We start from the raw sequence: 72,089 nt of genomic DNA on the forward strand, positions 1-72,089 counted from the left end.
CTGGTGAAATTTCGCTCGCCTGGACGACTTTGCGGAGGAGATATTGGTCTAACCGTCGGCTGGCGGTTTGCTGTCCGGAGCTGCGCGGACTGGCGGCGCTGCTTGCGCGCCGGCGGGAGCCCTCCGATCTACATCTGCCACTGCCTTCCTGCCTCTGTATCGACCCCGGAGCTGCTTGTAGTCTGGGTACAAGATCGACGGCTACTGGACGGCTCTCTGGTGCTGGGAACTGAAGAGGTGTAGCCCCTGTCCGGCGAACGGTGGTGAGCGGGGAGCAGACCGACGCGAGGCCGGGGCTGCGGAAGTGGTGCTAGGCCTCGCGGGGTTTCCCCGGCAAGCTGCCCTCGGCTGGGAGGTGGACGGGAGACGAGAGTACGGTGAGCAGCGGTGACTGTTGGCTGGTTGAACACTCGGCATTTTCGCATCTGGCGGACTCACCCCACGGCAGCTCCATCGCGCCTGGTGCCCTGCTTATCAACCGGCGGCTGCCGGTGCGCAGTTTGAGGGGACCCGTGGCCACGTGGGTGGTGGATCCTACAACCGGAGGGCTGCTATAGCTGCATAACCGCAACATGGGCAGACAGGATCGCACCCAACCCAAGATCAACTTCGATACGAAGAAAACGGCGACCTCTCTCTCGCAACCGCCATCGGACGCCGGGACTTCGGGGGCCGTTGGCGGGGTCCCGACCCTGGAAAATACTTTGGTTGCCATGCAGAAAACATTGCAATCCATAGAATGCACCATGGAGGCGGTCAATCACAGACTCGACCATCTGGCCTCGCAGTTCGATCGCCAGAATGAGCGGATGGGAGAGGTGGAGCAGAGGGTATCGGCGACGGAGGATGGACTGGCCACTATGTCCACCAAGGTATTTAATATGGAGAGGGTGCTAGCGGTCATCCAGGCTAAGAACGAGGACTTGGAGGGGAGGTCCAGGCGCAACAACATCCGCGTTACGGGCCTTCCGGAGACCACGAACGTGGGCCGCATGGAAGACTTCATGGAGAGGATGTTGGTGGACATTTTTGGCGCTGAGAAGTTCTCAAAAGTTTTCATAGTGGAGCGCGCACACAGATCGCTGGCTAAGCGACCGGCAGCGGGCGCTCCCCCGCGCCCGATTATAGCTCGGCTCCTTAACTACAGAGACCGGGACCTAGTGCTGCGTCTCGCCAGGGAGAAGGGCACCATTGACTACCAAGGCAACCGCCTGGAATTCTTCCCCGACTTTACTATGGCGGTCCAAACCGCGCGCAAAGAATTCGCTCAGGTGGAACAACTGCTGCGGGACGAGAACATTCCATACGCCATGTTGTACCCGGCACGCCTGCGGATAGGGCCACCCGTGGATAACAAAATTTTTGCTACTCCCAAGGCGGCCATGGACTACGCGAAGAAACAAAAGAAACGCAAGAGAGACGCTAATGTGCAACGAGACCCAGAGGAGGACGTCATGGAAGATGTCGAATAGCTGTGTGTAGTCCGAGGAGATTGGCTGTGTTGATTGGAGTCGTTATGGCAAATAGGTTCATGAGATAGTAGCGGCTGTTGCTTTTCTCCCTGCGTTTGATGGGAAGAGGGGCCAACTGTGACATAAACTGCTGCTGAGATGGCGGACTTGGCCCTTCTAGGTAACTGTTTGCACTCTTTTTCCTTAGTTATATTTGTACTGCACAGTGCGGAGGCTCTGCGTGGGACCTTGCAAACCTCTAGCCATGAGGAACAATTGCTTGACTGGAACCACGGGGTGGTCATCTCTGACATGAATGATTATTGCTTTGCTGTTGGGGGAGGGGGGTGGGGCGGGGATGGCGCCTATCACTTGTACGGTCCGCTCTCTCGTCAGATTTCTGGCGGGAGAAGTGCGCCACTACGTCCCCGAGTATGGGAGATCCCCACACAGTTTTGAACTCACAGTTGGGCTTGTTGGGGGACGGGGGAGGGGGTCGGCTTTGGCAGGTTGGGGATGCTGAAGTGGGTGGTGGGGGAATGGAAGGGGAGTTTTTGTCCTGGGTTCGATCATGGTATTGCATTCAATGTGCTGGGAGGTATGTGTGGCATAGGCCTTGGTGGGGGGTGGGTAAGGCCTGGTGTCTTCCTAAGGGGTACGCTGTTTTGATTGTGCTGGTGGGTTTTGCACGTGGAACTTGCTCTGCAGTTGGAGGGTGGACTGCTATCTGTCAGCTTAGGTTCCTGGGAAGGTTAAATGACAGGGGGGGGTAAACTCGTTTGTGTTACGTGGAATGTCAGGGGCTTGAATCGCCCGCAAAAATCACGACAGGTGTTGGCCTTTCTTAACAGACATGGCGCGCACGTTGCCTTTCTACAAGAAACGCACTTGTGGGGTACAGCAGCGGACACTGTGGGTAAGAAGTGGGCGGGAGTTCGACTTGCATCCAGTTATTCCTCATATGCACGCGGGGTAATGATTCTGGTTAAAAAATCTGTGCCTTTTCTTGTTCAACATGCAGAAGTGGATGTGGGAGGAAGATATATTGTTGTGCATGGTACCTTATGTGGCTCACCGATTACGCTCATAAATGTGTATGGACCTAATATTGATGACCCAGATTTCTATATCGCGCTCTGGAATAAGGTGCATAGTTTACCACAGTCGGCTGTGATTTGCGGGGGTGATTTCAATGTGGTCCTGGATGGGGAGTTGGATAGGAAGCAGGACAGACCATGTGTGCGAAAGAGGGCGGCTGCTGAGATTGTGGGGGGTATGCGTGAATTGGGACTGGTTGACGTGTGGCGTGTGAAACACCCCGGGAAGAAAGAGGGTACTTGTTACACCTCTGCTCACGACACTTGGTCGCGTTTGGACTACTGGCTGGTGACACGGGATGTGTGTGGATGGGTGTTGGATGTTGCGCATCTACCGCGTACACTGTCTGACCATGCTCCGGTCCGCCTGCTGTTGCAAATGCCGCTGTGCACGCCTGCTCCATTCACTTGGCGATTGTCGCCGGGCACTCTGACTGATCCAGTGCTCTGTGAACGGCTCAGGACAATTGTTGAGGAGTTTTTTGATAAAAATGTCGGCTCGGTTGATGATGCATGCACAGTATGGGAGGCCTTCAAGGTGACTGTTCGAGGGGCGTGTATAGGACTGCGTTCTGGGGTGCTAAAGTCTTTGCGTGACTCCATGTCCCGATTGGAGAGGGAGTTGAATGGGTTGGAAAGGCGCTTGGAAGAATGCTCCGAGGACGCACTCCTGGCCGATATACGATCAAAAGTGACTGAATATAATGACTTAGCTGACCAAGAGGTTAAATTCTTATCTAAGCATACCAGAGCGCGCTATTATGGCGAGGGGGGTCGACCGGGCAAGGGACTTGCGGACCGCATACGCCAGCCATGGGCCAAGCACTGTTCTGTCCAGGAGATTGTGGAGGACGGTGAGGTCGTCACGGACACTCCTGGCATCTTGCAATGCTTTACCAGGTATTATGAAAGCATGTACGGATATGCCGAGACGGCGTCGGAGGCTGAAATTGCTGACTACTTTGCTGACATAGCTTTAGTGTGGCTCTCGCGGGGGCAGCAGGAATTCTTGATGCACCACGTCACTGAGGCGGAATTGCGGGAGGCGATAGCGGCTCTACCTAACGGGAAGGCTGCTGGCACTGACGGTCTGCTGGCTGAATTCTATAAAGCATATGTTGACATTCTACTCCCGCAGTTGGCGATGGTACTGGAGGAATCTGTGGAACGGGGCCGGTTCCCGTCCACAATGAGGGAGGCTTTGTTGGTGGCGTTACCGAAACCTGGGAAGCCTCCGGATCGCTGTGAGTCATATCGTCCCCTTTCGCTCATGAATACTGACGTTAAAATTATAGCTAAGGTGCTGGCCACTCGGCTACGGCTGCTGCTTCCGGTGATGGTCTTACCGGACCAGTCGGGGTTTATACCGCTTCGCTCGACCACACACAATCTCAGGGCCTTATTCGCTGTGTTGCATCTCCTCAAACCGGACCTGGCTGCCGTGGCGGTGTTATTAGATGCTGCAAAAGCGTTTGACTCGGTGGCATGGAGATACATGACAGCTATCCTGCATCGAATGGGTGTTCCCTTTTTTTTCACTTCACTGGTGACTCTACTGTACACTGACCCTATGGCGCGGGTTCGAGTTAACGGCCATGTTTCTGCCGCGTTCCCGGTGAGGAGGGGCACCCGACAGGGCTGCCCTCTCTCCCCTCTACTATTTGCACTTGTTATGGAGCCACTGGCTTGCGTCTTGAGGCAGAGGTATGCTGCTGCTGCCCTGAAATTCCCCCTCCGCTCGTTGGCTGTCTCTATGTATGCAGACGATATGGTGCTGTATGTGCGTGAACCTGCCCTACATCTAGAACCTCTCCTGCGGGAATTTATTCGGTTCGGGCGGCACTCCGGATTAACCATCAACTGGGATAAATCTATCCTACTGCCCCTCACGGATATCACTATGCCGTTCCCTCTGGAGTTTCCTCTGGAGTGGGCTGAGGACTCGGTACGGTATCTTGGGATCCAGGTCCACCGAAACAGTCAGGAAGTTATCAGAGCCAACTACGGGGTGGCTGTATCTAAGCTGGAGGACCAAGTGGCCCGGTGGGTCAAGCTCCCTCTTACGCTAGCGGATCGCGTGTCTTTAATCAAAATGGTTGTGCTACCGAAATTTTTATATCTTTTTGTAAACGTTCCCCTTCGGCTGACCTCTCACTTTTTTACACGACTGCGCTCGTTGCTGATCTCCCTGGTCTGGGCGGGAAAGAAGCCTAGGGTGGCGTGGGAGGTGTTGACTAAGCCTTATGCTCTTGGCGGTTATGCTGTCCCGGATATGAAATTGTACTACCTCTGTGCACAAGCACATTTCGCTGCCTATTGGATATCTGCCCCTCCGTACACCCCTCATGTAGCACTTGAAGCCAGTGCTGTTCTACCTTATCCTTTACGAGCAATGATGGGCAATACCCACTCGATCTTTGAGAAAGGGGAGGTGGACACCGTTCGCTCTACGGCGGAGGCATGGCGTGAACTGGGCAGGAGAGCCGATAGACTGCCGCTCTATGCCCCTGACATGCCGCTGCTGTATCATTCCGATATCTCGGTGACGAGCGAAATTGGAGGCCTACAAGTACTCCAGGGAGCCGGACTCCACACTATGGGGACTCTATTCCCGGGGGCCCAGTTCATGCCGCTACGTGCACTGACGGACCAATCCACCAACGAGACCATGGCTACCTTCCTTTATGTTCGGCTCCGTGCGGCCATGCGCTCCTTATACCCCACATTCCCGGATGAACCCCCAACATTGAATGCATTACAGCTGCTCTACACCACGACGGACAGGGTAAAGTTACTCTCCAGACTGTACAAAGCTGCCCAGGAAGACGAAGGGGGGGGGGCTTTGATGGCTAAGGCCAGATGGGACCAGGACTTACCTGAACCCCTGACGGACGAGGAGTGGTCCGAATCTTGCTCCATGACCGGCAGTTATGTAGCTAACGGCAATTTTCGCCTGCTTCATTATAAATTTCTCCATCAGTGGTATTACACTCCCAAACAGTTGGTTCGGTACGGCCTCCGAGATGCTGCGACATGTGTTCGGTGCGGTGCGGATGATGCAGACTTTGTGCACTTAGCGTGGGGATGTCCCAAGGTGTATGAATTTTGGCTGGCTGTGACAGATGCCCTCACTAAAATGACGGCCACGGAGGAGCTGATGGATGTGCGTCTGTGTTTACTGGGGATTGCTTCGAGAGTGCCGAGTAAGGAGCGGAAACTGATTGTGCTGGCTTTACAACTCGCTAAGCGGAGAGTGGCTATGGGGTGGGGAGGTAGGAGGGCGCCTGATGTACAATTGTGGTTGAAAGATATGGCTTATTGCAGGGACCAGTTGACGTGCTATGCAGAAACGCTACCGGAGAGGTCCCGACCTCGGGATATCTGGGCCTCGTACTCTGCCTATATGCTTGGATTGGAAGACACTGACAGCTCTGAGGATGGGGATGGGGGATGCTTGCTTGTGGACGGAATGCCTGAAGGTTAGCCTGTATGCTTGATTGTTTGATGAGTGTTGCAACGGGATGTCTGGATCTGATTTCAAAGTGCTTCTGGGGGGCGGTTTGGGTTTACAGTCTCCCCTGTCCTGCACACCGCCTGGTGGCGTGAGATTCCTCGTGCCTATGAGATGACACCGCCTATCTGCTTCTGAGCAGTCACATGCGTGCCTTTTTGCACTGTTTTCTACTTCTGCACCACTGATAAGCACTTTACATGATCTGAGACCGGGACAGTTTGTTTGGGGGTGGGGGGATTGTTACTGTTTTTGAAAATAATGCAAAACAAGACCTACAGGACTTAAGTGGGGAACGCTTGTAGAGGCTCATCTCTATCTGGACTGTGGACATTTACTGCTCTCTACAGACTTGACTTGTCCCCACCTGTTATCCTTGCTATGTGCTTACAGATCTGCACTGTTGTTGCGATAGCAGCCGGCCCTTTATGGGTTGTAGGCAAATTGCTGTGTATGTGAGCGCATTTACCAATAAAGGTCTTACAAAAAAAAAAAAAAAAAAAAAAAAAAAACTAAGTAAAACTTTGCAGATACTCACAAAGCACAATCCGACGCTATAGACTGGCACAGCGGCTTGTCTATCTACCCTACTAGAAGAAACACATAGCTGGAAAATCCTTCGCTGCACAGGCGCCAATGCTCTGGAAAACTCTCCCAGCAAAGACAAGAAACATCCTTAGAACCTCATGAAATTCAGGGAGGCAGAAACAACTTATATTTTCCAACCAGCAAATACGATCCCCACTATTCACAATGATGGCATGCTGTCCCTCATATTCTTTTCAGTCCAGCCTTCCCACTAACATGCCTGTGTCCCTAACTTTAAATGTAACATTTCGGGGCAGATAATACATTTTCATGCAACTCAGTACAACAGCCAAAGTTGCTGCAGGGCATTCTATGGAAGGGAGAGGGAACAGTGTCAAGTTTAGGAAGATATGGTGCAGTTTTCTTTCCTCTCTACCTCCACTATTGCATCTTAAGCTGCCGGATGCCAATGTGCACAGTCAAACGCGCCTTAAGGAGTCGTAATGTTTTTGCAGCAAATCCCTGTCTACAAATGCTAGGAGATAGCTATTTACACCAAAAACCACGGGTGGTTCCATGGGAATGCCTATGTACTACCAATTGTACACCCCCTTTAAGCAAAGTAGCTCACTGTGTTGCTTTGCATTACTTTAGACAACTTTCCAATGCAAATCGTGATATACCATGGAAAGTAAATCCCACCATAACACTTTGGGCGAGTTTGCATCCCGTTTGTGAAGCAACACTGACGCAAACTGTGAGTAAATCGGGGCCTACTTGTCCATCCATTGACATTATTTTTGAATTGTGTATTTTCTCAAATCCATTGACATTTCAACAAACCTATAGTATGAATTAAACAAAGGCTAACAAATCGAAACATGCCACAGAAGGGTCTGCACGCCTCACAGTACCACTGTTTGTCTAAAACTTCATTCACCTTGGACCCACCAATAAAGAATGTGTCTTCCTATGCAGCAAGAAAAGGATGGACAGCGCACCACATAGTTATGTTTCAAATACTTCTGCTTTTAATGGCCATACCAACGTGCTGATGTTGGTGCTCCTTCCAGCTCATATTAGCGCCAGGACACCACCTTTTGGTATAATCGAGCGCTCTATAAAGGTTCTAATCAATCATATGACATCCCAGTACACTCAGGGGCATATTTACAAAGAAATGGCGCGGTGCTCCGCTGCAAGCAATCGGGCAGCACCACTCTGCATCATTTAAAAAACGCATATATGAGTCGTATTCACAAGAATACAATGCACCCCTGAGTTTTCACTTGCACCGGTGCAAAAAAAGCTGCCTAGCACCAACACAGACACTTGCACCATGGTGCAACTGTGCCTGCCTTGCAGGGATGTTTGTTTAATGCAGAAAGGGACGCCTTCCTGCACATAAATAATTGTTAAAGGGGATTTGCTCCTTCTGTGTGTGTTGCATTCTGCAGCACATGCAGAAAGAGCAACAAACGAGGAGGAATACAAGTATTTCTCATTATTGCGCCACTCCAACACCTGCTTTTCAATGGCGCTAGTTTTTACCACGGCATCAAAAAGCAATGAGTGTTGCGGTGGAACGCCCACAGCAACACCCACTGCACGCCCCATTCCCACAGATACTTGCATCAAAGGGTATGATATTTACAAAGCGGCGTTAACCCAGCAAAGTGGCTTAACGCCGGTTTGTAAATATGGGTCAAGGAATTGCGCCACTAGAACGTCGGAAAAAGTGGCGCTACGGTGGTGCAATGCCCTTGTAAATATGCCACTCAATGTCTATTCTTCTGAACCTCAAACCGTACAACATACTGAGGTGTTTAGTCATAGCCGTGCATTTCGATCATTCGTAAAAATATTTCCTTAGTCCCTCTTTTTTTCTTGCTCAAGCTGCCTGGCTCACACTTTTATCTTAGAACATGAGCCCCACCGTGTTTTGACCTACAACAGAAGGAACATTTTCTTCTTAGTTCTCATTAGTCATCATCAGATGTTCCCATTCGCTTCTGTTGCTTTTGACAGCCAGTTTCTATCCCCGGAACACTGACATGTTCAAAGAGGTCATTTCAGAGTGCTTCAAGTTGAATTAATAAGGAAGAGTGCATTTCATTCCTTCTGTAGAACGTAGTTATCGGCCGCCAAAGTCTTTGGCATGAAAACTGTTTGTTTTCCCCACTGTATAATGTTGCAGCAAACGGCACACAAAGCTGCCAAGATTTATAGTGTTTGCCAATATGTCAGAAGCTGAAGTTCTTATCTTTCTTAATTTAACATGTATCCTCTCACTGCGTTGGAGATGTGAAAAGCAACATGGATTGATTAAGGGTTTCAAGGCTGTATTTGATGATGTGTGTTGTGTAGATGTAGGTTGTGCTCAACTTCTTTGAACTCTATGAAGTATCTGGGAAATACCATTAATTTAGGATATCAAATTGAATATGTTGGCAGCAAAGAATGTAAATAGCGTACACTCGTTTCTTCCACAATGCTTTACAGAATTCAACAATAAGGTAGAAATTATAAAAAAATACACATGACTATCTATCAACTGTAAATATCCCATAAATAAAAGTGCTACCTTCATCTATGATGAGAGTTTACAACAGAACTTAAAACTGGCGCCTACGTGGTTGGTTCAAGGGGCCATGTATGAATTTTTGCGACAGCGCCAGGCACAGCTCAGTGCCTCTTTTTCTGTGATTACACTCTTCAAGGCACGTACATTTAACTCGGAATTACTCTGAGCAAGTACATGAACTACAGACAGCATAACTCTAACACAGTGAGCAGTTTTTTGGTGTTTGGACATAACATAGCAGAACAATATTGTCATACACAAATATTGTTGATGGAATATCATAAGGTCTAAAGTATAGTCAAGGTGATTATTGAAGGTCAGTATATTGATTTTGCAATTGTTTTTAATATCATTCTAAAACATTTTGTTTACTAAAATATTATTGTATATAATGTCGCTTTAGAAGAAATTTTTGCTAAATAGTTTGGTAGTGAAGGAAATGGCCTTTAGGGGCCACTCGAGTTACTTACAACCACCTGCCATGCCTTCCCAAGAATGAAGACTCGGTCAGACAGTAGAGATACAAACATACTTTTATTAGCAATACTCTGCAGAGGAGTCCAATCTGAGTGGGAGCTGATGTTGGGATTTTTAGTAAGACAGGAAGAAATGGCGCTTAAGCTAATATGTGTTAGGATGTTAAGATTCTGAGTAGATATGGTGCAACCAGGTAGGGGGATTTACCCGATAACCCCGAAATGTATGTGGGTCAGAAGATCCACAATATAAATAATGCACTGTCCTGGGCACACGAAGTGAGGGTATTACAAAGTTGTAGTAAATCATGTCTCAGTTTAAATAAAGCGGCGGTTGACACCAGTGTAGATTTAGAATAAACAATCTTTTATGCAATCATGAAGCAACGAATGTGTTGAACCAAACAACCAGTCGACACGTGTTTCGTCACAGGGAAGTATCCTGCGGCTCTTCAGGGCTGGGGAGATACAAAACATAGGGTGAGGGATAAAAGGGAGACAGTTTGTGACATACTTGCATACAAACCATGGCTACAAGAGCGCGTAGGGGATAGAGAGGGGGGGGGATATTTAAATGAGGGTTGTGAACCTAAAGTAAACGACATAGGGAAGCACCAAAGACTGTACCTGCGGGAAACCGGGAAGACAAAGAAATCAGTGGACAATAACTGTGGTGAGTGTGCCGCTGTCATGTGATGCATGAGTAATCACGGGAAAAACACAGAATAGTAGTGACATTTGTGTGTATGCCACTGACATGTCAAAAACCACATGAGAAATGCGTGGGAAGGAACAAAACATACACTGAAGTGACAGATGGCAATTGTGTGAGTGACATTGGTGGTGTTGGTCAGTCACAAGGACTGGTGGGGGTTGAGTGAACTAAAACAACAATGGATTATAACAAAACACTGAGTCACAATAATGTTAAAACTGGGGGGAAAAAATTATTATGTGGATTCTGCGAGAAAGGATCCTGAGTCTCATGTTTGACTAGCATATAGTAAAGGGTAGCACTGTGCCAATCTGACCTGCACCCTAAGATGTCTGCAGAGGGACTGATCCCCAACAGTTTATAACACGTAATATTTCTTTCCAAGTGCCTCGAACCACACCCACAGTGGAAAATTACCAGCCGGGGCCAAACATGAACAAAGAGGGCAGATAGGGATGAGCTACCTCCTGCCACATGGGTACATGCTATCAGTAATTCAAGGTTACTGTGCTGAGCCTCAGCATCTCCTAACATGGGAGCAGAGCTACACACTCAGATAGGTATGCGAGGGCTGAATGGCATATTCATTAGTAAGTCGAGAAATAGCCGTGAACAGAGGAGAAAATAATAATGAAATACAGTGTTCTGCTGAGGCAAGCAAAACAAGTAATGAGGCCTAGTTCAGGCACAGTCTAAGCAGCTTAATAGGGATTACAAAATACAAAATGGAGTCACACTCGCTAACTGAAGCCTGCACATTACGGGGATAACTCAGTGGGTTGCATAACGTGAATACAAATGGCGTCTATTTAGCCACACACTGCTAACCTGATATAGCATGAAACGAGTGCATTGCATGAATGGGATGTTCAAACCTAACAGACCCTCCTTTTAGCATGGGTGGCTAAATGCTTTATTGAGGCTATTCGGTAGGGTCTTTACAATTTTAAGTGGGAGGAAAGAAAATGCATTGTCACTCAGGTTACAAGGGAGAATAAAACAACACATGAGTATCAAAATCCACTTAGTCTTAAAAAATGCCCTCATTGATGAGCATCATATCCTGGATATCCTGCAGCATCATAGTAGAGACCTTGTTATCATGTCCTCACAGTCTAGGAATAGGGGTGAGCTTGCTCATTCATACAATAGGTGCAACATGCTGGAAGGGAATTAATACATATGCAACATGTGGAGATGACTCCTGCGAGAGCTACTAGGACAAGTAGTATCTTCCAACCCCATGTGAGGGACCATGAACTATTATCCTGATGGATATCTGAAGCACGTCTGGGTAATTTCTGTATTGCGGAGTACACATTAGGGGCGTTATCAGGAAAATACACCCAGCAGCTGAAGTGGCAGGCTCCACCCCTATCAGCAAGAATGACGACTAAAACCATCCGATTTTGAAGAGCAACGCGCCTCATAGCCTGCAGCTCGACTGCAATGTTAGTCAGTATACCTGCAGTAGTATTAATAACTCCCTCTACTACTCTGGCAAGGCGACAAATATTACGACTATTGAACATGGGGTCCCAGAATGGTTGAATGCCCTTCATTATGTTGGTAAATGGCTGTAGGGAGATATCTGTCTGACCAATATCGTCTGGATTGACAACTCTCTTAACTTGATGCAAATGGAGATCCCTACGCTGTAAGCTATGATCCTTGTGACAATTAGACGGTGCAATATAGGAGGAAAGAGAGATAACACCGGCCAGACCATCCCCTGGGAAGCCATGTATAAGCCTGTTCCCCACAGATGAAATATACATTCGGAGGTGTAAGCAAAGGTGGGCAACTAGTAGTGTTCAATTGGTAGGTGCAGTATACAACAGGTGTATATCCTTGGTGTACAACTCCATATTCCAACACTGCTTCGTAACCAGACTATACTATTTTAATGGTGTCATGCTGCTAGTGCATGCATGCCATAGTAAGCAACTGTAACCATGCCTCACAACTACCCAAGTACGACAGGGGTAATGACACCAGAAAATCATTCTTGTGCATAACAGAGGGGAGTAACCCACACACCCAACCATTCGTGCATTAGTGTGTACCTGATGAAGCACCCGAAGAAAAGCGTTCTCTGTATAAGTCTGTCTATGTCTTTCTTTATGCAGGGACAGTGTAACAAATAGGTGCTCAGGTGGAGCCGAGGTCGTCCCTATCAAAGTGTGCACAGGATGCTGTTCTTCTAAATACCAGACCACCCCAAATAGTGTGAGCGTTACTATGAGGCTGGCTACTACCACTACTACCCTCCTCCCAGTAGATCAACTATACTACACAGGACCATTCTGCTGTAGTGGAGGGGACATCAGGGGCTGTTCCTCCTTCATGACTGCACAGGTACATGGATACATAGAGAGAAACCTTAGGAATTGGGGCCACAATAATACAACCAACCAGATGGGAATAAGTTACCCAGCATCCATCTAGAGGCTCGTTTGTAGGCTCCTATTGTTCATCAACGACGGTGCTACGCATCACTCCCACGGGGGAGCTGCGTGATCGCAGCCCTTGCTGGAAAAAAAATCCACTTCTTTCAGGATAGGGCCGCCTTCCTCCTGAACAAGTGCCCTCAACAATCTTGTCCAGTGTCCAGGGCAGTGCACTACTGTAGCTCACTCTAATCTAATACAGGCACCTTAGGCACAGCACCTACGCCCTAAGCTCATGTCCTTCCCTAACTCCTGGACTGTTCTGCTGGTGCACAGTCCTTTTTTCAGCGCTGCATTGTGTCGTCAACAAAAAGGGGTAGAAACTCAGGGTCAGTTGGGCATTGTGACTCAGATTCTGGTGTATTGGAAACAGGGTTATTCGGGCCAGCCCTTTTCTCTGGTGGGACCGCCTCCAACAAGGCTGCACCACTTTCTTTGTCCGTCCGCGCCCACCTCTGTCGGGCGTCAGAGAAGGGAATGAAGCAGGGCACCCACTCTCCTTTCTGGTCAGCAACGCCTTCGAGGACCCACCCTTCATAAGGAAGTGGGAGGGGGATCTGTTTGATGTGCATTCCATGCACCCAGTGCTTTTGGACTTCAAGCTTGAATGTTGTGTGGGTGGCGAGAAGGACAAAAAGGGGCCCCTTTCACCTCGGCTCCAGGCAGTTCTTCCGTTGAAAATGTTTCACCAAAACGAAGTTGATGGGCTTTAACTGATGCGCGGGCCACTCTTGTACTGGTTGCAGCATGGCGTGAATAAGTTTGTGGATAGAACGGAGATCTTTAGTTAACTTGTACAGATAGTCTACAAACAGGGAGTACTCTGTATCGGAGAAGTGCTTGGTTCTTGTGACCCCCCCAGACGTTGGCGAGGCATCCAAAGGCCACTTCATAAGGGTACAACCCTGTTCTAGAATGCGCTGTTACTCTGGTAGATAATAAAGCCATAGGTAGAGCATCGGGCCATCGCAAACCCGTACTTTCTTGAATCTTTGCTAATTTCAGTTTGAGAGTACCATTGTACTTCTCAACCAAGCCTGCTGACTGGGGGTAGTTCGCTGCATGAAACTTCTGCTTAATATGCAAGCCTTTGCACACCAATTCAATGACTTTTGAATTGAATTGACTTCTGTTCGCACTCCGAATCACACGTGCAATCCATAGCGTGGAAAGAAATCCTTCAAGAGTGCCTTCACCGTTGCTATAGCTGCATTCTCCTTAGTGGGGAAAGCCTCAATCCATTTACTAAATGGGCAAATCATGACCAGCACGTACTTCAAATTGTTCACTCGTTCCATTTCAATGAAGTCCATCTGGAGAACCTCGAAAGGGAAGGAAGGTGGTGCAAAGTTACCTTGCAGCACCACAACGTCCATTTCTTCCAAGCATTTTTCATGGTGGTAAACCCGAAGTTAAATGCTTGGTGGAAAGGCATGTAAAGAGGCCCCCAACAGAGCCCTTGGCTGAATCTCCCCATGGGGGTGTGTGGAGGGTCAAATGACGTGCCCCCCCAAAGTGAATAGTTGTGCATGCACTGTGTGGCATTTATGACGTTGTGCATGCCATACCATGCACAGAAGCCCTGGAGGTGTTGTCATAGTGGGAGTTTGCTTATATGGCTCTCCTATGGACCAAACATACAGCTACCTTGACACCACTGTTGCTGCAACACTCGTAATCCGGCAGATGAGAGACTGCGGGCTTGCCGGACTTCTCCGGGGACCACTGCTGCGGCATTCCGATGGGAAGTCCCAAAAACTCGTAATCAGGCCCTTAATACCTTTAGAGTCCAACACCTGCGCATAAAGTGCTTACGTTGGAAGGTGAATAGTTATTCTAATCGCTTTGGTGTGGAGTACCTTCCCCAAAATGGTTTGAATTTGAGATGGATTAGTAAATGTTACCCTTTTAGAGTGAAACACACTTTTCAAAAGGAATTTTAGTTGTACATTTGTATAGTGTGTAGTTTTTTTACAATAATAATATATGTCAGGGTTTTATATTTTTTTATTTATATAGTTTGTACATTTTATTGACTGTAAATTATTAGTTGTATTTTTTATACATACATTTTTTGCATAGGAGAAAAATACATGTTACAGTGATACAGCATTTGTAAGTACTTTTTTTGCTGTAGTATCATGTGTATGTTCTAGCAGAGATATATTTCGAAACATTTACAGAAAAATGGCACATAATTATTTTTGATACTTCTCTTTTTATTCATAGGACTTTGTATTTTTATAATGCATTTTAGTATTTATTAAACAATATCATTAACATATTGTTATATTTTCATAATATTATTTAATTTATACTTACATAAATATGTTCAATACATGTTATTTTTAAGTTTTACTCAAATTTCTACTGATTGCTATAGGAAGATAAGCTTTTTTATTTTCATTTATTGACCAGTTTTTTTTATGACTAAATGTATTTTGTATTCTATTAGTGTCATATGTTAGTATTATGATATTCACCATGTGTGTTGTATATTAATGTGAAGGGTGGAGAACACATTATAAAAGTTCTGTCCATCATCCACGTTTTGCTCTGACTTAGTTTTACGAGATTATTTTCAAGTGATGGTGGTTGTCATGTAGGAGGAAGGGTTCTTTATTATGTGCAGTGGTTAGGGGTTCTGGAATCTTTATACATTGGTATGTTCTATTGGAATGTTGGTATGTTGACTTGTTCCTTTTTTAGGAAGTGATATTAGTCGGTTTAATGCAGGGATTATTGGTAGCTGACATATCATTGTTTGAATTGTTTTTCAGTTATTACCTTTTTTTTAGATGTACATTGGTGTTTCTATTTTACTATTAACTATGTGTATTTGCTGGGTTTTGATATTAATATATTTTAAATATGAAATGTGTGTTATTTATTTTTTGTGCTGTAATATTCCTTTGAGCTTAATGTTTGTTTCTATAAAATGTGTTTATTTTTAACAGTCATTTTAATGTGAAAATATACGGTTACATATGTGAATAATTCTTTCAGTTCTTTTAATGCTTTTTTATTTTTTGTGTCCTTTGTTTAATTATTGTAATTTTTTATATATATTTAATTTAAAAACTACATTATTTCACTAAATGTAAGAAATTACATTTAACAAGCAGGCAAAGCCTTTTGCCACCACCAACAATTTGCTGCCAGACCACAAAAAGTTGTAAGTAGACAGAGACAGAAACAGAACTAGTGATGCTATGCTCATGACAACACACAGGGTCCCAACTAACATGCATAAGGACTAATTTGAAATGGACTACTTTACTTAAGCTTTGAAGAAGGTCTAGGTGGTTATGCCACATAGGTGAAACATGTGAATGGTACACCTTGTTACGCTGAACTTCACATAATATTCGTTGAACATTGAACAAACTTGACACAATCTTCAAGCCTACATTGGTTCCTCACAAGAATGGCCTTCAACCTTATTGGGAGTGTGTTCGTCTTCCAACATAAACCCAGTTTCTCTTGAAAAGGATATTGTCATTGGGGTCTTCCGTCTAGAAGACCTCATTTTGTCTATATTTTTCAGTTTGTATTTCAGGAATAGTTCGAAAGTAGTACCAAACCTGTCATACTATTTGTCCTGGAAGATCTGTGACAGGATATTAAAGGTGATGGAGTCAGAGTGGTTCTTCTTTTGCACTTGACAGCAGCGTACTGCATCAGTGACCTGCCCTCCTAATAAAACATCTGAAATAGGCTGGCTTCAAGGCTATTGTTCTTGAGTGACTGAAATCATATCATACTGAATGGAGCAAGGATGCCTCCCTGCCTCATTTTAACTCAGGTACTCTGAAACTGAACTTCACTATCCCCCCAAGGTTCAGTACTGACCCCTTACTGTTTAGCATGTGTTGCATTGAATCAGAGTAACATTTTACTTGTATGTGGAGGACACCCAGTTGGTCTAGAAAGACAAGTAGCCTTCAAAGTTCCAAACAGACAGCTAATCTGTCAACCATCAAGTGGTAGGTGCAGGCAACATTTTAAAATTAAATTCAGCAACATTCAACAGGTGGAGATACCCCCTTTCAGGATTCCACCCTTTGATCTGCATTAATGGGTCATTGCACCCTGACATCGAAATCTGAGGATGGACAGCAGAATATTCCTGGATAAGTCATTTTCAAATGTCAAATCTTTGTAATTTTACCACATAGGGATTCTCCAAAGGATTTTCCATATCTTCAACCACATTCTCATATTGTGCTAGTAAAGCCTGTGATCCAGTCTTAGCTGACTTACTAGCAAAAACAATTATCTTTCTGTCTGCATTGGATTAATTCATTGTTTGGTTACAACTGGTTGAGAACGCAGCCACCAGACTAATAGGTCTCCAATCTTCAAAAGATACAGAGACTCCATTTGCTGCCTGTGAAAGAATGTATCCGCTGTAAGGTGATCTTTGCCAACTGTCCTCCTTTCTTGCCACCAAAATTAGGAAGTAAATTCTCATCTCTACTTTTAAGTTGTCTCATCAAGAGCTGTGAGTGGTTTGTAAGTCAACATTTGTCAGAATAAGTTGTAGAGCTTTTTTCATTGACTCTGTCAGTCATGCATGTCATACAATTCCCTGCCCATGAAACTATGGACCTTATTTAGATCTCGTCGGATGGAATACTGCATCACAAACGGATATCCTATCTGCCATATTATGATCTCCATAGGATATAGTTCGATTTTAATACAGTGGACGTAATATCTGTCACATTTTTTGACGGAGTATTTCCCTTCACCAAGAACTAAATCAGACCTTGAGTCGTGACCAGTGTCTCTTACCTCTCCCTACCCTGTTGCAGACCTGGCCATTTAACATTTAGGTGGGGTCAATGTTTTAGTGCATGGCGATACAATGCAGAGGCTTCAGTAAAATTTCCGAAGCACTTAAATGTGCTAATTGCGCCGCCTTGTGTGCCCCTGCAAAGAAATGTAATCTAATGCAGCCGTTTGCCCTGTGTTTTATTACATTTTGAGCTAGCAGGCATTCCGTGGATGAGGCATTCTATGCATCCACCCAATGATTCGATTCAATTCCACATTTGCAAAGGTTTTTAAACCTGGAATTGCATCAAATCAGTATGTCTCCCACAGGATTATGTACAAAAGATATTTTTTTCTCCTCGTTATTTGAAATTTCCGTCCATGATACATTCACATAAAGAAATAGGAAAATGTATCTTTGGATTTTTTTTGTGCAGGAAGATATCCGTTGCTGCATTAAAAAAAATCCTTGCAATAATGCAGGCACCTTTGCACTATGGTCCATGGGAGCCAGGGTTGGCTCTAGGCAGTACACAGCGTAGTGCGTCAATGCAAGGAGAGAGCAGAAATGCTCCATGTGCTTTTTTAAATATGGAGAATTTCTTGTCCCTCTCTTTCATGCAACACAGTGCAGCAAGTACCCTTGCTGTACTGCATTGCATGAAATAATAGTAAATATGCCCCCTAGTGTCATACATAAGAATTTTCTTGTTTTCTATTAACAGTTATGGGAAAAAGGCATCTTTTATATGCCGATGCGGAGACTCAAAGTTCTTTCTCTTCATATCTCCTCGCAGCACTGTAAAATATTTTTTTCTGCCATTTGTAACAGAACTTTCAACTCATTTATTATGCCATTTTTCTTAGTCACTTGGGTCCTACATATGCTAAAGCAAATTCCGACATGCAGCTCCAACCAGTAGCGGCTCCTGGAGGGGGTGCTGCGGGCGGTGCGAGGGAGGGCAGGGTGGGGGGTAGGAAACTACAGCGTATGGCCGAACAGAGTTAAGTAACTAACTAAATAAATTAAACAAATGACATTGCACGCGCTGCATCACAAATGGCGATGTTACGCGTGCAACGTAATTAGTTTTATATAGTTACTTAACTCTGTTCAGCTGTATGCCGTAGTTTACTATCCTCCACCCTGTCCCTCCCCCCCCCCCGCCCCCCCCACCACCCCACAGCACTCCCTTCAGGAGCCTCTACTGGCTCCAACTCAGACCACCTACAATAGAAGTGTCTAGTGACAAATGTATGTTATTTTATGTCAGTCAAAACTGTATATAGTAGAAAACACAATGGCCAGGTCATATCTGCCACAGTTTTGGGCTTAAATGCTAGACGAACTATAGCAGCAGTTGTTGCCAGTATAGGCAATTGCCATGGGTAGGGGTACCAACATATTGTTGTCAAAATATCAAGTGAGATAAATATTGTGCCCTAAAGTTCTTTTACAAAAATATTGACCCATTGTAGTTAATAATAGAGAATTTACTCCTAATAGAATAGTACCATTCTTTTGTAAACGATATTCAGAAACACAATATATACCTGACTATATATCTGTACATGATATTGTGAAATACAAATGATGAAATAGTTGCTTTTCTCTAAAACTTTAAGGGAATGTGCTAGATTTGGTTGGATATTTAGTAACAATTGTTGACATAACGAAATTAATTGCAGAGCACAACAGTACACAACACCATAAAACAAAGCACAATAACAACATAAAAATGCATAACCGGGTGCAACACAATGAAGCAACTACATCACAAAAATACAGCACAAAAAACAACACATCATTACCATATCAAATATGTACAAAAATTCTTCTCCCACATTACGATTTCTACAAATCTGCTGTCATGATACAATGGTAAAAGGATTTGCACTAAGCACAGAATTAAGACAATGGATATGACCTAGAACCAGTTAACATGTTTTATGACCCAGCCTATTGTCTGTGTATTCATAACACGATTCATAAATCATTTCTGTCACACTCTTTGTTAATTTGCTTAACTCGCAAAATTCACATCATTTTTTTATTAAATGCTAAAAATCACAATAGTAGGGCTGAAAGACGACACAAGTAATATTATATATATTCTATGTATAAGTTTTGCCTTAATAGGCTGCTCCACTTCTGTTCCTTTTTTTAATTCTCAGTGTGTGACACTATGGACTCCTTCTACAAACGATGTCAGATTGTGGCCGCTCATATGGAATTACATTAATCAATACAAGTTTTATTTATTTTTACTTTGTGGTGACACAACTTAAAAATATTATTCTTAACTAGGAACAATGGCCCTAATTACGATGCCCGTCGGACGTGCATCCGACTGACAACGTTTCGGAATTGAAACCAACCGACTAGTATTCAGCAGTTCCATCCAACAAATTAGGATGTGACCACCCATGAGGCCGTTGGAAACATCAATTTTTCCCTTGTGGCTTGTGTTATTGCCGGAAAAGGGCCGCAGCACAACCTGCTTTGGAAAAATGGATGTTTGCAAATATCCGTGCACCATGTGGTGCCTACCACGCGGGGTATGGATGTTTGGGGGGGCACCACAGGTGCCCCCCAAGCCTCATAACAGAGGCGTAGAGGATGCGGAGGGACAAAGGCCATGGTAGGGGCCCCAAAGTCTGTTTCCAACAGCATTTTAATGGCAGTCAGACCACCACTGAAAGGGTGTATGAAAGGGACATTGTATTCCCTAGGGCTGTGCCTGAGCAGGCATCACCCTATTGTAGGGTATGATATTCCTACTGACAGTTGGAAGGGTTACTTGAGCCCGTCGGAAACGTTGGTCGGTCCCTCCACCTGCTGCTTCTGACCGCCGTGCATGGTAATGCGGCAGTCGAACTGCGGCCCCAGATGTTGGTCGGACCACAACCGACGTCCTGTTGGTTTAGATCCAACCAAATCATAATGAGGTCCTAAGTAATGTCCTAAGTTTCGGTACAGTGGCAGTCCCGTTTTTGAAGTCCTATGGACAATCAGGCACATGCATCAAGAGAAAAACTAGTCGCAAACAGGCAGATTCTCAGAATATGCCCCTTTACAACCGGTATTTTTGCATTTGGGATGCATCATCCCAAATGCAAGAATCTTAATTTTAAAGTAATCTCTAAATTGTGATTACTTAAATTGTGTTTGCATTTAAGGAATCGCAATTGAGATTCCTTAAATGCAATGCATTACAGTAAAAAAATTAGCAATTTAGCTAATAGGGGGCGCAAATTACCATGAAGTTAAACTTCATGGTAATTTGCAAAAACTTTGAAAAATGCACTTTTGTGCATTTTTCAAAGTTTCATGTTGCGCACACACATGCCCTTAGGGCATGTCTGTGCACAACATATGTGCACAGATCAATTTTAGGGGTGCAACAGGGTGTCCTTTTGACACCCTTGCACTCTAAAATTGCATGCGGGCTTTGTGAGGACCTATTGGTAATCACAAATTGCGCCTGCAATTTTCTCTGAATGAATGGGAAGCCATTCCTTATTTGCGAGTCGCAAATAAGGAATGTGTAGGAATCGCTATTTTTACAGCGATTCCTACATGCATAGGCTTTTGCAAGTCCTTCATTGTGATTCCTTAATTTTCGCAATTAAGGACTCGCAAAATCCTACCTTAATGCATGTGCCTGTATGTGCCTTACATTGGTATAGCAGTGCTGCAGTAATGTGCTCTGTGCCGCACACCTGTTTCTAAAATGGGTGCTGTCCTGAGATAGTTTGCTAAAATTTAGACTTTGATGTCTAGATAAAGAAGTACATAGGAAGCTTTTCCTGTTCCTAGATGAGTTTGAGTACAACACCATGGGGATAAAGTGCTCTTCAAAGGACAGACATATGAAATCTGCTTTTTCTGGGTCAAAGGCTCACCACCTCTCTCTCTCGAGACGCACAGTGAGATTTACCTACTGCTATATTTTCAGATATGATCACAAACAAAATAAGGCAATGGAGCTCGTCCTTCTCCTTCTAAATGAGGAATGTTGGACTCCACCCTGTGCAGAAATTTGATACCTCAGAGGAGGAGAAAAGAGGAAGATATGTGCAAGGGTTAGAGCTGCCTGAAGTAATCCAGCATTTAAGAGACAATTTGGGAATCCCAGAATCTTCAGGGTAAGAGGAAACGTATGAATACTTTCTTCAATAAATTAGCATAGAACCAGAATCTTTACTCGTACATAAGGCAATAACAAAAGTACTGTCTAGGGAATGGCCACATGTTGAGAGAGAAGAATGCCTGGCAACAGGACACTTGGACTCTAACGGCTGGCATTTCTTCCCAGGAGACTATTATTTTGTTGGATGAACAACACCTGATGCAATTGCAAAAAACAATTGAAAGTGTCATAACAAATGCTGCATAAACGTTTGCATTAAAAGCAGGCTCTGACACAATGTATAAAGTACAGTTTTTTACGTAATAGTATCTAGGCCTGGCAGAAGAGCTACAGCAGGGAGCAGAATGCACTTCCCAGCTGTCTATGATGGAGCACCAGGTTCAATTCTTATCAGACATCTCTTTTGATGGGTTTTGTGCTCCAGCCTCAACATCAGCAATGCTACCCTGGCAGAGGGGCGTGGCTTGGCGCCGATGGTGATGGATGCGCCCTTGTGAGGCTCGGCTGACGCCTCGGGAGATATCCCTTTTACGGCCCGTCTTTTCCTGCTTTGCTGCTCTTTCTTGGCGGCGGACTATCTCTGGACAACGCCGTGATCATTTCCACGAGATGCGATGCCCTGAAATCGGAGGATATGTTACGGCTTCACTCCAGGTATTACCGCGGCCGCCATTTTATGACGCCGCTCGTATTGAACCAGCGCCGCTTCTGTGAGGAACTTTCTTTCCATTATAACCGCTCGCCTTTCACAGTTTGGAGCTTTCACCAGTATGAATCCACGTGCCTTCCTCATCACCTGTTTTGCGCTGCACTCATTCCTCATGAACTATACAATGTAAGGCTGCTGCATCGTTTTTTCCGCATGACTGCTGCATGTCCTATGCTTCACTTTGCTGTCAATTCGTGTGAAATCGTTTGAAGCCTTACATAACAGTCCTCTTTATTTAAGCTCATGCTGAACTTTTGTTCTGTGCTATCTTTCACCGGGTGATTAATACTCTGGTTGAAAGTATGTTCTCTCTTTCTGCTTCTATCTTATCACAAAGGGAGCTACCAAGTTACGCATTTTGGTTTATTATTTTGTCACTGAAGTGGAATGTTGCAGCTCTGTTACTTCACTCTCTTCCACTAATTCACGCTGTTACTGCTGCTCACTTCCTATGATCCACTGGCAGATGTTGGACCTCCTTGTGACAATTTGTTAGTTTGAGCCTTATCCTATCCAACAGAGCCTCCTTGGACTTTTTATCTTTTCCCAGCTTCAAACTTTTGCACGTCTACCTATAGTGTGCGCTTTGTAGTTTGACATAGACTCCTATATTTTATATGGGACGGCTCAAACTTATGTCGCGCATACACTCCAAATCTATGATGAAGGTGGCTTTCGTGAAAAATTCAAAAGTGTTCTATGCTCTTTCTAAACTAGAGGACTCTCTCACTTCTTCTGGCTCTGACACTGCCATGGAACCTTCCCAGACAACATCAGGGAAAACCAACACCAAGAGGCTGAAGAAATATCCTCCCTCGCCTCTCAAATCGTCTCCACCTGTTTCAATGGAACTCCTTTTGGAAGAGATAAGATCTTTTCGACCTTTTTTGGAAGAAATCGGGACCTTGCGTCCTTTTATGGAAGAAACTAATGCCAAGCTTCAAACTCTCACAGACAATTGGTCGCAAATTGAAACCAGAGTCTCTTCAGTTGAACAATCTGTTGCTTCCTTTCAGGAAACTCATACCACGGTTTCCCATATAACCTCACAGGTGGACGCCATACAGAAGCAGGTGGAGGAGTTGGAAAATAGAAACAGACGGAACAACCTAGGCATTTACAGTTTGTTTGAGGGTCTTGAGGGTTCGGACCCTATCACCTTCTTCCGATCCTTTCTTCCTAAGTTGCTCCTCTTACCAGAAGGTACGACTCTTAACATACAGCATGCACACCGGTTGGGGCGTTTACCTACATCTGCTTCAATGTCGCAACGACCAAGAGGTGTTATTCTCTATTTTCTGGAGTATACTGACATTCTGAAGGTTCTTATGGCCGCCAAAGCTTCACTGAAATTATTATGGTCTGGCTCTCCCTTGTTCTTCGCTCAGGATTATGCAAAAGCGACTGCTAATCGTCGAAAGGCCTTCTTAGGCATGAGAGATGTCCTTCGCTCTATGGGTTCTAGGTATGGACTGTATCATCCCTGCTTGTTTAAAGTAACCTACAACAACAGGACAACCACCTTTAAAGATCCGGTACGCCTACAGAGCTTCATTAATGCACACAAGACTACTGCCATGGACTCTTCTGGGCCTTCTTCGTCGCATCCTGGCTGAACAGTTGTCATGCTGGTTCTTGTTCTTCTGATGTTTTCGTTTTAGAAGTGTCTTTGCCCTCCTGTTTCCTTTGCTCCCTTGCTTGTTAATTCCCGCTGCTTGTACAGCGGTCGATTGTTCCTTGTCCTTCGTTGTCTTCTTTTGATTTGTGTTTGTAATTGGTTTTGTATTCTCCCATTTTGTCTTTGCAGGATTCTACCCCGTTCGACGATGTGTCCCCGGCTGTCCACGTCTGTGCTGCCTTGCCTAAGGGCCCCTTTCCCTCCCAGCTCCATTTTGTCTTCTCCTTATGTAGGTATGTTCTTCCCTTACTTCCCCTTGTTCTTTTGTACCCTCTTTTCCCTACCTCTCCTTTTGTGTTTCAACTTCCTTGTCATTGCAGCGGTTCTAACCTTTTTTCTTTCAGGTTGTAGTTTTCTCCTTCTCTTTCCTTTTCTCTCAACAATTTTCTTCACATCATCTCTAATTTTTCCTCTGTCCCTTTTTCTTGTACGTTCCTTCATCTTTGCAATTGTCCCATCTCTTTCGATTTTCTCACTTTATACTGCTTTTCTATTCCCATTTCCTTCAATTTTCTTCATGTTTTTTTTCCTATTCTCTTGTATGCTTTTTCTGCACGCTGGTTTCTTCTTATTCATTTTATCCTTCTCCTTCCTCTCATATTTCTCATCATTTCTCTCTTTTTTCTTGATTTGCTCGCACTTCTTGCTTTTTACATAGGTTTCATTTATAACAACTTTATTGCCTTATTGTTTAAGTCATGTCTTTAAATATAATTTCCTGGAATGTTAAGGGTATCAATTACCCAATTAAGCGTCAACGCATTTTATATCACTTAGCCAAGTTAAATGTTGATATTGCTTTTCTTCAGGAAACTCACCTCTCTGAAGTATAATCTGCTAAGCTTAAAAGAGGTTGGGTGGGAGACGTTTTTTATTCACAGGGAGATGGCAAACGAAATGGTGTTGCAATTCTTTGTCGCAGGTCTCTCCCTTTCACAGTCAGTTCAGTTCATAAACTTTTATTCGATTATCAAAAATTTACATAATCATAAAAAGTACAGTTTAAAAAGAACCATCATTTTTGTACTGGGGTTTACATTTTAGAATTTACATCTTATAAAACAATTTTCGATCGGATTCTTGTTACTATTTTTAAAAAAGTCACTATCATTTTGGCTTCGTGCGGATTTGCCGGTGACTGTAGATAGGCAAGCGCTGGGTATGTGTTTCTAAGGCCACTTAGTCGCAGAAGGGGAAGGATCCATTTTTTCCTGGCCACGCTGTAGTATTTGCAGAATAGTGTGACGTGGACCGTTGACTGCTTAGAGAGCCCATCGCAAGGACAACAGTTCATAATCCGTGACCAGTTATTCTGTTCTGGAAATGAAACCAGGCGAAAGAAGAGATCAAACCGGAGTCTAGTCAATAAGAACTTTTCATGATTCGAAAGAAAGAACGTGAGGTAAGGCTGTATCAGCTTCTCTGATTGCAATTTAGAGATTTTTTCATTTTGTGTTTTCGCTATCTCTGCTTGATTCCGAAGTTCTCTCAGGTGGCCTAGACACAGTTCTTTCAGCTGTTTCTTGGATATATCTTCAATCGAGGATGGATCAGAAAAGTATTGCTCACGGTTGAGATCTTGAAAAAATTTAAAAACATAATTAAGCCAGGGAATTTTTCTCCAGTGAGTTAGGCTAAGACAGTCTGTGATGAGGGCGCGTGATACATGGCTTTCTGGGTTGCACCATATGCGATGCCATAGGATGAGAGGTTGACAGCGTATGGTGTCTGTGACGAATTCCATCCCTAGCTCTCGATGAGATGCTAATATCGGAGAGCTTTGGGGGAGAGCCAGTACGTATTTAATGAAGGCGTTTTCCGTAGCCTGTAGTTGCTTGATGCACCCATAACCCCAGATGCCTGCTCCGTAGCTCGCCACACTGTGGCATTTTGCGTAGTATAAAGTTATGAGTTCTAACGGAGCAGGTTTGCCTAGTTTTCTAGAGAAAGCGCAAAGTGCAGATGTTGCTCTACGAAAATTAAGATTTCTGGCTTCTATGGCTTTTCGCCAGGTCATTGAATCGTCGACAAGTATGCCCAAATATGGATATACTGACGTTTTTTCCAGCTTAATGTTGTTTATGTATATGGATTTTGTGTTCCCTGGTTTGGATCCTATGGACATTGTAAATGTTTTCTTTGTATTTACTTTTAGTCCCAATGAGTCCATAAACGTCACATATTTGGCCAACTGTCGTTGTAGTTGGTTGGCTGTTCGGGCCAGGATAACCGAGTCGTCGGCGTAGAGTAGGATGGGTATTGGGCGGCGAGCTATTTGCGGGAGGTCCTGGCTCCCTGCCAACATTGCTTCTTCGATCCCGTTGGTGTATAGGTTGAATAGGAAGGGAGCCAATACACACCCCTGCCTAACTCCTCGCGTGATTTTGAAGGGGCGCGATATGTCTCCGCCAATGCCGTAACGCACTCGGCCTTCTGCGTTGGTGTATAGGCCCCTGAGAAAGGCCAGTATCTCTGGATCTACTCCGAGATTCGACATAATTTCCCACAATTTGGCGTGCTGAACACAGTCGAAAGCCGCGCTCAGGTCTACATAGACTAGATAGATCTTCCCTTCTTTTGCGTGGGCATATTTCCCAGCCAAAAGCGTCAGATTTAGGGCTTGCTCCACCGTACCGAGTCCCTTCTGGAAGCCGTATTGCAGATCAGTGAAGATGTTGTTTACCTTGGCCCAAGTTTGTAAGCGGTCCAAAAGTAGTCGACCTGCAATTTTGCCCGTAGAATCCAGAAGGGAGATCGGCCGGTAGCACGCTGGGTCGTTTCGGTCCCCTTTCTTAAATATTGGTAAAAGAGTGGATGAGGACCAAGAGGGAAGGAGACCGACTTGAGCGACTGCGGTCATTACCCGGGTTATTATTAATGACCAGTAGTCACTATTGTGCAGGAACAAGTCCATAGGTACCCCGTCCGGGCCGGGAGCCTTGCCAGTTTTTGACGCTCGAATTGCTTTTCTGACCTCGGTGACTGTAAAGCGTAAGTTGATTGGAAGGAGATGGGTTTCTGCCTCGGCCACGTGCTCTATTTGGGGTGTGTCGGATGCCGGGCCAAAAATTTTTGTGAAGTGAAGGACCCATTCATTCTCTGACACTGCGACGTCGAGGTGGTTTGGATCGGTGTCATTTTCCAAGAAGGGTGATCTAATGGTCTGCCAAAAAGTGGTGCTATCCTTTTTTAATGCGCTCTCGTGCAATTGGCACCAAAGGTCTCTCTTAATCTGACGCCTGCGTTCTTTCCTTGTTTCATTATACAGTTTCCTCCGGGATGAGATTAGTTGGGCGTCTCTTGGCTTCTGCCGAAGAGCTTCTTTTAAAGCTGAAAGGGCTTTTGTGCATTCCGAGTTAAACCATCTGTTGGTTTGGGATGTAGGTTTGTTTGCCCTGTATTTAACTAGTTCGTCTCTTATGGCCCCTTGTATGTTAAGGAAGGAGGCAATAATTAGTTCAGGAGAAGCTTCTGCGGACAGACAGTCCCTTTGCCAGGGGAGTGTTTTTTCAAGTATCCTTTGCGTAGTCGTCTCAGGGTCGACTTTGGCCCATTTAATTGCAAAACCGTTCCTTTTCTTTAATGTTATTGTTTGCTGATCGAGGAAGCTCGTTCTCGCTATGGGAGGACCTGCTTTCTCCATTGTGATCTCCACGCTTAAAGGATAGTGGTCGCTGATCGGACTCGACCCTACTTTGTAGTTTGCTAGCGTGTTCTTACACGTGTTTGAGGCTAGGATAAAGTCGATGGTAGATGTGCAACCTCTCCCATGGAAGGTGGGTTGAAATTCCTGTGCCGGGTCCACTAGCTCATTTACGAAGTCTAAGTCCAGGGTAAATAGAATTTCGTTCAGCTTATTTCCACTTTGTGAGTGTGCAAAGTGAGGGACCGGATTGCCGAATACAGATAGTAGGCCGCAGGTTCCGGTTTTGTGGTTTGGGCATATTGGCTGATTAAAGTCTCCTCCCCAAATGAGTTTTATTGTTGCACTTGGATTCGAATTTTGCAGTGTGAATATATGGGCCACCATTTCGTCCAGGTTTATGCAGCGGTCCTGGGTGCCTGTGTTATTGTAGTAGTTGATGAGTATGTAGATATTCCTTGATGCAGTGGTGAGATGTGTGATTTGGATGACCTGGAAGGCAGATGTTTCTTTTATTAGTTTTACCGTGGCTGCTAGAGTGTTAGAGAAGTAGATCATAAGACCGCCTTTGGGTCTTCCCATTGTGCTTGGCGTTGCTTTGGTGAAAAATGTCTTGTATCCCGGTAGATGGAGGGGGGATAGACGCCAGGTCTCTTGTAAGCACAAGATTTGTTGGCTACGTGCTATTTCCAGCCATTGAGGACATGTTATTTTGCTGGCTAAGCCTGCGACATTCCAAAAAGCTATACCTACGGCAGTGGCCTCGTTAGTTGTCGAGATGGCGAAAGTGGTTTTGCCACTGGTTGTGGTTTCAGTGGTTACAGATTGCTCAGTTAGTGGACTTGCGCTCGTGGCCGGAATCTCTGAGGGACAGGGGGTTGAGAGATTGTTTTGTTGAGTCATAGAAGACTCTGCTAGCTCGGGCTGTTCAGGTGGAGTTTTCTGGTACTTGTTTGGGACTAGGGAATGTGAAACGTCAGCTAAGTAATGAGAGGCAGTTGTGGATTGATTCAGATCGACCATGGATGGTCAGTCGATCATATCGAGACACTCGTAGCGGTTATGGGTTGGGAAGCCCTGCCAACCTTCATATGCGGGATAAGGTCTATCCTGCCAATATGGAACTTGGGTATCAACATACCTTTCTCTTGGTCCTCCCCTGTCTGGGTACTCACAGGGGAAGTCCCGCCGATTCCACGGTGTTTGACGCCATGGATCCTGATTTCGTCGGGCTTTGGGAAGATGGTGCCATTCCCAGGGAGGGGGGTTGAATTGTTGTTTCATTGGGGGGTAGAACTGAGAAAGGTGGCAGGCGTCTACTCCTCCTTTTTTCTCGAGTTGTGGCCAGGCGCATATATAATCAACCGTTGCGGGATCTTTGCAAGTTACTATAATACAATCACCGCGTATTGATTTCTTGGTTTTGCCTATCCAGGCTACCCTACGTGCTGATATAATCCCTCCTGATAGGTGGGATTCAAGAGGTCTATTTATGCTAAGCCACTGCATGGCCTTGTTTTTAAGTGACCATGCAGTTTCTGGGGTGTCGTCTACTAACTCGGGTACTCCTGTTAAAACTATTGTGTAGGGAGTAGCTTCAGGGGGCAGGTGGGCGGGGCGTCTAACTGCAGGATGTTTTTTCGGGGTGGTTACCGATGTGATCTTTGGTGTTTTTTGGAGGGGTAGGGAATTCGTGGGCTGAGAGACGGGTTTCTCCTGGGGAATTCTACTAGAATCTAATTTTTGTGCTGGACGTGAGCTTTGTGACTCAGCCTTGCTTTTAGTATCTATCTGTTGCCCTTTGCTTTGTTGTAGTGACTTCTGTTGTATTGGTTCCACCTGCTGGGGGTGAGACGTATTTGTGTTTAATTTGGGCGTGATTAACGGTAGATTGGGATTTGTTTGTACTGTATGTGTTATGTTTGTTGGGTTAGCTACTTTCTGATTTTGTTTCTGGTTTTGCTTTTTTGATGGGTGTGTGGTGTTTCGCTGACCCTTTACATCTATCCTAGTGTTTGTATCTAAGAGAGTAGCTGATATTATCGTTAATTGAGCCTCAAGGTTTCTTATGCTCAGCTGGATGGGTTTCAAATATTGATAGAGTAAGTCTTTGGTGGTAGTTAACACTTGAGTTGTAATACTACAGGTCCTACATTGCTCAGTTTGGTTATTGATGTTGGATATTGGCTTGTGCGGAAGAGTGCAGTCAGGAATATGTAGAATGCTGTTGGAGCATGGGGAGTTTGAGTTATTCGCAGGTGAATTTTGTGTTTTTTCGCTGCGTGGTAGTCGGGTTTCTGATGTTGCCCTTTCCCGTACGTCCTGCTGGGGTAAGTTGTCGTGAGTTAGGATATCTCCTTGCGATTGACAGCCAGCTAGGTCTGGAGTTGCTTCCAAATCTTCTGATGATAATGATGAGGATTCCAACTCGGAGTGAGTAACTGACAGGTCAACTACAGAGGGAACAGTGTTGAATTCCGTGGTTAGAGGGAGTACTGGGAGTGAGCTGTTTTGGGAGGTCAGATTGATTGGGGAAGCAGCATTCGCTATGGCGCCGAGTGATGAGCGCTTGGCATTTGCGCTCATGAGGTCCAATGAGACCCTCTTTTCCATGAGGGCTATGCTTTGATTTATTGTTTCATGGACCCGCGATATAAACAGGTCAATGGGACCTGTTACCTGTGCTACCTCCTGCGCGTGTTTGGACTTCGATTTGGATTTAGAGCTACTTCTGGTTTTGGGAGGCATGTTGTTTGTTACCGGGTTGTCAATGTAAGAGGGATGGCCCGGTCCGGTCTCTACCGGGCACTAACGGGCAACAACGGGCCCGCCCTTGGCCCGGGCTTCGCCCCGGGCTCCGACCCGCGCGCGTCCCGCGATGCGCGTCAGTTATGCGGTTAAGTAGTTGTTCGGTGAGAGGGGGCGTGGCACTGGGAGGGGGCGCGGCTCGCACGGGAAGAGGCAACAGCTGATGTAGCTGATAGCTGAGCCTCGCAGTCCCGGAGCCGCGCCTCGTGCCTCCTCTGCGGCCACGCTGATGTTCTTCCTCCTCACCTCCTCCTCTCAGGCTGGAAACGGATTAGTTCACCAAGCTACTCCTGTAGCGTCAGGGAATACGATGCAACTGGCAGGGAACCTCAGTGCGAGTGGCGCCCGCGTAGCGGGAGCCACGAGAGGTTGTAGGCAATTTGGTGGGGGCGGGCACTGGGAGGGGGCGCGGCTCTCACGGGAAGAGGCAACAGCTGATGTAGCTGATAGCTGAGCCTCGCAGTCCCGGAGCCGCGCCTCGCGCCTCCTCTGCGGCCACGCTGATGTTCTTCCTCCTCACCTCCTCCTCTCAGGCTGGAAACGGATTAGTTCACCAAGCTACTCCTGTAGCGTCAGGGAATACGATGCAACTGGCAGGGAACCTCAGTGCGAGTGGCGCCCGCGTAGCGGGAGCCACGAGAGGTTGTAGGCAATTTGGTGGGGGCGGGCACTGGGAGGGGGCGCGGCTCGCACGGGAAGAGGCAACAGCTGATGTAGCTGATAGCTGAGCCTCGCAGTCCCGGAGCCGCGCCTCGCGCCTCCTCTGCGGCCACGCTGATGTTCTTCCTCCTCACCTCCTCCTCTCAGGCTGGAAACGGATTAGTTCACCAAGCTACTCCTGTAGCGTCAGGGAATACGATGCAACTGGCAGGGAACCTCAGTGCGAGTGGCGCCCGCGTAGCGGGAGCCACGAGAGGTTGTAGGCAATTTGGTGGGGGCGGGCACTGGGAGGGGGCGCGGCTCGCACGGGAAGAGGCAACAGCTGATGTAGCTGATAGCTGAGCCTCGCAGTCCCGGAGCCGCGCCTCGTGCCTCCTCTGCGGCCACGCTGATGTTCTTCCTCCTCACCTCCTCCTCTCAGGCTGGAAACGGATTAGTTCACCAAGCTACTCCTGTAGCGTCAGGGAATACGATGCAACTGGCAGGGAACCTCAGTGCGAGTGGCAGTCATTTCCCAAGACTCTGATACTAATGGCAGATGGACACATGTCAGATTATCGCTTAGAGGTGTTCCAATCTCTCTTCTTAATGTTTATGGCCCCACTAATGGTGAACCCCTTTTTTGGGCGGAGCTTTCTGCACGTATCACCCAATTCATGGACGATAATTTTATCTTTGCTGGGGATTGTAATCAGCCACTTGACCCATTCTTAGATAGGAAATCTGATGCCACCTATATCCCCACTAAATCGCATAAACTTTTTACCCAAGCTATATCTCAACATAAGCTTGTTGACTCCTGGCGATTATGCAACCCAACTTTGCAGGAGTTTACTTTTTATTCATCGTATCATCATTCCCAATCACGGAGTGACTACATTTTGATTACATTTTTGTTTCCCATGATCTTGCTCAAACGCTTACTGCAGCAGAAATTGGTCCGATTTTGCTATTGGATCACGCCCCCGTTGTAGTTAGCCTAGAGGTGATCCCTAAAGTTGATGGACCTAGGAGATGGCGTTTTAACAATGCTCTCCTTTTGGATCCCAAGTTTTCCTCTTCCTTCATTGCCTTTTTTGATGAATTTTTTCTGTTTAATGATGTCCCGCCGATTTCAGAGCACACTGTTTGGGATGCTTTCAAAGCAGCTGCCCGCGACTTTATTATTAGTTACGTTGCAAAAAAACGCAAAACTGCTCGACATTAAAAGATTGGAACACGCCTATTTCACGTCTCATTCCACAGATAGCCTGACTGCCTTGGTCGCTGCTAAGCTTAAATTCAATGAAAAATCCACTGAGGATGCTTCATTATATCTACTTAAGTCAAGTGCCAAGTTTTATGGGGATAGGAATAAGGCTGGGAAGATTCTTGCTAATTATTTGAAGGTTAAGCATAATAAGATAACAATTGAATCTGTTTATGATACCAATGCGCACTTGTAACATAAAGATGCTGACATCCTTGCTGCTTTTTCCTGTTTCTATGAGACCTTATATACTGCTGATACCCAACCCTCCTCTCAATCTCTCACGCACTTCTTCTCAACTATTCAAACGCCTGCACAGTTTCCCCTCGATCTTTCCTCTTTGGAAACTGACATCTCACAGAAAGAATTGCTTACCGCACTCCAACAGCTTAAACTTAACAAAGCTCCCGGCCCAGACGGTTTTACCGTTGAGTTTTACCTTCATTTATTGATTCCAAAGCTCCATTCCCTTCTTCACTCTTTAGCTGACTTAGGTGCTTCTTCAGGGACCTTTTCAGATGCACACATTTGTCTAATACCCAAACCTGGAAAAGATTTGCAATACTGCAAGAACTACAGACCCATCTCCCTTGTTAATATTGATTATAAAATTTTTGCCAAATCATTAGCGATAAGACTGGACCATTTGCTTCCTTACCTCTTAGGTGAAGAACAGTCTGGCTTTGTTACTGATAACACTAGGCTTTTATTTAACATCTTATCAAAATCATCCCATCTTCAACACTCCTTTTCGGCGATAGCCCTGGACGCTGAGAAGGCGTTTGACAGGGTTGAATGGCCTTATCTTTTCCATACTCTCGGATGGTTTGGATTTGGCCCTAAATTGATTTCCCTAATCTCGTTATTATATTCTAATCCACGAGCCGCAGTTTATGCCAACGGTCAAATGTCCCCTTACTTTAACCTTGGCAGAGGTGTCCGTCAAGGTTGTCCCCTCTCACCTTTTCTTTTCAACCTTGCTTTAGAACCCTTCTTGTCCAAGTTACGCCAAAACCCTGACATCCACGGCTTCCAGACCACGGAATCCTCCATTAAACTAGCTGCTTATGCGGATGATATCTTACTTTTTATTTCGAACCCCAATGTCTCCATTCCTGCTTTTTTGGAGGAAGTTCAGAATTATTCCTCAATTTCCGACTACAAACTCAATAATGATAAATGCAATATCCTTCCGCTGACGAAATTCACCCTTAAACCGGACTTCAGCGCCTCCAATTTTACCTGGAGCCCTTCTCATATTAAGTATTTAAGATTACATATTACCCCCTCCATTCATGCCACTGTTTCCCTATGCCTTACTAAATGCATTCAAAAATTATCCGACCTCACTGCTAAATGGCACCCTCTTTACTTGTCTTGGTGGGGTCGCTTAGACACTATTCAGATGATGCTATCCCCCATTGTTCTGTATACCCTCTCCAATCTCCCAATCTCTATCCCATCCAAATTTTTAAAGAAAATCAACTCAGTCTTGTTATCCTTTCTATGGCAGAACAAAAAATCCAGAATGTCCCTTGCTCGACTTATTCGCCCTGTTTCCGAAGGAGGAGTCAATTTCCCGGACTTTCTGGCTTACCACAAGGCTTTTCTGTTACGTCAAGCTTCCTTTTGGTTACAGGATTCTGACTCCCCTTGCCCTTTGTGGACCAAGGTTGAACGGCTCTTCCTTTCCCCCTTCTCTTTTGCTGAATATATCTCCTTTTCCCGCAAACCATCCTCAATTCCTACTCTAATTCATAAATTCACTGTCAAACTCCTCTTGTCCTCTAATCCTCCCCCTCCTGCAAATATTGCTGACTTCCTTTCATCTACCATTTGGCATAACAAACATCTTCTAATCCGAGGCAAACCCTTTTATTGGAAATCTTGGAGATCCAAAGGGTTGCTTTGGATATCACAGTTATTCTCATGATCTACCTTTTTGCCTTTTCATGCCCTTTGCTCTACCTTTGATTTGCCCCTTTCTTTCGCTCCCAAATATCTTCACTGTGGAGTGCAACTATTAAATACTTTTGGGTTCTGCATACATTTAGAACAGGTTATTGCATCAAATTACGAGATTCTTCAGAGAATTTCTACATTTCCACCCCCTTGCCTTTTATTTATCCCCACTGGGAAGGTCTCATTAAGGACATTCATATTCTATTTCTTAAAGAGGATATTGTAACAATGCTAGAAGAAAAATCCCTCCCACAGATGTTATGCTGCAATGCTTTTAGTTCAGAAACATACAGGAGACTCACATCCGATTTTGTATCTGAAAGGGTAAGCACCTTTATTTCATAACAAAGGTTCAAGGCAGTCAGGTTTCAAAACATTCTTCCTCTCATCTCTCTATGAACCTTTCTGACCACATTGGGCTTTTTAGATGGCAGTTGACACTTCAACCTCACTGGACTGTACCTGTGTTACCTTCTCCTCTCAGATTCCCTTAAGTATCACAAACATCTGTCCAAAGTCTATCTCTGATGGTTTGAAGATTAAAATGGTGTGGTTAGAATCTTCGGGTTGTTCGGCTGAAGTTGCTCTTTCCATCCACAATTCTAGCACTCTCAAAGTACACAACAGGAACAGGACTTCTAGAGGTTTTCAAGCCATCTCTTGTGACAGATGTAACATTTTTGAATTTTTGACGGATGGTTTTCTGTTAATTCTTTCTGTTTCTACTTTGTGTAGCCAGTGGGCACCATTCATGTTTTTCAGGAATTCTAGTTTGCTTTGTGTTGGACTTGGCCCTTTCTGCAGTGTCATCCACCAACGTGTTGCCTTCACTCTCTGGTTTTCACCAGTGTTTTGTTTACTTTTATGACTCTGCCCACTTTACCACTGATAATCAGTGCTAAACTGCGTGTGCTCTCTCCCTTATGCAAGGTAGAATTTGCTTACACCTAATAGGCACATTTATTTTACTTTTAAGTCCCTAGTTAACTGGTAGCTCATGTACCCAGGGCCGTAACTAGTGGGCCTGAAGCACTTAAAGTAGCTTTTTAAACATGCCTTATGCTGCTATTGCAGCATGTGGGTGCAGTTTTAAGCTGCCATTTTGACCTGGCAAATATGCCCAAGCATTCCTTTTTAATACACATCAGTCACCCCTGGGGTAGGTCCTAAACAGCCCATAGGGAAGAGTGCAGTGTATTTAAAATGTGGGATGCGTAATTTTAACATTCAATCAGAGAACTTGTAAAGCGCGCTACTTACCCGTGAGGGTCTCAAGGCGCTTAGGGGAGGGTGTGCCGCTACTGTTTGAAAAGCCAGGTCTTGAGGAGTCTTTTGAAGGCGAGTAGGTCTTGGGTCTGCTGTAGGTGGGTAGGGAGGGTGTTCCTGATCTTAGCCGCGAGATAGGAGAAGGATCTGCCACCGGAGGATGTTCGTTGGATGCGGGGGACAGCGGCGAGGGCGAGGCTGGCGGAGCAGAGCTGGCAGGTGGGGATGTGAAGTGCTTTGTGTGCATGGGTGAGGAGCTTGAAGGTGATCCACTTGTCGATGGGGAGCCAGTGTTGGTCTCTCAGGTGGGGGTGATGTGGCTGTGGCGGGGGACGCTGACGATCAGTCGGGGAGAGGCGTTTTGGATGTGTTGTAGTCGTTGTAGGTGTTTGGCTGGGATTCCTGCATAGAGTGCGTTGCCGTAGACCAGTCTGCTGCTGACGAGGGCCTGTGTCACCGTTTTTCTTGTTTCGATTGAGATCCACTTGTAGATCCTGCGGAGCATGCTGAGGGTGTTGTAGCAGGAGGAGGAGACGGTGTTGACCTGTTTAGAAAGGAGAGGGAGGAGAGGGAGGAGACGTCCTGGTAGTCAAAACCTTTTAAATACATTCTTCACTACTGTCAGGCCTGTCTTTACCGTAGGGTAACATTGGGCTACCTTATTACATTTAATAAGCAATAACTTTCAATTGGAAGCAGGTAGGTTAATCAAGTTTAGTGTCTAAACAATTGCAATTTAAAACCCTCTTTATTGTTAAAATCGGATTTTGAATCACAATTCTGAAAATGCCACTTTTAGAAAGTTGATATTTGCTTCTCCCAACCACTTGGTGCCTGCAGTTTGTATCCTGGGCCACTTGACTTCGAGTAGCTGGCAGTTGGTCTATGTGTATTACTCAGAGACAGTGAGGCAAAGGGGGAATGGCTGGTGACAGTATGTACCATCTCTGACTTCATAGGGGGAGGAGCTGCCACCTACAACACATGCACATCACAAAGTCTCTGCTTCAACCCTATAACAAAGGGTTCACACTCCTCATCTGTGCCATAGACAAGCTAGGACCAGGGCAGGGAAGCAGCAAATTCCAAACACCTCTGGGGTGGAAACCTCCAGAACACTCACCTACTTCAAAGCTGTCACCAAATATAAATATTGAACCCTCAGACACAACTCTTCAGTACATCTCTGGACCAGTGGAAGACTGAAAAGGACTGCTGTGCTACTCTAATGCATGAAGGACTGCTACGCTGCTGCCCTAAGGCCTGACTGCAAAGGACTCGACATGCATTTTGAACCAAGGACCACCAGCGTGACTCCAAAAGCTAGTTGGCTGGCCTCCTGATCAAAGCCTCAAGGACAGAAAAGGCTTCAACCACCTTGAGCACAGCACCTGGACTCTGTCTGCTGTGACTCTTGCCCCCCCTCCCCCAGGCTTTTGCCACCCCAGTCATGGGCCCTTGGACGTGGGTTTGAAGGTGCTCTGTCAGTCCAGCTGTGGTCTCTTGAGCAGAACTGATGCAGCACAATGCAGCTCCTCTTCGGAGCCACTGCTGCATAATGCATACTTGACACATTGCCTCTAATTTACGCCTGCCTGCTTTCTGCCAAGCTACCACAAGGTCAAACACAGATTTCTTTGGAGATTGCTGGTGGCTTCACCCTAACATGAATTGTGGGTGCTGCTTGAGTTGGGTTCAACCCCCTCAACCAGTAACCAAGTTGTCTACAACTTGTTTGGCACCTTTTGGCATTTCAGCTTCTTCTCTTCTTATATATTTGTTATTAAATAACATTTGATTCATCACCCCGTCAATTAGAGGGGTCTTACCTTGGTTCTTAACACCCTAGAGCAGGATCTTTTTGAGACTCTGGAAAATATGGATCCAAAGTTTGTGATGGTTAAAGGTTTTCTTTTTGTAGCTATCTGCTCCGTTGTTATGTAGGAAAATGGGGGCTTTTCTCCCTTTCATTTTTCCTACCTAGATAGCTCTGAGACCAAGCCCTGCTTAATTTGATTACAAGAAGACTGGGCCCTAGGATTTCCTCCCTATTTTCTTTGCTTTTGTAGGGGTGGAGCTAGAGAATTATTCTTTTATATGGTGCTACAGTATCTTTTATGCTAACTGGAGGGAAGAAATCTCTTTACATTTATCCACACATCAGAAGCTATTTAAGCTTTTAAGCCATCTTTGTAATGCCATCATTTTCTCCTTTTACTTTCATACATGTCTCTACTATGCTGAGAACGTGTGCAGTAGGCATGGGGTTATACAAATTAAGATGTTCTATTAGCAAAATATTATTTGAAATGCAGAACAGCTGTAAGAACTGGGTGTCATTAAATGTCAGCACATTTGTCATTTTAACGGGTTTTTGGGTGCTGTATAAGTTCTACATTTGCTTTCTGTATCTGAATGCTAAATTTTGACAAGAGGAAGATAAAATTTGTCTTTCTAGTCCATGAGCATGCTTCTCATAACCTTTTGTTCTTAGTCACAATTTAAAAGTCTAGAAATGATGAGTTGCTTTTTTGTTTTATTATTACTGAATCTGTACTTCTGATTGAGTTTTGGTTCGTGTCACATGTTGATTTTAAAAATAGAACCCGTCTCCATGCCTGAGTTGTGAGGCAAAGGTTTCTGGTGTGTGAATCCAGAATGCAAGCCAATATTTAAACAAACAGTGACTAATCCAAGAAGCCTGCATCATTTTAAGCGTGAGTTTTTGTATGTTGCTTTGTGATATAGTTATGTGGATGCAGCACAGGCAACACACACATACACGCTTCCATGTACAGACACACTTCGGCCTCATTGCTGGTGACCTTTAGATAACACCGTTATTCCTCACCCTGGGATTACTGTTTCTGGGATTTCCTGAAAATTCAGGGGGTGTGAGAATAAGGGGATTACAGGTTTTTGAGGAATAACATCCCACGTTTCCCTAGTGCTTCAGAGAGTTCAGTTGGTTTCTGCATCCACAACATATGTGTGAAACACCACAATTTTAAATTCCAGAAGGTCCGAAACTGACGTTAATACTTGTAATATTACAAACACATATAGGTAGACCACATATGTAAAAGTATTAAAGCTTGCATAAGTATGTAGCTGGGGTGATGGATAAATATATGCATGTGTGCACAGGTTTCCTAAGCATTTTGGCACATGGTCTTGCTCATGATAGTGACCTCATCACATGGGTTTACATTTAAATTATTTTAGACCAATCAGGTTTCTCAGACAGCATAAACATAAACAAAAGACTTGTTAATATATTACCGTATTTCACTATATTGAAGTAATTCTAGCAAAACGTTCATGCACAGTAGGAATAATAAATCATGCAAATTTATACTGCTATACCAGATAAATGCTGCACTTATCCCCTGCAGTACAGACAAATACATCCCAAAATGATTTATTTAAGTAAAATAGCCATCATGTACATCATTGGCCTCTCTATTAGTGGAACTAAAATATCACACTCTACTGTCATTAAATAATATAGCTTGTACTAATGCTGGTGTTCCGTCCTCTAAATTTGTTGTTTGCAATTTTTTTTACGTTATAATGCGTGGGTGGAACGCATACTATGAAAACCGCCAGCAATCTGGTGAATGCTGGCACCACATCCTTATAGCCCTAGATGGCCCTGGGGACCGCCAGCCCCTAGGGCCGGCTCCAGCAATGTCCCGGTGACCCACCCCGGGACATTGCAGTTTGCAATGGCTCCCGCTATGTCATTGCAAAATTCTGCTTTGCTTCATAGAAGCAAGAGCAGAAAACCTGCTCTCACTTCCATGATGCAAATCAGCACTGCTTTTGGACAAGGAGAGCTGCATTTCAGCAGCTCCCCTTATCCAAAAGAAATGCTGGCTCCCGCAGGAGGTGGGGAGCCAACTGGGACCTTGGGGGCATTGGTGCTCTCCCCGCTGTCCCTGTGTCGCTATGCCGTGGGGGATGGGGTCCTCGGGGCCAGAAGTGGCCTCAGGAGGGGGGCCACGCGAACCCCTACAATATATATATATTTTTAATAAGGCTGGCCAGGCCCCGGGGGATGGGTCCTGGAGGCCATAATAGGCCTCAGGAGGGGGGCCACGTGACCCCCTCCAAAAAATAAAATAAAAAAAGAAAGGCTGGCCAAGCCCCAGGGGGTGGGGGTCCCCGGGGCAATATTTGGCCTCAGGAGGGGGGCCATACGGCCCCTCTCCAAAATAAAAAATAAAAAAAGAAAGGCTGGCTAGGCCCTAGGGGATGGGGTACCCTGGGCCAATAGTAGCCCAGGGAAGGGGGGCCATGCAGCCCCCTCTCATGGAAATATAAAAAAATTAAAAAAGGATAGGAGCACATGCCCCGGCTGATGGGGTCCCCGGGGCCAAAATTGGTCTTAGGAAGAGGGCCATGCCGCACCCTTACCAGTTTAAAAAAAAAATGAAAAAATGGCTTTGGCCCTGGGGGATGGAGTCCCCAAGGCCCGAACAAAATTAAGAGAAGGGGGGCCACGCAGCTAATTGGTCTTCGGAGGCCAAACTACCCCCTTTCTCCACCATTCTGCAAACGCATCTCCGGGCACACTACGGGTTTGGGGATGAAGTGCACTTTACACGTAAGGGACCTTGGGGGCCAAGAAGCCCTCCTGGTACCTTCTGTAAGTCCTATGCAGCTAAATTCCTGAGCGCTGGTCGGAGGCCCAGCCCCCGTTTTGCAACACTTTGCAAATGCAACTACTACGTTACAGTTAGAAATAAGCATTTAAAAAACCTTAGAAATTCCCTGAAAAAAACATAGCTTTCACAGACGTTATAGTTAGTAATTAGCATTTAAAAAACCTTAGAAAGGTACTAAAAAAGCATCGGTTTCAGGGACGTTATAGTTATGTGGACATTTCACTCGTACAAAACCAGAGAAATTCCACCGTTATAGTTAGTTGAACTAACTATAACTTGCGCCCCGCAATGCACTGCTGATGATGTCACAGCGTTATAGTTCCCACCTTACAGGCAGGGAACTACAACTCTACATGTCCCAGGTCTTCCCTGCAGTGATCTACTGATCACAGGTCTAGTTGTCAGCATGCCACAACCACTCCCTCATGGCTGGTTTACACCCACACCATACCCATGCAGCACAGGCTTCACAGAACATGTGACCCTGCCAATAAAAAGGGCCGGGCGCACATGCTGGACACCATTTCCACTCGCTATCTGGGTGTATCCGTGTGCTTATTATGTTGGTGGCAGCCGAGACACTCAGTGGCGATGACTTGAGGTGCATAGAGTTGGTTGCAGCTGAAGCACTTTGCCGGACACTGGCCTCCTGCCATGTGGCGATGACTTGAGGTGCACTGAGTTAGTGCCACCAGAGCTGAGCGGGTGTGCAGCCTGCGATGATGATTTTGCCTTGATACATCATCCTGCCAATCAGTACCCGATTTTAATTGTGAGCTCAGCTGGACTGCATGTACGCCAAAGGCAGCTGGCTGTACAGACATGACTCCTCGGCGCAGTGCAGCAGGATGGGGAGGTTGCTCTGGCACGTGGTGGGCCCTCTTGGAGACACACCAGTGGCGGCAGGTGAGCATTGAGGTCTGGGTGCACAGGGTTGGTCAGTCATCGCTGGGCGGCAGACTGGTTTGGGAACCAGGGCAGGGTTGCTTGCAAAAGATGTAGGAATCATGCACACTGCCTGAGAGGTTCGCAATGACATTAGTGTACAGGCCCCGGTGGTCTAGTTTCGGCAGGGGGCACAAGTAGTACATGTGTGCAGTCAATTGCCCCCTACACGTGCAGGAAGCCTGCTATGGCGTGGTTCCCTTGCTTGGTCTCCAGCTGTTCCTGCGCAGTGTGGGTGAAGTGAACATGCATGTGTATCAAGCTGAAACGAACCGTGATGCTTACAGGTATGATAAATACTGCATAATCGAACTGTAGCAGAAAGTTGTTTGGTTGTAACATTCCTTTTCTTTCCGACGAAGGTTACTGCCACATGAACTTCTGTTACGGTCATTTTGTACAGGATTGATCATACCTGTAAGCATTCTGGTTTGTCCAGGTGAAATACAATGTACCATATTACGTTTGTGACCATACTAATGCTTGACCATTGTCTCTATTATCCAACAGGTTTCTGAATAAGGAGTTTTGGGATTTCCAGGACGATCTACAGTTATTTCAATCCACAAGTTGATGTTCCCTGTTGGGAATGTCACTCGTTATTTGATGTTTTTGTGTTATGTTTTTCTAATAAACTACTGTTGTTCCCTACTGTTGACTACTACACTTCATGTACTGCCGCACCCCCATTTCAGTGACTACAATCTTGGATCTGGAGCACAGAGGCATCAATCAACGGCTGGGATTGGGGTTGGTTGTGCAGGAATACTACGAATTGGGATGAGCGGGTAGTGGGGATACAGGGTCCCAGGGTAAGTTGCTTTTGTAGACATGCATTCAAGACCTTGAGGACGTTTAATAGGGCTGGCTGTGAGACTCCTCCGACTCTCTCATTTGTTAATTGGAAGGTACCAGAGGCCAACAGGTGCAGCACAGCTAGCAGCTTTGATTGTGGAAGGATGTTGATTGTCCGCTGTGTTGGTACCATCAGCCTGTGGTCAATGTAGCAGTGTGCACCAACTTGAGAATAGGGGGGAACATTTTTTCAACACTTTTGCTGTGCTAAAGTGCTGATAACTCGGCGATATGTCCCCACTGATGGGTCATAGGGTGACTCTAAAACAAGCCATTGTGTTTATTAGGAATTTGTTGTAGCTACATGCGAATCACAAAAAAAAGATGAAGAAACAAGAAAAGTGGGCAGGGTACAAACACCCTGACCCCCTAGGCCTGCTCAGGGGATCTCACAAAAAAGCCCCAGGACAAAAAAAGATTGCTATTTTTTTATTTTAAAGCGGCTGGGTGCACGAATCTGGGCGAAAAGATTTTTAATAAGTTGGGGCGTATTCTCAAGGACTTATCGCTGAGTTATCGGCACTTTAGCGCAGCAAAAGTGGCGAAAAAATGATCATCCCATTCTCAACCTGGTAAAAATTGCCAATATCTCCAGTTTTCCAGCTATAGCTTACGCAAAAAACATTGCCACGAATGAGAGCGACAATTAACGCTAATTATATGCAGAGTAGGTGTTCCAGTGCAAATAAAAAACGAAAACACCACTTCCAATATTATCAACGACCAGCAAAATCTGCGATGCGATCCAAAAACAGGCAATAAGCCGCGTTATCAGTAAGAATTTAATATCTGCCTTTTACTGGTGTAAAGCAGGACGACTACCTCTCCATGTGTATATATACTGCTGGTGCTTGTAGTGTTGTGGACAGTGAACGCAACCATGTTACCTCAGGCAGTGGGGAAGATCTCGGTCATGTAGCTGTGTCGTCCCCCCCGTAAGCGGAAGTGGAGGGGGCTGGTCTAGCCTACGTCACTCCAGCATAGGAGTGTGCATAGATAGGCCAGGGCTCTGGGCGTGGCTCCCTTCTGGGAAGGCCAATGTGTCTGCCAGAGTGGCGGACCTCACCCTGCCACAAGGCCGCCGCAGTGACCGCCGGCCTCCTGCGAACCCAGCGGCACAGCACTGCAGAGTTATGTCTGTACAGACAACTGCCTTCGATGTACACTGAGGACAGCAGGGCTCACAATTCATATTGAGTCATGGTTGCAGAGGACGCAGTCTCGCTGGCAACAGACACATTGCCAGTGCAGCACGCCCGGAGCACGCATCATCGCAGGCTGCGCACCCGCTGAATGCTTCTAGTACCACTAACTGTGCAGCTCAACTCAATGCCACGTAGCTGTGGGCCCTTGCTGACCACTGCCTCCAGCCTACACTGCGGACAGCAGGGCTCACAATTCAGATTGAGTCACGAATGCAGAAGACGCAGTCCAGTAGGCAACAGACATTGCTACCAGTGCAGCTCGCCTGGAGCACACATCATCGCAGGCTGCGTGCACACTGAATGCTTCTAGTGCTACTAACTGTGCAGCTCAACTCAACGCCATGTGGCTGTGGGCCCTTGCTGACCGCTGCCTCCGGCCTACACTGGGGACAGCAGGGCTCACAATTCAGATCGAGTTGCGGATGCAGATAATGCAGTCCAGTAGGGAACAGACATTGCTCCCAGTGCGGCCCGCCCAGACCACGCATCATCGCTGGCTGCGCACACGCTGAGTGCTTTAGGTGCCACTAACTCAGTGTACCTCCAGTCACTGCCACGTAGCCTTATTAAGGCAGAATTCATTAGGCAAAAGACATTGCTCCCAGTGAGGCCCGCCCGGACCACGCATCATCGCTGGCTGCGCACACACTGAGTGTTTCAGGTGCCACTAACTCTGTACAGCTCAAGTAAACGTCATGTGGCTGTTGGCCCTTGCTGACCTCAGCCTCCGGCCTACACTGCAGTCAGCAGGGCTGACTCTCATCTGACTCTAAAAGAGAGCATTTGATTGGTTCATAAGGTTTCCCATTCTAACAGTTGAAGGACCCCAACGATTTTTGTCTCTGCAGCTTCACAGGAGAGGCACCTATTGTGTTTTTGCAGGTAGTCTGTACATTTTTGGGTGTTTTTTGAAAAGATTTGGAAATTGCTTCTTCCAATCCTCAGCAAGAACATACTTTTGATGAAGAAGAGAAGAACCACCTCCCAAAAACAGACCAGAATCCATTGTGTGGAAATTTGTCACCATCCCAGATTGTGAAAAGAGAGTCAACGCAAGGAAGGTCTCTGTCCACGGATTTTGCCTAGAGGTGGTGACAAAAATTACTCCTGTGGCACATCGAGCATGTACAAGCACCTCCAGACAATCCACCCCAGACATTTTGCATGGGAGCAGATGCGACGTGCACAATAAAATATCCAACAAGGTAACCAGGGAGCTGGTCCCTGCATTACAGGTGCGTCAAGTACATCATCTCGAGAACCAGACAAATGCTGTTGGCCCTTGCTGAATGCTGCCTCCGGCCTACACTGCGGTCAACAGGGCTGACAATTCAGATGGAGTCGCGATTGCAGATTCCGCAGTCCAGTAGGCAACAGACATTGCTCCCAGTGTGGCCCTCTCGGACCAGCCATCATCGCTGGCTGCGCACACACTGAGTGCTTCAGGTGCCACTAACTCTGTGAAGCTCAAGTCAATGCCACATGGCTGTGGGCCCTTGCTGACCGCTGCCTCTGGCCTACACTGCGGTGAGCAGGGCTGACAATTCAGATGGAATCACGAATGCAGATGACACAGTCCAGTAGGCAACAGGCATTTCTCCCAGTGCGGCCCTCCAGGACCACACATCATCGCTGGTTGGACACACACTGAGTGCTTCAGGTGGCACTAACTCTGTGCAACTCAACTCAATGCCATGTGCCTGTGGGCCCCTACTGACCGCTGTCTCCAGTCTACACTGAATTCAGCAGGGCTCACAATTCAAATTCAGTCTTGATTTAATAATTGCAGAGTCCAGTAGGCAGAAGACATTGCATCCACTGCGGCCTGCCTGCACGACGCATCATCGCTAGCTGCGCACACACTAAGTGCTTCAGGTGCCACTAACTCTGTGCAACTCAAGTCAATGCCAAGTGGCTGTGGGCCCTTGTTGACCGCTGCCTCCGACCAACCCTGTGGTCCTCAGGGCGCACAATTCAGATTGAGTTGCGATTGCAGATGATTCAGTGCAGTAGGCAAAAGACATTGCTCCCAGTGCACCACAAGTCACCGTTATGTGGCCTTACTGATGCAGAATTCATTAGGCAAAAGTACACCAGTTTCAGGCTATTGTTCGTATGGAGCCTAAAACAGATAAGCAGCCTCCATCAGATTTACAAAGAGGCTTAAAAGGAAAAGCTTTGTATTTACCTTTAGATTTAAAAAAAATCTTGAAACCATTGCTGTAGAGAGAGAGGAAACTGAACCTGTATGTATTCTAGTTAATGGTGTTCCTACGTAGAGTCGAAGAATATGACAAGCATTAGCAGGTGTCAGCAAAATGCAAAAGGCTACGTTATATCTCACAAAAAACAATGTTTACTACAAAAATGGGTATGTGGAAGAAGAAGAAATCGATTGAGTTGATGATAGCGAAATTTAAAGTGGTCAAATTGAAAAAGTAGACATCTCCAAAAGTGAAGCAATTTATGAACATTATAGTGTACATCCTCTGGGAAAGAAGTTTGGAAGCTCATTGTTTTCCACAGATCTTCCCCACTGAAAAAGGTGGACAATATGACAAACGACCAGTACAGATTCCAGCATCAGAATATCGTACAACAAAATTGCACTCAGAGGATCAAATATTTCGACAATGTATTCCATTTTTATTTCATCTTTTGTTCCATATGTCTACACTGCAGTCAGCAGGGCTTACAATTCAAATTCAGTCTTGATTCATTAATTGCAGAGTCGCTGCCTGAGCACAAGCTGAGTGCTATAGGTGCTACTAAGGCTGCACAGCTCTTTGCTACGGGATCCCCACAGCCTTTGCTCTAGTACCCTGGGTCCCCACCCACTAAAATCCTTGCCACTGGCTAGCAGGAATACCGCACAGATGCCTGGAAAACCAGGTCCAGGAGCTTGGAATTCTCATTGTGGTATACTGCATTCTCATTTAGTGGATACCCTCCCAGGTCGTTGATCTCTGGATGACTGTTGGATCCCCGGAGTCCCTTCCACTGAATCCCCTAAAACGAGCTGCTTGGTCCGTGGAGCACTGGTAATACAAGGCCCAGAATCCTGTCTGCAAGATATTCCCAGCCCCACAGCTTGATCATTGACATATGGCGGATAGAATCTATGGAATTCTGGTAAGTGTAAGAGGAGTCGGCAGAGGCGGCGAACGCCAGTCAGGGGCGCAGCTAGAGCCAAATTTTGGGGGAGGCTGATAAACATTTCGGGCAGGAGGCTAATTCTTCCAGTCATAGGCAGAGTGGAGACGCAGGAGCTCTAAGAAGAGTTGAAAACACAACAAAGCCTCATTAACAGGTAAATGGCCGTTTAAAGACCTGTGAAGTAATTGGGTGCCATGCACCCAGCGCATTAACACTAGGGGGCCATGCTGAAAGCTGCGCACCCAGCACGTTCCCACTAGGGGGTCGCGCTGAGATCCGCACACCCAGCATATTCTTACTAGGGGGTGGTGCTGAACACCACGTTAGGATCGTCACTCCAAACTTTTTTTTTTTAAACGGTCCACTTCCATTAATTTATATTCACCCAAGGACTCCATCCCCGGGGCATGCCCAATTCTTGAATGTTTTATTAATCATTAGGAAGGGGGGCCGCCCAATAATTACAAAACAAGCCCGGGGAGGTTGCGGTCCCCGGGGCTGCGGGAGAACCGTATGCCCTCCAGCACTTAATTTACATAGCCCCGGGGAGGTGGCAGTCCCCACGGCTGAAGAGGCCATGCAGGCCCCCACAATATAATTATACGATTGCCCCTGGAACCTGGCCCACCTGGGGACTCATTTAAATGAAGTGGGGGAGCCCCGCTTCATTTAAAAAAAATATATGTCCGGATTTGCGCAACCAGCGCGCATTTAGACGTTAAAAAAAATGTTTGGTCCTGGGGGTCCTTGTCGGACCCCCTGAGCAGGACTAGGGGTCAGTGTGTTTCTACCCTGTCCACTTTTCTTCTTTTTTTATCTTTTTCCGACAATACCGAGTCACAAGATGGCTGCAAACACTTCCTGGTTTGGAGTGTTGGCAGCCAATCATAGTAAAGCTCATGGTCGTGGCAGCCAATCACAGTGAAGCTCATGGTCAGGAGGGTGCACAAACCCACCTCTGCCCCAGATATAGAAACTTTAATTTTTTTAATTTCTCAGCAACTACTGAACAGATTCACACCATTTAAAAAAAGGTTGCTTTCTGAACCAAGCTCTATATTTTTGTTAAATTTGGTGTTTTTCCTTTCAGCAGTTTCGGCTATAGCCTGTAATAACATTACCTATGCAAACTAACATGGAGAAAACACTTTTTGGGACCCCCTTTTTTCTCAGCTCCTGCTTGACGAATCACTCCCAAACTTTCAGGATAGGAGCTGACCTGGATAGACTTTTTTTTGTGGGGATTTTCTCGAACATTCGTCAAATGACACTAAAGTTATTAGCAAATCAAAAAATGCTTTTCCTAGGGAAACTAGGTTCTAACTATAAATACCTACTGGTGGTCATATATATATATACATATTAAATACATATAATATGTATATATATATATATATATATATATATATATATATATATATATATATATTACCTACTGGCGGTCGCCAGTAGGTATATATAGTTAGGATTTTTTCCCTATGGGATTTCTGAAAATTCTATGTCTAATAACTTTGGCGTTTGTGGACGGAATCGGCTGAAATTTTCAGGAAAATGGCACATTTTGTTTCTGAGCAGCTCCTGGAAATTTGGGGGGGTTTCGTCAAAGGGGGGTCCCAAAACGCGTTTTTAACATTGAGTTTTCCATAGGGCGGTTGGACTCACTTTTAGCTCGAACGGCTGAATGGATTTGCACGAAACTTGGCAAAATTGTAGGGACTGTTAGCCCGATGTGCCTTTGCTAGGTCTCAATATATGTGCTTCAGTGGATTTTGAGAAATTAACGTTTAAATCAAGATATATATCTGTAACAGCGCTCCGGGCAGCGATCCGGTTCGCGCACTTTTCGCTTATCGGAACTTTGCGAAGCGAAGCTGATTGGCTCTCCGGTGTCTGTCAACATTCTAAACAGTCCGGTGCGGCCGCCATCTTGTCTCTCGGTAGGATCGAGAGACAAGAGGAGGCCAAAACAAAGGAGGAAATGAAGGAAAGGGGGCAAGGTAGACCCCTTCTGACCCCCTAGGATTGATGAGGGGATATTATAGAGCCACGCTGGGCCCAAAAAAAAAAAAAAAATTCCGTTTTTTTCGCCGTAGAGACGCGTCTTGGTACGCGAACCGGGCAGCTAACTGGGAAGCTAACCGGCAGTGTAACGGGAGTCTGACGAGTAGCTGATTGGCTGTCAACATTGTAAACAGTTCGGAGCGGCCGCCATCTTGTCTCTCGGTAGGATCGAGAGACAAGAGGAGGCCAAAACAAAGGGGGAAATGGAGGAAAGGGGCAAGGTAGACCCCTTCTGACCCCCTAGGATTGATGAGGGGATATTATAGAGCCACGCTGGGCCCCAAAAATAAAATTCCGATTTTTTTCGCCGTAGAGACGCGTCTTGGTACGCGAACCGTGCAGCTAACCGGCAGTGTAACGGGAGTCTGAGGAGAAGCTGATTGGCTGTTATCATTGTAAACAGTCTGGAGCGGCCGCCATCTTGTCTCTCTGGTGGATCGAGAGACAAGAGGTGGAAAAAAAAAAGGTGTAAATGAATGAAAGGGGTAAGGCAGACCCCTCCTGAACCCCTAGGATTGATGAGGGGGCTATTAAAGTTCCCTGGGGGGTGAAAAAAAAATGCGATTTTTCGCGGTAAAGGTGCTTCCTGGTACGTTAACCGGGCAGTAGGCATGGGCGGAAAATCCGTTCCGCTCGCGGATTTTGCGGATTTTCGGGAAATCCGCAATCCGCGAGATTTGCGAATCTCCCGCAAAATCCGCAAATCCGCGAGCAGCGGATTTTGCTCGCACTGCTCGCACTGTTCGCGTGAGTTCGCGTGAGTTCGCGCCCCGCGAATAAGTGCAAAATTGCAGAAATACGATTTTAGCAAAACTGAAAGTAACTACTTACCAGGTTCAAAAGTTCAGGCTCATCATTAGTAGCCATTTCCTGTAGTGCTTCCTGAGGGGCCCCTCCAGAGTTCAGTTGCCAGTTGAAACTATTATGTGACCCTGCTCTGAACCTCAGAATAGTTACACATATGCCACAAAGGTCCTGAATTACAGCTAAGGGAGACAAGCAGGAGCCAGGCTGGAAGTTAAAATCCATTAATCAGCCCCTAATTCATTATTGTCAGTTGGGGCAGGGCAGGTGTTGTAACTAATTTTGCAACAATGAAAGCACTTAGCAAGTGCAAAAGATCACTAATCAGGGCGCACTAAGGAAGCAGGTGCCAGCTAAAAAAATATTCTGTGACACATTAATCAGCCCCAAATTAATTCAGGTCACTTGAGGCAGGGAAGGTGTGCTTTGCTTTGCCGAAAATAATGTACACTGGACAACCAGAGGGTGTGGTGATGAAACAGAGGGTGGCATGGGTGGGCCAGAGGGTGGCATGAGTAGTCAGAGAGTGGCAGTGGTGACAGAGAGTGGCAGTGATGAAGAAGAGTGTCCCAAACAGGCTGGACACGTAGAAACAACAAGTTCGCGAAACTTGCGACCCGACAGGTAAGTTCGCAATTTGCGAAAGTGTACAAAACCCTCGCGAACTGGCAGAAACACGGGCGAACACAAAAAAAAAAAAATCCGCAAATTCGCGGGAATTCGCGGATTTTGCGGATTGCGAATCCGCAAATCCGCAAAATTCGCGAACGCGAGATCCGCAAAATTCGCTCATGTCTACCGGGCAGCTAACCGGCAGCGTAACGGGAGTCCGACATATTGTGTTTTTTGAACGTTTGTGATATGTGCACGTGTGGATTTTGTCTAATTAAGGTTAAAAAAATATATATATATCTTTAAGCGTGTTTTGGCGCGCTTACGTTTTGGGTTTGGTTTGCGCTGCAGAGACGATACGTCACGGTTATGCGATGCATCATGAGGCGTCTCACGGGCTACGTGATACGTCACTTAATAAAGAATATATTTTACAGCTATAGATATTAGCTTTTAAAAAACCAATGAAATTCACAGAAAAAAACATAGGTTATAGACCATATATAGTTAGGAATTTGCATTTACAAAACCTTGAAAATTCACTGAAAAAACCATAGGTTATAGACCATATATAGTTAGGGATTAGCATTTAAAAAACCTTATTTTATTTGCACAAAACCATTGAAATTCCATATATAGTTAGTTGCACTAACTATATATCGCGGACCCGCAATCCACTGCTAATGATGTCACATATTACATCATTCATGACATGGTCAGTGACATCACTGATGACATCACTGATGACATCTCAAATGACATCACTGATGACATCTCAAATGACATCACTGATGACATCACTGACATCTCATTTGACATTACTGATTACATCACTGATGATATCATTTATGTGATAATACATCTTCAGACTCTAATATAACCTTAGATACACTCAGTGTAAACAGGCACTCACAGACTGTCACACATCCATGGAGTTACTCACACACCTAGTCAGTCATGCAAAGAATCAATCACACCTCCATTTCCTCAACTATACAGTTATACACACCTTACTTATTCAAACATATACTAACACATATTTACTCTCTTATACAATCCTTGATACAAGTTCACAATGATTCATACAGCCACTCTCACATTCACTGGCTCTTATGTTCAGTTATTTATATATGTCAACTCTCACATGGAGTGTGTTTTACATATGTACTTACTTTGACATGTAGCACTGAGATATCCATTCACTCACCAATACACTCATGCACACAGTCAACCGCCCATACAGCTGTTTCCACATGCACTTTTGAAACCATACATCTAGTGAATCAACTGCTCACACATCTATGCACAGAGTCATACACCTCCCAGCCACCCACACACACACTCAGTCTCCCATACAAATACTTGGGCAACCAATCAATAACCCATATAGTTACTCATATAGCTACTTATCAACACATGCAACAGTTTACAGAACAACAGACATAATGATGCACAAATTAAGACTGTTTAGTCACTAACCCATGCACTCAGTGAGACACATTAAATCACTCACTCATACAGTCAGTCATGCACCTACTAAATACTTCATCCAGACACTTATACATCCACTCATTCTTCAATATGTAAGACATATTTTAACTTTACAGAAACATACAGTCACTGGATGTTGTCATCAGTGATGTCATCAGTGATGTCATTTGAGATGTCATCAGTGATGTCATCAGTGATGTCACTGACCATGTCATGAATGATGTAATATGTGACATCATTAGCAGTGGATTGCGGGTCCGCGATATATAGTTAGTGCAACTAACTATATATGGAATTTCAATGGTTTTGTGCAAATAAAATAAGGTTTTTTAAATGCTAATCCCTAACTATATATGGTCTATAACCTATGGTTTTTTCAGTGAATTTTCAAGGTTTTGTAAATGCAAATTCCTAACTATATATGGTCTATAACCTATGGTTTTTTCTGTGAATATATATATATATATATATTTCCTACACTGCAGGTTTACCCAAAGCGGAGAGACCACAGGAGGTTTCAAATCAGGCTCGTATTCTTTTAATGATAGCTTGCCAGCAGTCACTGCCACAGTAAAATCACCCTAAAGATATGTTCACCAGACGCGTTTCAGGACACCCAAAGTCCTTTCTTCAGTGGCTTGTGTTGGAAGGGAAACAGGAAGCACTTATATTCACGCACCAAAGTTAATTAGCAAACACCTGCCTGTGAGGGCGTGGCCGTGTGAACAGCCTTCTGGATGTTGAAGTGCGCGAAAGTTTTACCCCAGTGGGCGTGCTGCATGAGTCCTCTGTATTGCTCCGTATTACTTTCCAAGTGGGTGGGTGTAGATTGCTGTGCGTTCACTGCCCTGCTTTCTCGCCACCATTAACGAGCGATCTGACCCCCTCCTGCAGGGTGCCAGATCTCCTCCTTCCGTGATGCTGGCATAGATGGCGTCAGCTCAGGAGCCGCAGACTTCAGCGGTGGGTCATCTCCCCGACCGGGACCGGCCGGAAAACATCCAACACTTCAGGTTTACCCAAAGCGGAGAGACCACAGGAGGTTTCAAATCAGGCTCGTATTCTTTTAATGATAGCTTGCCAGCAGTCACTGCCACAGTAAAATCACCCCAAAGATATGTTCACCAGATGCGTTTCAGGACACCCAAATTCCTTTCTTCAGTGGCTTGTGTTGGAAGGGAAACAGGAAGCACTTATATTCACGCACCAAAGTTAATTAGCAAACACCTGCCTGTGAGGGCGTGGCCGTGTGAACAGCCTTCTGGATGTTGAAGTGCGCGAAAGTTTTACCCCAGTGGGCGTGCTGCATGAGTCCTCTGTATTGCTCCGTATTACTTTCCAAGTGGGTGGGTGTAGATTGCTGTGCGTTCACTGCCCTGCTTTCTCGCCACCATTAACGAGCGATCTGACCCCCTCCTGCAGGGCGCCAGATCTCCTCCTTCCGTGATGCTGACATAGATGGCGTCAGCTCAGGAGCCGCAGACTTCAGCGGTGGGTCATCTCCCCGTCCGGGACCGGCCGGAAAACATCCAACACTGCAGGTTTACCCAAAGCGGAGAGACCACATGAGGTTTCAAATCAGGCTCATATTCTTTAAATGATAGCTTGCCAGCAGTCACTGCCACAGTAAAATCACCCCAAAGATATGTTCACCAGACGCGTTTCAGGACACCCAAAGTCGTTTCTTAAGTGGCTTGTGTTGGAAGGGAAACAGGAAGCACTTATATTCACGCACCAAAGTTAATTAGCAAACACCTGCCTGTGAGGGCGTTGCCGTGTGAACAGCCTTCTGGATGTTGAAGTGCGCGAAAGTTTTACCCCAGTGGGCGTGCTGCATGAGTCCTCTGTATTGCTCCGTATTACTTTCCAAGTGGGTGGGTGTAGATTGCTGGGCGTTCACTGCCCTGCTTTCTCGCCACCATTAACGAGCGATCTGACCCCCTCCTGCAGGGCGCCAGATCTCCTCCTTCCGTGATGCTGACATAGATGGCGTCAGCTCAGGAGCCGCAGACTTCAGCGGTGGGTCATCTCCCCGACCGGGACCGGCCGGAAAACATCCAACACTGCAGGTTTACCCAAAGCGAAGAGACCACAGGAGGTTTCAAATCAGGCTCGTATTCTTTTAATGATAGCTTGCCAGCAGTCACTGCCACAGTAAAATCACCCCAAAGATATGTTCACCAGACGCGTTTCAGGACACCCAAAGTCCTTTCTTCAGTGGCTTGTGTTGGAAGGGAAACAGGAAGCACTTATATTCACGCACCAAAGTTAATTAGCAAACACCTGCCTGTGAGGGCGTGGCCGTGTGAACAGCCTTCTGGATGTTGAAGTGCGCGAAAGTTTTCCCCCAGTGGGCTTGCTGCATGAGTCCTCTGTATTGCTCCGTATTACTTTCCAAGTGGGTGGGTGTAGATTGCTGTGCGTTCACTGCCCTGCTTTCTCGCCACCATTAACGAGCGATCTGACCCCCTCCTGCAGGGCGCCAGATCTCCTCCTTCCGTGATGCTGACATAGATGGCGTCAGCTCAGGAGCCGCAGACTTCAGCGGTGGGTCATCTCCCCGACCGGGACCGGCCGGAAAACATCCAACACTGCAGGTTTACCCAAAGCGGAGAGACCACAGGAGGTTTCAAATCAGGCTCGTATTCTTTTAATGATAGCTTGCCAGCAGTCACTGCCACAGTAAAATCACCCCAATGTCATCAGGGATGTCATTTGAGATGTCATCAGTGATGTCATGAGTGATGTCACTGACCATGTCATGAGTGATGTAATATGTGACGCCATCAGCAGTGTATTGCGGGCGTGCAAGTTATAGTTAGCTGAACTAACTATAACAGGGGAATTTCATAGGTTTTGTATGAGTACAATGACCAGCTAACTATAACTGGTGTGAAACCTATGTTTTTTTCATTGAATTTCAAAGGTTTTTAAAATGCTAATTCCTGACTATAACGTGTGTGAAACCTATGGTTTTTTCAGTGAATTTGCAAGGTTTTTAAATGCTAATTCCTAACTATAACGTGGCTGTAACCTATGGTTTTTTAAGTGAATTTCAAAGGTTTTTTAAATGGTAATTCCTAACTATAACGTTTTTTCAGTGAACTTCAATAGTTTTGTAAATGAAAATGTTTTATTGTAATAATTGTTATATTTTTTATACTGATTTACTACATTTTATACATTTTTTATTTTTAGATATATTATTTTTTACATTACATTACATATTTTTAATTTAAATTGATAAAAAATGTTTATACACCTCTCTGCAACGCAGCCCCCTGGCGTGTTTGCAGAGGGGGAACTAATTCCCCTTGCATAATGGGGGTCCCTGGGGGCCAACTAGCCCACCTGGAACCTCCAGTATGCGCCAGGGAGCTGCATTGCAGAAAGGTGTAATGAGGCCACACCCTATTTTACACCTCTCTGTAACGCAGCCCCCGGGCACGATTGCAGAGGGGGAACTAATTCCCCTTGCATACTCAGGGTCCCTGGGGGCCAAGTAGCCCACCTGGAACATCCAGTATACGCCAGGGGGCTGCATTGCAGAGAGGTGTAATGAGGCCACACCCTTTTTACACCTCTCTGTAACGCAGCCCGCTGGCGAGTTTGCAGAAGGGAAACTAATTCCCCTTTTATATTGGTTGTCCCTGGGGGCCAACTAGCCCACCTGGAACCTCCAGTATGCGCCAGGGGGCTGCATTGCAGAGAGGTGTAATGAGGCCACACCCTTTTTTACACCTCTCTGCAACGCAGCCCCCGGGCGCGTTTGCAGAGGGAGAACTAATTCCTCTTGCATACTGGGGGTCCCTGGGGGCCAACTAGCCCACCTGGAACCTCCAGTACGCGCTAGGGGGCTGCATTGCAGAGAGGTGTAATGAGGCTATGCCCCTTTTTACACCTCTCTGCAACGCAGCCTCCGGGCATGTTTGCAGAGGGGGAACTAATTCCCCTTGCATACTGGGGGTCCCTGGGAGGCAACTAGCGCACCAGGAGCCTCCAGTATGCACCAGGGGGCTGCGTTGCTTTGCCCCGGAGGGTGGCGGTCCCCAGGGCAGTGGGGGGGGATTGGGTACCCCCACACTTCTTTATCACTATGCCCCAACAATTTGGTCCCCCTGAGGGGTAATTTTTAAATAAACATACCAGGTTTTTAAAAAAAAAACATTTTTGGCCTTGCGGGTCCTTGTGGGACCCCATGAGCAGGTCCAAGTTGTCAGGGTGCTTCTACCGTGCCCCCTTTTTGTGTTCTACACGTTTGTTTTTCTGCTTTCTTGTCCCTCGGGTCTACAGAGCACAAGATGGCTGCCAACACTTCCTGGTTTGAAGTGTTGAAAGCCAATGAGCATGCAGCTCGTGCTCGAGAAGTTTTAGAACTCAAAAAGGGGGCAGGGTAGAAGCACCCTGACCCCCTAGGCCTGCTCAGTGGTTCCCACAAGGACCCCCAAGGCAAAAAAAAAAAAAGTGGGGGGGGGAATCACGGGGTGCGCGTACGGTGCGTGCACCCTGCGATTTTTTATTTTTTTTTGCCTTGGGGTCCCTGTGGGACCCCTTGAGCAGGCCTAGGGGGTCAGGGTGCTACTATCCTGCCCCCTTTTTGAGTTCTACATGTTTGTTTTTCTGCTTTCTTGTGCCTCAGTCTACTGAGGCACAAGATGGCTGCCATCAATTTCTGTTTTGGAGTGTTGACAGACAGTGGCAGCAAATCAGCATGAAGCTCGTGCATGGCAGGGTGCGCGCACCGTGCGCGCTTATAGATATATAATTGATTTCAACTTTAATTTTCTCAGCAACTACTGGAGGGATTTAAACAAAAGCGTGATCTGCATACCAGACCCTACCATTTTCCCAAATTTGGTGTAATTCCGTTCAGCGGTTCGGGCTGTAGCCGTGTCTAATCGTCCTATGGAAATTAACATGGGGAAAACACAGATTCATCAACCGGCGCCAAAGTTATTCCCAATAGAATGTTGCAGATTTCCTATGGAAACTAGGTCCTAACTATAACTACCTGCTGGCGACCGCCAGTAGGTAATATATATATATATATATATATATATATATATATATATATATATATATATATATATATATATATATATATTCAAAAAAGGTTGCTCCTGCAATTGAGGACACCCACGCGTCGTTTCTTTATTTGCTTTTATTGGCAAAACAGGCAGCAACTCCAATGTTCATCTCTCCATCAGCAGGGTTTCGCCATCTCAACCATACGCGTTTCGGGTGTTACCGCCCTTGTTCACTGGTCTGGCTTCTAGGGGGAGTGACAGCCTTGCGATTTATGTTCATGCCTGAGGTGTTCTCCTCTGGTAATCCCGCCCACATGGCGCTTTGCATTCTTGTTGAAGTAGTTCATGTGTATCTATAGTAGTGCCTGCCGTCCGTTTCCTCCCATAATTAATACCTTCGGGTTGCCGATTTCAAGTATGCCCACCGTGCTGCTTAGCTTGCGCCTCGTTTCACCAGCTACTCCGCTCCTGTTCCGTGCTCCATTTTCACCGAGCACCAGGACCCGCTCACGAGCAGGGGGGTTGTCCTCGTGGCCCAGAGCCGGCCACTTAATATTCCAAAAAGGTTGCTCCTGCAATTGAGGACACCCACGCGTCGTTTCTTTATTTGCTTTTATTGGCAAAACAGGCAGCAACTCCAATGTTCATGGTGCTCGGTGAAAATGGAGCACGGAACAGGAGCGGAGTAGCTGGTGAAACGAGGCGCAAGCTAAGCAGCACGGTGGGCATACTTGAAATCGGCAACCCGAAGGTATTAATTATGGGAGGAAACGGACGGCAGGCACTACTATAGATACACATGAACTACTTGAACAAGAATGCAAAGCGCCATGTGGGCGGGATTACCAGAGGAGAACACCTCAGGCATGAACATAAATCGCAAGGCTGTCACTCCCCCTAGAAGCCAGACCAGTGAACAAGGGCGGTAACACCCGAAACGCGTATGGTTGAGATGGCGAAACCCTGCTGATGGAGAGATGAACATTGGAGTTGCTGCCTGTTTTGCCAATAAAAGCAAATAAAGAAACGACGCGTGGGTGTCCTCAATTGCAGGAGCAACCTTTTTTGAATATATATATATATATATATATATATATATATATATGTATATATATATATATATATATATATATATATATATCGAAGCAATCCTGGCCGCTCTCAGCGGGCTAAAACAGGCGCGGACCTCTTCTCCTTGCAATAAATTCAAGCTTGATGAATAAAGCGCCATCACACCGTCAGTCGTGTTAGCAGTGGTGATTTTATTATTGGCAATCCAATCACAGAGCAAGTGCTCTCCTCGACGCGTTTCGCTCTGCAGGCGGAGCTTGGTCACATGACGCGCCAAAACTACGTGTTGCAATATAAAGTGTTTTAAAAGCTCAATCCCCCATAAAAAAGGATGAAATGCAGAAATAAGTAAAATGGCATAGTAACAACTGTTGAAACGATCATGACTGGTTGTATAAAGTACAAACATGAAAAAGTGCAAAACAGCCATAAGAGCATAGTGCTCCTGTCTCAATGAGATAAAGTGGCCAAATAGAATTATCTCATGATGGCAAGTGCCTGATCCCCGAGATTAACAAAAGCAGAATTACCAGTAACAAGTTAATAGCAGTACACATACATTGTAACAAGGATAAAGTGCAAGTGCAATATTCAATAAAAATGTACAAAAGATACGCTAAAAACAGAGTTCATCAAAAGGTAAAGTGCAGATGCATTCACTGTGGCCACAAAACATCATATATGAATTGCTGATAGAAAACGATGCACAACAGGTGTCAATCACAGTCTGCTAGATTTATTTATTTATTTTATTTTATTTTATGCCATTTTTAAAGCGCGCAAATACCCGTACGGGTGTCTCGGCGCTATCGTTACAGAACTCACTTCTTGCGATGAGGGGGAATTAGGAAGAGAACAACCATGTTTTAAGGCTCTTTCTGAACTTGAGCAGCGTAGGGGCAGTTTTGATGTGGAGTGGTAGTGTATTCCACAGTTTGGCAGTAGCGATAGTAAAACATCTATCTCCCCAGCTGGCCTTTCTTGTCCGTGGGACTTTCAACAAGTAGGCTGAGGACGATCGTAAGGTCCTAAGTTGTTCCACTGGGCAGAGGGCTTTTTTTAGGAACTGTGGTCCGGAATTGTTCAGAGTTTTGTAGGCTATACACAGAGCCTTAAATTTGATTCGGCTCCTAATAGGGAGCCAATGTAGCTCTTTGATGTAAGGGGACGTTGAGGTGAATTTGGGGATGGATATTAGGATTCTGGCTGCGGCGTTTTGCACCGTCTGGAGTTTATTGAGTACCTTTTCCTGAGCGTTCAGAAGAAGGGAATTACAATAATCGGTTCTTGAGAACACTAAGGTGCAGATAAGTGTTTTGCCCGCGGACTGTGGTAAGTAAGGAAGTAGTTTTTTTATTTTTTTTAGGGTGTAGAAGGCAGATGATACCACAGCGTTGGCGTGATGGAGGAAAGTCAACTTATTGTCGAATGTGACTCCCAAATTGCGGACCTTGACTACCGGTTGGGGGGGGACCCAACTGAGATGGCCACCACTGTGGGGACCATGCCGGCTGCAAGTTCCCGAATGTCATCACCTCCGTTTTATCGGAGTTTAGTTTGAGGCAATTTGATGACATCCAGGAGCTTATCGCCTTCATTCCCTCTTGGAAGTTGGCTGCGACAGATGTTCCATTATTGTGCACCGATAATACTAGTTGAGTATCGTCGGCGTACGTTGTAAGGGCAATTCCATGCGATTTTATCACCCTCGCTAAGTCCAATACATAGATATTGAAAAGCATCGGACTTAGCGAGGAGCCCTGTGGAACTCCGCATGGGAGGGAGAAGGTCTGGGAGGTGAAATTACCCATCTTGACTGTCTGAGGGCGATTGGCCAAGAATGAAGCAATAAGATCTTTGGCCTTGCCTCTTATTCCTAAAGCCGAGACACGGTCGATCAGAGTGACACGATCGACCGTGTCAAATGCAGCGGAAAGGTCCAGAAGTATTAGGACCGCCGCTCCTCCCTTGTCCATCGTTGCTCTAATTTCATCTGCAGCTTTAAGCAGTGTTGTCTCCGTTCCGTGCCCCTGTCTGAAGCCAAACTGGGTGTCATCAAGTAGATCGTTGTCATTAATGAATTTTGAAAGTTGGATGTTCATTGTTTTTTCGAAAAGCTTGGCTGGGAAGGGGAGACAGGCAATAGGTCTATAACTGGCAGGGAGAAGAGGGTCCAGAGTTGGCTTTTTTAGAAGTGGCTTAATGATAGCCTCCTTCCAAACCGATGGATAGATGCCTGTTGAAAACATGGCATTGCAAATAGTAGACAACGCGGGATTTAACTAAAGTGCTAGTGTTTAATGAGTGAAAAAATAATTAACTGTATAAAAAAGTGACTATGGCGGCTGAGACACAATCTTATTAAACCTACCAATTCATCACAGATTGTATGAGACTTAATATCAACGAATTCAAAAAACTTTCATTATCAAGAATAACCATCAAAAGAAGATTACACTACAGAAACAGAATAACAAAAACAGAGATGTCTTATTTACAAAAAGTTATGCAATTCATCTATTATATTCAATCCATTTGGTGCCTTAGAATCTAGCAGCAAAATGAAATGAGTCTCTTTTTGTCTGAGAAGTTTTTCTCGGTCACCTCCCCATCCGGGGTTGGGGGCCGAACCCAAAAGTGTATAATGCAGGTCTTTTAATTTATTGTCATGGACAGCTTTGAAGTGGCGAGCCACTGGATAGTTGCTGTCTGAGTTGACTATGGCTCGCACATGTTGCAGGATATGTTGGTTAGCCGGCAACTTAGTGCTTCCAATGTAGGATAGATTGCATGTACTCGTCAATTTATAGATGACAAACTCACTGCGACAAGTAAGATATTCATTTATGGCGATAGGTTTATCAGTAAACGCTTATTTATAATGCGTGCCTTTTTTCGCAAAAGTACATGCGCGGCATGACGTGCACTTAAAAAAACCTGTTTTGGCTAGCCAAGTGCGTTTGGGTGTTAACTCAGGTTGGGTCTTATCCAGTGCATCCTTCATGGAGGGAGCCCTCCTGAAGGTGATTGCAGGTAACTTGGGCAAGATGGAACCTAAAATTAAATCTGTTAAAATGATAGGCCATTCAGAATTGATTATTCGTCTCAATTTGCGTTCCAGTGAACAGTAGGTGGTAATCAGTCGGACAGAACCAACAGAAGTAGAGTCTGATATGGCCACATTTTTAGGAGTCAGTAATTCATCTCTCGAGCGAGATGAAGCTCTCAAGAGTGCACGGTTCAAAAGATCTTGCTTGTAGCCACGCTGAAAAAAAGTCTGAACTGACTCCGCTAAGCACTGGTTAGAAGTAGTTGGATCGCTGCAGATTCTTTTAATGCGAATAAATTTGCCAAAGGGTATACTGTTTATGGTGTGGGATGGGTGGGTACTACGGGCGTGGAGAATAGAATTCCCGGCCGTTGCCTTCCTGTGAAGCTTTGTATACAACTTGCCCTGCTCAATGTAAATGTGTACATCTAAAAACTCAGCCGAGCTTGATATAATCGTAGCAGTGAATCTCAAGTTACGAGTATTGATGTTGATCTCATTCACAAAAGCTTGGGCCTGTGCCTGCGAGCCCTTCAAGATGACACATATGTCATCTATAAAACGCCAATAGTAGGCTAGATGTGGGAGCCACTGGCGGTGGGCTCCATGGAGCACGTGCTCCTCCCACCAGCCAACATGTAAACATGAATAGCTGGGGGAGAAGCACGAGCCCATAGCAACCCTTAGTTGTTGATGGTAAATATCATTTTCAAATTGGAAATGGCTGTTGGTTAAACAAATCTAAGTCATCTCCAACAGCATGATATTGTGGTCTCGTAGGACTGCATTGCGTGTGTCTAAATAATATTTAGTGGCCTCAAGACCCTGGGAGTGGTGAATACTCGTGTATAACGATTCAATGTCCATCACCAAAAAACAGAAATCAGAACACCAATTGACATCTTTGATTTTAACTAAAAAGTCATAGTGTCCTTCAGATAAGAAGGAAGTGAGGTCATGTGGGGTTGGAGAAAAAAGTCAACATATTTGGATACATTTTCATTAATACCACCACGTGCAGAAATATTAGGACGTCCAGGGACAGGGGTGACAAGTATGTGAATTTTGGGAAGAAGGTAAAAAACTGGGGTGATTGGATGTGTAACGCTTAGAAATTTAGCCTCGTCCTTAGAGAGGAGTCCTTTTCTTTGCCATTGGTAGATGGTTTTCCTGGTGGATTCATTGCTCTTCAACATGGCAAATTTGGTGGTTTTAGGGTAGCACGTGGGGTCCCCTAATTGTCTTGTGCCTTCTTTAAGATAGTCCATTTTAGCCCACAAAAAACGTGTTACCACCTTTATCAAGATTTTTAACAATCACAGATGGATTATCTTGTATTTTCCTTATTAATGACAAGTATTGTTGGTTATTGTAATCTTGTTGTTTCTTTCTTCCCAAAGTCACCCTGTTCAGATTCTTCAGTTCAGTGACAACTCTGTCACTGAAGACATCTTCTGCATCCTTTGGCATTAGGGGTAGAAAAGTCGATTTGCTCCGAAAAGGGCTAGACGCTGGCTTGTTAACTGTTACTATTTGACTGACAGAGGGAGATCCTTGCGAGCTATCTTCATGGGCTAGTGATAGCAGGGATTGCAAGCCTTCTAGATTCCTTACTTGCAGAGGCGTTGCCGCTGAATCTGCTTCTACATTGGCATTTTCTTTGTTGTCTTGCATAGGATGAAGTTGGAAATATTTCATCAGTTTAATCTTTCTAATGCACTTAACAAAGGACAATGCGTGCCTGAGTATACACTAAATCATTAGATGGGCAATATGACAAGCCCAATGACAGAAGCTACTCCTCTGCCTTTGAAAGAACCAGGTCTGTCAAATTAATAACAGTATTTTGTTGTTTCGCTGTTACTTGTTCCAGTTCCTGCGCATGTTGCCCCTTGTTGAGCCTCGCTTTGGTACTGTGCCTCCTGTTGCGGCGCTTTTGACTGTTGCTCTGCCTTGTTGATGTTAAGGGTTGCGGAGGCGCAGGGAGTACCTCCGGTCCTCACTGACAAAATTCAGCTCGTCTATGACAGAAAACTCTGTCAGACCATTTGGGTCCAAGGAGGTGACTGACCGGCTATCGTCCGACCCGCTATGGGACGTCAGGGACACATTGTCTGAGTCTGTTGGATCAACATTGATGTTTGCGATTGTCCAGCTACTGACCCAGATTTTTGCTGTCCAGACATGGCCTTCCGTTTCTAGGAGTCGTACCTCCTCGCGAAAGTAAAAATGCGACCTGTGGCATAGTCACGCTGGTCGCGCGCACATTTGTGTATTTTGCGTTCTTGGATTGACTCCTCATATTTACTTAAACGGGATTCAATTTCCTTTCTAGTTTTACTAATAAGGTCAGTTTCACCGGTAGCCTCTAGCAGTGCATTAATACGGTCTTTTTCCACAAGTAGAGCTTCTCTGTCAGTTTGGGCATACTTGATTAAGATGTGCAGCATGTTTTTGGAGGCCGGCAAATTATAATCGGCCCACTTTTGTAACATCTTAGGATCCGGGTTCTAGTACGTAGGAACAATTAATATCCTGAGGCCCCTTGGCGTCTCGATACACACATATATATATATATATATATATATATATATATATATATATATATATATATATATATATATATATATATATTCAAACAAAGAGTTTAGCCCTCAGTGGAAGAAGCCACAAGAATGGTAAAATTTGGATCCATTTCTTTAAGGAGCAGCTGCAACAGGAGACGCAGAGAGAACAGTCACCATCGGTTCGTGTACAGCCAGACCGGTTTCGGGAGTCTATCCCTTCTTCAATGGCTCCTGCTTGGCAATGATAATGCAGTATGCACTCGTGATATTAAAGCCTGCCTTCAAGGGCGTGGTCAGATGAAATGGCCTTCTGGGTCTTGTAGTGCATACACCATTTACCTCGTGTGAGTTCATCATTGTGGCAGTTAATAAAAGTACGATTAAATCCCATGTGGGCTGGTGAGCATGTGGCTCTGGGTGTCCTCTTGTCTGTGGTCAGCTGCTTCTGGACACCACTCCCCCGTGTACTGATCGCACCGTTGGGCGCAATCACGGGTCCGCAGCAAGTAGCAGGCTTTGCTTCCGCGACTGGGCTCAGCCGCAAAATATTCAAACAAAGAGTTTAGCCCTCAGTGGAAGAAGCCACAAAAATGGTAACATTTGGATCCATTTCTTTAAGGAGCAGCTGCAACAGGAGACGCAGAGAGAACAGTCACCATCTGTTTGTGTACAGCCAGACCGGTTTCGGGAGTCTATCCCTTCTTCAATGGCTCCTGCTTGGCAATGATGATGCAGTATGCACTCGTGATATTAAAGCCTGCCTTCAAGGGCGTGGTCAGATGAAATGGCCTTCTGGGTCTTGTAGTGCATACACCATTTACCTCGTGTGAGTTCATCATTGTGGCAGTTAATAAAAGTACGATTAAAACCCATGTGGGCTGGTGAGCATGTGGCTCTGGGTGTCCTCTTGTCTGTGGTCAGCTGCTTCTGGACACCACTCCCCCGTGTACTGATCGCACCGTTGGGCGCAATCACGGGTCCGCAGCAAGCGGCAGGCTTTGCTTCCGCGACTGGGCTCAGCCGCAAAATATTCACACAAAAAGTTTAGCCCTCAGCGGAAGAAGCCACAAGAATGGTAACATTTGGATCCATTTCTTTAAGGAGCAGCTGCAACAGCAGACGCAGAGAGAACAGTCACCATCTGTTCGTGTACAGCCAGACCGGTTTCGGGAGTCTATCCCTTCTTCAATGGCTCCTGCTTGGCAATGATGATGCAGTATGCACTCGTGATATTAAAGCCTGCCTTCAAGGGCGTGGTCAGATGAAATGGCCTTCTGGGTCTTGTAGTGCATACACCATTTACCTCGTGTGAGTTCATCATTGTGGCAGTTAATAAAAGTACGATTAAAACCCATGTGGGCTGGTGAGCATGTGGCTCTGGGTGTCTGGGGCTCTTGCACACACTTTAGATGTATCGCACACAGATAGTTTGTACCCGATACTCCCCCACCCGCTATGGGTAACTGAAGGCTTATTATTACCTGGAGAGGGAAAAAAGGTTGGCTTTGCCTGGCAATCAGAATTGTTGAACTTGTATCTCAGATCTAAAAGACAAGAACCTTAATGTCATCTTTCTGATCCAATGCACAAGTACTAATAACCTCTGTTGTCATACACGTACCAAGGTAAGATCCAATATGGCTTTAACAGAGGGCAAATGGTAAGTAGCCAGCCAGGCGAAGCTCATTAGCCCCTGTTGTACAATTCAAAAGATAGAAAAATAATAGTTAGTATCCGATACCCATGGTATACGACCTCTGGTTACAACTCACCAGACTAGTACTAGTATCGGAATAAATTTGGAAGCTCCAACTGTAGACCTACAGTCTTTACATAGGCTGGACCAAAAGTCAAAGAATGCTGAATAAATCTTCAGTATAACTCTTACGACCCAATAGTTCTGGCTGAGCGCTTCCCAGGTACACAAAGTCACACAGTAATTAATAGTCACTGTCTCTTCTAAGAATCAGAAATAATATAGGAAATACCCCTTTTGTCCTGAGGGAAATTTGGCAAAGAGTCTCACTTTCTCTCGTAAGAAACAACAAACAGGGAGACACAGTCTCAGAAACGGATCCGAGATGAGTCTCTCCCAGATATAATAGTGCTCTTCCAAATGTAGAGAACAGCTGAAATAGGTGTGTTAATAACAAGTTCAACCCGATCTTAAGTTAAACATGTGTAATTCTATAAACAATACACAATCATAATTACATGTCCCACAATAAATGATGCATAAGAGCTATGCTCGTAATCCAGCCCAAGATGGGCAACGATAGTCCAACTTTCCCCCTCACATATATAACGCCCAGGATGGGCTAGCTACCGAACAGATCTAATATACTAGATGCTAGGGTGCAAGCAATAATATATGTAACGCTGAACACTATACAATCTAATAAATCATAGGGAACCATGATCGTGGCAATAAGCGCCCTCAGTTAAATACTCGAGGTACATCTTGGTCCTACAAATGCAAAGACTGTTATGAGCGCACCCATATTCCAAATTTACATTAGTGGCAACCCAAATACCGCCCATGCTCAGCACAGATGTTTTTGCGATGTCTCAGTCCTGTGATCCCCACTTTTTATTACCTTCCCAAGGTACACAAAGACATTCTTAATCCACCGGGAAGGCCCATCGTTGCTTCCAATGGTAGCCTCACAGAAAACCTCTCCATTTATGTGGACTCGTTTCTCTCACCTTTGGTCATGTCATTGCCCTCGTATCTAAGAGATACTAAACATTTTCTGACACTCATGGACAAAATTGTTTGGAAAGATACTTACTGCATGATGGTGCTAGACATCGCCAGTCTATACACTTGTATAGCACATGACGATGGTCTGAGATCGATGGCTAGTTTTCTGGATCGACGTCCCGTACGTTACTATGAACATAATAAGATGTTGATGGACTTTATGAACTTCAGTCTGAATAATAACATCTTCCTTTTCAGTAAGCAACTGTATAAGCAGATTTCTGGAGTCGCCATGGGAGCTTGCTCTGCTCCTAGTTTTGCCAACCTCTTTGTAGGTTGGTGGGAGGAGCAGGCTCCCTGGAGCATCACCAATCATGAGTGGGGCAACCGCATTATAGGGTGGCATCGTTATATAGACGATCTTTTTATCATCTTAGACAGCCCTGTAGAAACTGCCAGTGTTTTCATTGACGTACTCAATAATAATGACATGAATTTAAAATTTTCAGGTCAGATAAGCAGGACCTCAGTTAACTACCTTGATCTCACTGTATACATAGATGACAAAGGAACAGTGCAAACCAAATTATTCAGGAAAGAGACGGCAGGGAACTCCACCCTCTTTGCCACTAGCAGTCATCCTCGCCAAATTAGTAGAAAGTATTCCCTACGGAGAACTTTTGAGGCTAAGGCGCAATAATTCCAATGAGGATGATTTGAAGAAGGCAGCGGAGGCTAGTCTTCAAAGATTCAGGATAAGGGGTTACAGTGACAGGGTTCTAGCTGGTGCTTATGATAGAGCGACTAAGATGCAGAGAAAAGCATTGTTAGAACCTAAGAGGACTGTAAAATCCAATAACGGGCATTCCGCCTTATCACCACCTTTTCACGGAATGCAGGGCAGGTCAAAAAGATACTTAAAAAGAACTGGAACATCTTAATATCCGACAACATCATTAAAGCGGATTTGCCTAGCAATCCGTTAGTGACCTTTAGAAAGGCCAGATCTCTTAGGGATCATTTGGTCTCAAGTCATTACACTGCTCCTGATAACATCCCTAAACTTCCTGTTTTGAATGGTTTCTACCCTTGCGGCCGGTGTAAGGCCTGTAAATATAGTAGGCGGACGCTTACTTTTAAGATACCAGGTCTTTCTACACCAAAAAAGATTACCAAATTCCTTACATGCTCTACAGCATATGTCATCTACTGTCTTACCTGCCCTTGTGGCTTAAAATACATCGGTAGTACCACCAATGCCGTTAAATTGAGAATACTAGAGCACATGCGTGCTATCGCCAAAAAAGATGTCACCTACCCTGTAGCAAGGCACTTCGAAAAGAATCACAATAGTAACAGGGATCTGTTATCTTACTCTTGTCTCGATAGTGTTCCGGCTAACATCAGGGGAGGTGATCGTCTTCTCAAGCTTAGAAGGCTAGAGTCCAGATTCATTATAGACTTGCAGAGCAAACACCCTAATGGCCTCAATATGCATGAAGAACTTTCAGTTCATTTGGGTTAAGTTATATGCTCTTCTGATAATGATGGACTTTTTATGTTGGTTGAATGTACTGTATTCTTGATTGGTATCTTCCATTGCCTGTATAAGATGTTTGGATATCTGGTATTTAGAAATTATTGACTGCAACTTATGTACCGATAGCATGGGTTTAACATCCCACGTAAATTTGAATACCTCCGAACAGGTGTTTTATTCTTGCCCATCCAGGGAGGTATTTGGGTTGTCACTAATGTAAATTTGGAATAAGGGTGCGCTCATAACAGTCTTTGCATTTGTAGGACCAAGATGTACCTCGAGTATTTAACTAAGGGCACTTATTGCCACGATCATGGTTCCCTATGATTTATTAGATTGTATAGTGTTCAGCATTACATATATTATTGCCTGCACCCTAGCATCTAGTATATTAGATCTGTTCGGTAGCTAGCCCATCCTGGGCGTTATATATGTGAGGGGGAAAGTTGGACTATCGTTGCCCATCTTGGGCTGGATTACGAGCATAGCTCTTATGCATCATTTATTGTGGGACATGTAATTATGATTGTGTATTGTACATAGAATTACACATGTTTAACTTAAGATCGGGTTGAACTTGTTATTAACACACCATCTTAAGATGGCGGATCCCTTTACAACAAGTGTATAGTCCTTCTTTGCTCTCTACTCTCAATGCGGATGTAAGACATTTTATTGAAATGAGTTGAGCACCTCCGCTCTTTGCATATCTTGACGAAGCCCTCTGGCGAAACCCGTCGTATGCTGTGAAGTTCCCAAATAAAATCTAGCATGGAACTACCCCCTGCGTGTGCTGCTTTCTTTACGGACAGATGGTCCGTGGATGTTTGAAGCTGTGATATATATATATATATATACATATATATATATATATATATACATATACACAAAATATGGGTTTGCTATTCAATCTGCACATCTACTGACATTCTAAGTCTATAACAGAAATTTCTGAACTCCACTCAGTAGGAGGTGCTCAAAAATGGTGTCTTAACACTCACCTACTGGGTGTAAATCAATCTATATACCTAAAAAATCCAGACCAAAAATTAAACACACTGCACCAGAAAACACTCAATCATTATATCTATAATCCAATCAAAACGTATTTCAAATGATAGAGAATTGTGAGGAGAACTCCCTCTGGTAAAGTTTCCAGTAAGTCCTTGATCCAATTTCCTGAAAATCAAACTTCAATAAGTACTTCATCCAAACGTCCAAATCAGGTCTTGTGTATATTATTTCCAAAGCATGAATGTAGATACAGCAGCAGCCGGCGCACGTTTGGCCCGCAGGGCTTTTTCAAGGCTTGAGGATACGTTTCTTATCAAAGGTTGTACTTTTTACAGGCAAACTAGATTCGGTACATTGAAATTGAGATTTCTAAACAATCAGAGTATTCAATTCCCCATATTAGAGCAACAGTGTGAAATCAATATCGGTGCTCCGAGACGAAGAAATCAATCAAGGCTGTGGAAAATATCACACAGCCCAGGAACAATCCAAATGGTGCCACTCGGACCTTGATACCTCCGGAAGCCTGTGTTGTTACAGGCCTTGTGTCAGACTCGTTTCCTCTTCGATTCTGTGCGGAAATCAATTTCCCATAGGAAACGTTAGACATGGTTACAGCTTGAACTGCTGAAAAGAATTACACCAAATTTGGCAAAAAGGTAGCCCTTGGTTCAGAAAGAGAACTTTTATTAAATGGTGTAAATCCGTTGAGTAGTTGCTGAGAAAATCAAAAAATAAAAGTTTCGATTTAGAGGCTCTGTGGATCCGCCCACCCTCCCGACCACAAGCTGTATTCTAATTGGCTGTCAACACTCCAAACCATGAAGTGTTGGCAGCGAGGCACAAGAAAACAGAAAAACAAACACAAAAAAGAAGAAAAGGGGGCAGGGTAGAGACACCCTGAAACCCTAGGCCTGCTAAGGGGGTCCCAAAAAGACGCCCAGTGCCAAAAAAAGCATTTTATTTTTTAAACGGCGAGATTCGCGTACCCAGAGCGAATTTCGTCCGAAAATTAAAAAATGAATCGTGGTCTCCCGCACTTCGTTATTATTTAGCCCCGTGTGGGCCAAGTCATGGGGCCATTCAAAAATGTAATTGCAGGGGCCGCCACCCCCAGGGCTTTCCATAAATATTTGCAGGGTACATGCCCCCCCCAGCTCTGGGGACCGCCACCCCCGGGGCTTCATATTTTTATTGTGTGAGTGTGAGAGTGGGTGTCTGGATGGGTCTGTGAGTGGGTGCATACATGTCTGAGCAGATCCGTGAGTGGATATGAGTATCAGAGGGGATTTCTGGGTAAGTTTGTGAGTTTCAAGTGGGCGAGTGAGTAGGTACATGAGTGTCTGAGTGGGTATCTGAGTTGGTGCTTGTGTCTCTGAGTGTGTCTAAGTGGGTGCATCAGTATCTGAATGGGTCTGTGATTGTGTGCATTAGTGTCTGAGTGGGTCTGTGAGTGGGGGCATGATTGAGTGGGTCTGTGAGTATATACATGAGTATCTGTGTGGGTCTGTGAGTGGGTGCATGAGTCTCTGAATGGGTCTGTGAGTAGGTGCATGAGTGTCTCAGTGGAAGTGTGAATAGGTGCCTGTGTGTCTGAGTGGGTCTGTGAGTGGGTGTGTGAGTGTCTGAGTGGGTCTGTGAATGGGTGCATAAGTGCTTGAGTGGGTCGATCAGTGGGTGTGTGAGTGTCTGAGTAGGTCTGTGACTGGGTACATGAGTATCTGAGTGGGTCTATGATTGGGTATGTCAGTGTCTGTGTGGGTCTATGAGTGAGTGCATAAGTATCTGACTCAGTCTGTGAGTGAGTGTTTGAGTGTCTGAGTATTTCTGTGAGTTGGTGTGTGAGTGTCTCAGTGGGTCTATGAGTGGGTGCATGAGTGACTTAGTAGGTCTGTTATTGGGTGCATCAGTGTCTAAATGGATCTGTGAGTGGATGCTTGAGTGGGCCTGTGAGTGGGTATCTGAATGTCTGAGTGGGTATGTGACTGGGTGTATAAGTGTAAGAGTAGGTGGGGGTGTGGCCAAGATGTCAGCTGCAGTGCACACATTTTAATTCAGCTTTGTGTAAGGCCTACCAATTCTCCTGTAATCCAGTGACATCAGCCCATAATCGGACCAGACCCGCACTGCCCATCCCACAGCGGTCACCTCCATTGGTACCGTGGTGGATGGCCTAGGGAGCGTACTCTTCTGGGAGGCGGCTGCCCAGATGAGGGTTACGCCTGAAGACTGCGGAGCAGGGTGACCCTCTGTGTGATCACAGACTGGAACCCCAGGGCAATTACCAGTCATCCGAGAAAGAGCCTAGACCCTAAGGGAATCAGCAGTGGCCTAACTGCCCCCAGGGGCTGCAATGCATCGAATATGCTCGCTGCTGAATCCTGGGGAGCACAGCTGGAGGCTGCGATGGGCAGCAGGAGCTCGGAGGCATGGAAGACAGTCCTGCTGACCGGTGGAGAGAGTGGAGCACGGGAACACGTTTTCCGGTCCCCCCTGGTGCTAGTGCAGTTATTGAAGGAGACGACGCAGGCACCCGAAGTAGAGTTTGTTGTGCGGAGACTCAGCAGTGAACTAGGCCCGGACTCTTCACACACCACTGCCCTGCCTACAACTACCAGAGAGACTCATCCTTTGCAGGGGAAAAAGACAGCGGATTTGTGCTGACTCCGAGGAGCACTCCCCGAGAGGTCAGAGGAGGGCCGGGCTGTGGAGAATTGAAGATCCCCTCTCCCACTGAGACACAGGAGATGTGACCGGTGACTGGCAGGGGGAACAATGGAGACAGAAGACCCTGGAAGGTGCTGCACCCTTCAAAAGGAACCCCAGGAGTGGAGGTGAGTCCATAGGGCAAAGGTGTTGCTCCCTGAAGGGTGAGCAGGAGTAAAGACTGCCTGCATGCAGCCTGAAGACTATGATATCCTTGAGGTGGCACCTCTCTATAGGCCTTGGTCTTGCAGGCAACCGCTGAGAAATGTATATAGATATGCACTACACTGATCACCTGAAAACTCACTGAGAGACTGAGGCCTATTGAAAGGATAGCAGAATACATAGATCACAAATAGACAGTGGTCATTTTCTATTCCCTTTGGTGTTGGGCTGCCCCTCCTTGGACTGGCTGCCTTCCCCATACCTTCCCTGTGCCTGACGGGCATGGCTCCCCTGTGCAAGCCCTTTATAAACAATTTTGAGATGCCCTCGGCCTGAGAAACTGTAGGGACTGCATGGCGAGGCCTGCTGTGCTCTGCCACAGCATAGAGCCTCCACAGCTGTGTTGAGGTGGTCACACACCCCTCTCTGGGCACCTTGTTCTGTCTAGAATTACTCAGCTATTGCAGGCTTGATAGGGAAGGCACAGCTCAAATTGACAGGGGTCCCGATTGATACCGGTTATCCCCCCAAGACACAGTGACCGATAAAGACGATCTGACCCAGGCAGGGGACCCTATACGTCTACAACATGACAAGATCCCAGCGGCTTTTGAAGACACCAAAACCACTCTACATTAAGACATTGGCACAGCCTCAGTGGTGGACCGAATCAAAGAAGTAGAGGCCTCCATTATTGAACTTAAACCCAAATGCATCATGCTCAGTA

This window comes from Lissotriton vulgaris, chromosome 1_1 (assembly GCF_964263255.1).
Source record: "Lissotriton vulgaris chromosome 1_1, aLisVul1.2, whole genome shotgun sequence".
In the NCBI taxonomy this organism is placed as follows: Eukaryota; Metazoa; Chordata; class Amphibia; order Caudata; family Salamandridae; genus Lissotriton; species Lissotriton vulgaris.